The 71,790-nt window shown below is 45.6% G+C and overlaps 1 protein-coding gene across 1 annotated transcript; it reads left to right on the plus strand.

Moving 5' to 3' along the window:
* Positions 1-21,722: 21,722 nt before the first annotated feature.
* Positions 21,723-43,947, plus strand: LBH (LBH regulator of WNT signaling pathway). Its single transcript, XM_063078895.1, has 3 exons — positions 21,723-21,950; positions 24,546-24,648; positions 43,490-43,947. Exons 1-3 carry the CDS (start codon positions 21,925-21,927, stop codon positions 43,676-43,678), a joined length of 318 nt encoding a protein of 105 aa, XP_062934965.1. The 5' UTR covers positions 21,723-21,924; the 3' UTR covers positions 43,679-43,947.
* The last annotated feature ends 27,843 nt before the right edge of the window (positions 43,948-71,790 follow it).

Raw genomic sequence — 71,790 nt, forward strand, 5'->3', positions numbered from 1 at the left:
TCTGCATAAATTGCTGTTGGATTTTGAGAGAGATTGCACTGAATATGTAGATGACTTTAGGTAGTATAATATCTTAACAATATTGAGACTTCCAATATGAACACAGATGTCTTTCCATTTATCTGTTTATCTGTCTTCCATTTTCCATTTAATTTCTTTCAGCAATGTTTTGTAGTTTTCAGTGTACAAGTCTTTCACCTCCTTGGATAGGTTTATTCCTAAGTATTTTACTCTTTTTAATGCTATTGTAATGAAATTGTTTTCTTAATTTCCTTTTCAGATTGCTCATTATTAGTGTATAGCAACACAACTGATTTTTGTGTGTCAATTTTGTATCCTGCAACTTTGCTAAATTTGTTTATCTATTGCAACAGGTTTTTTTGTTTGTTTGTTTGTTTTGTCTTGTTTTTTAAGAATGTCAAGGGTTTAGCACTTTGTTTCTAAGATTTAATCATGTTGATATCATTACCTCTGACTACTACTTAATATGCAAACAGGTGAGTACATTCCCTTTTTAGTGATGTTTCCCTTAGCAATGCACTCCTAGGTTTCCTTGAACCCCTTGTTACCCAAACAATGGTGCAAGAAACATTCTTGTATGTGTCCCTTTATAGTTGTGTGCACAAGTTTCTTTGTGGTATATACCCAGGAGTGGGATTGCTGGGTCCTAGGGTATATGGATAAGTTATTTCATCAAGGATTGCCAGAATCTGTTTCAGAATGGCAATACCACTCTACACTCCCAGCAGTGGTACATATTTGGTTCCTGTTTTCCCATGAACTGGCCAACATTTTAGGTTATCTTTCTTTCTGTTTTGCCAATTGGATGGTTGTAAAGAGGTATCTAATTTTTCTGATCATTGATGAGGTTAAGCCTCTCTTCACATATTTATTAACCATTTAGACTTCCTCTCACTTATTCATTTAATTTATCTATAGGATCTCCATCTTTTTCCTGTTAATTTGCAAGAGATCCCTGTATAATCTAGATGTGCATCCTTTCTTGGCTGCAAATATATTCTCCCAAACTCAGCTATCTATAAATTTCATTAAACGGAAATATGTAATTTTGATACAATTTAATTAATTATATTTCTATGATATGGCTTATGCTCTTCTACCCTAAAGTCAAAAGATATTTCACATTTTCATTTGGAGTTTACCTTTGAATCTGATCTTTACTTTTCTCCATAGAGTGAGCTAGCTAGATCCCATCAACAACTCCCTAAATTAATCTTTTGTTCTTACTGCTTTGTGATGCCACATCTACCATAATCAGGTTTTCATGCATAAAATGGGTCTGCTTTTGAGCTCTTTATTTTTTTCTGCACTATTTGCCTGTTCCTGTCCAAATATCACACTCCTTTCACTAGCATGGCCTTGAGATAAGTGTAAATCTCTCTTCTTTATTCTCTCTCTCTCTCATCAAAATTGTCTTAGGTGTTTTTGGATCATTTTCATTCCTTTATACATGTTATAGAACAATTTTGTTGAGTTTCTAAAACAATTTAATAAAATTTTAATTGAAGTTTCATTTAATGTATAAATTAATTTGGGGAGTATTGCTATATTTACAATGTTAGTTCTTTTTTACAATGTTAAATTATTTCATCAGGAACACAATAACTCTCTTCATTTTTAAAAAATCTTCCTTCAATACAGTTAATTTTTTTTCCTTAAAGTTATGCTTCTTTGTAAGAATGATTCCCAAATACTGCATAGTTTGTTTTTGTTTGGTGTTTGCTATTCTGACATATATATGTATACATATTTTTCTATTTTTCTGTTTTAATATACTTTTCATTGTTGATGTAGAGGAACTATATTAATCTTTGTAATATGATCTATATCCAGCAAACATGCTGAACTCTTTTATTAGCTCTAATAATTTGTTGATTATGTTGAATTTTCAATATGGATTTTGAACTTTCATTCTTATAGCTCTTGTTTTTCTGGTTTTATGGCTTTGGCTAAACCTCCAGTACAATGCTGAACTATAGCAGTAATAGCAGGCACCCTTGATAGCAGGGATGAATCTAAAGTTTCTCCATGTACTACATTTGCTATAGACATTTAGTAAACAGCCTTCATTGAGTTGAGAACATATACATTTATTCTAGTTACGTGAGAGATTTTTTAAAATTCAAAGTTGTTTAGATCTATCAAATGCTTTTTAAAAAATTTCTTGAGATAATCATAATTTCCTCATTCAGTCCATTAATGGTGAAAATTACATTAATAGTTTTTTCTCACATTTAACTTTCCTATACTTTAGAATAAGCTTTATTTGATTATAACTTTTTAAACACACTGTTGGATATAGTAAGATAATATTTATTTAGAAATTTCAAACATGCACTAGTCTTATAGTTTTCTTTATTTCTACCATCCTTATCTGTCTTTTTAATAAAGGTTAAACAAGTCTTACAACAACAAAAAAACTCATTTCTATCTTCTGGAACAATTTATTTACATCAGAGGATTATCTCATCCTTAAAAGTTTATGGAACTTATCTGTAAAACCACCCGAGCCTTGGGCTTTTCAAAAAGGGGGAAAGTATTGGGTTATATGGCAATTCTTAACTGAATACTTAACAATTTAATTTGCTATTTATTCTTGTTCTAATTTTGGAATTTTAGATTTTTCTAGAATTTTAACAATTTTAGGAAGTCTCCAAATTACAATTCTTGATAATATTGATAGTCTGTAACTTTTTGTTGTGTCTGTGGTTTCCTTCAGTATGTAGAGCATGGTTTCATCTTCTCTTTCTTTCCTCCACCAATCTCATTAAACATTTTTACATTTTATTAACCTTTAAAAAAGAAAAACAGCTTATTTAATGTCTTCTTGTTGCTGTCCTGTATTTCTCTGACTTCTGGCCTTATGTATATATTTCCCCTCTCTTTTCTTTCAGTTTATTCTGGAGTTATTTTTCCTAGATTCCTATTTAGAAAAATTAGCTCTCAGAATGTTTCAAAATAGGTCTGGGGATAAGCTGTCTGAAGTCTTATATATCTGATACTGTTTTTATTTTACTTTTATTTAAACAATAGTTTGGCTGGATATAAAATTCCAGGTTTGAAGTTCTTTTCCATCAACACTTTAAACTATTATTTCATTGTCTTCTATTCAGTTTTGTTATTGAGGTTTTGTGTCATTCTGGTTGTTTCTTTCTTTTTAGTTGATCTAGTTTTTCTTTATAAATGAAAATTTTCTCTTTGTCTTTAACGTCCTTAAATTTTACCACTGTGTATTTAGGTGTGAGTTTCTTTTTGTATCTGTCTTGTTGAACACTAGGAATCCTCTCAGTCTGAAGTTTTATATTTTTTTGTTTCTGAGAAATTCTTAGTCATTATTTCTTCAGATATATCCTCTCTCCATCTTTTGTTTTTCCCTTCTGGCTCTAAAGCCTATGCACCTAACCACTACACCGTCTTCCCTTTATGAAAAGACAGTTAACATCTCCTTGCACTAGTCTGTTTAAGTACTGCTCACTCCACCACACTGTGAAAGGAAGGTATAGGGTCCTCTTTTGTCTCTGTGTTCCTGGTGCATCAGTGCCCACTGTATGATGAATGAATGAATGAATGAATGAATGATCTGAGAGAATGGAGGAGTGATGTGGCCGCAGGGATGGAGCAGGAGGTGCTGTGGGGCCAGGGCAGAAACCAAGCTCATGACTGTAAAGTGTGCCCACACCCAGGCACATGACCCCTATCAAGGGCGAGGGGTGGGCAGCCCCTTTAGCAGATCCCCCCCTGCCCCGTGGGAGTGAAACCTGTTTCGGGCAGCCAGCCCAGCTTAGTCCTGAGATAATGACCTGGGGTAAGTGCTTGCCGTATCCTCAGCCAGCTCTCCATCCAGCCTGATGTTCCATTCTGACAGCTGTGAGGATGCTGATATAAAGCCAGTCTGACTCCTTGTCCTTTTACTTGAGCCTCAGGGGTTTTTTTCTCCATAACTTAGGGAAAATAACACTGCCATGTCTGGTGCCCTGGGGTGTCAGGAGAAGCAAAAGAGATGTCTCAGTGCTCTGTAAATGGGCAGACCACACATGGTGAGGTGCCGCTATCATCAGGGATGTCCTGCAGTGCACATGGGAACCTCCACCCCTGGAGTATGAGGTTCCGAGGGACAATCCTTCATTTAATCCTGCTTCCTTACATGGGGCAAGATTCCCCACAGGTCAGTGGCCATGCAGATCTTTGGAAAGTAACTCTTGGGGGCCAGAGCCAGTCTTCAGCCGAAGGGAGAAGCACCCCCATGTGGGTGGCTCCACCCACTCTTTGGCCCCCCTCCCACACCTTCCTCCACGCCCTCATCCTGTGTTTCCCCACTCCTCCCCCACTTTCCCTCCACTGATCCCATTGAGTCTCCATTCTGGTGTCCCCTGCTTTTAACAGGGCCCCACGGCTGGAGCATTCCCTTCCCCTCTGCCCAGCAGAACTTCCTTTGCTCTGTCTGTACCTTGTAACCCTGTTCTCAGCTGGGCCTAAACCAAGAAATTCAGTCTATGGGTCTCCTGGATGGCATGGGCTTGCTCCTCCTGAGATATATACATGTCCTCTTAGTGGGGGCATCCAAGGTCTTACCCACAGGGGACACCGTGGTGGAAATGTCAGGTCCCCTGGCAGCCTGGTGGTAGGGAGCAGGGATGGATGTGTTCCATTGGAGAATCTTGAGAAATACTCTGGTTTCCAAGACACAGACTTTTTCCTGGATAAGCCTCTCTCTCCTGAGCTAGAGGCTATCAGCTCTACAGAAACACCCTCTGACTTACAGCTTCTCTAAGTGGCCACTCCCAGCAACCTTTGAAACTGTATTGATTCATATTATTTTCTACCATCTTTTCAGTATTAGTTTTTAAGTAACTCTGATGTTCTTTCAATATTCCTGCTTTTCTGATCTTACCTCATAAAAATCTTGCTTTTCTATAAAACCTTTACCTTAAGAGGTTCCAAGGATGAGATGGGAAATTGGATTGGATTACTCTGGGCACCATCCAACCCTGAACTCTTTGATTCTGTGAAATTTACAACATGGTTAACACTAAACTAGCACCATTAGGAATCACTAATGATTAAACCAACTATATTGACGGTACCTTTCTGCTTAACAAGAAGATAGATCAATGCTAACCAGCAGGTTCTTTGTCTGGTATTTCTCTGACTTTATCTAGTTTGAGCACTCAAATTAACCATATTTCCAGTGTGTCTTGGATATCCTATCTCAGTAGTGACAATAATAGATAACACATATAAGGCACCTGCAATGTGTCAGACACTGTCCCAATTATTTGGCATACATTAACTCATTTATTTCTCACAATTATACTATGAGATAATATTTTCATTCCTACATTACAAAAGGGTAAACTGAGGCACAGACAGGTTAAGTAATTTGTCCAAGATCAGAATTGGTAAATAATGAAGTTGGGATTCAAACCCAGCAGGTTGGGTTGTTAACCACGGCACATACTATGTCCTGAAGCTCAGAAAAGATTATCATGTACCCTCATAGGTAACGATGCCATCGTATCTCCTCACGGGAGACTGCCAGAACTCTCTCCCTTCCCATTTTATCATTATGATGTGTGCCTGGGTTTTACCTTTTGTGCTCCAAGAAGAGCTGGAAAAATTAGGAGACTTTTGAAAGAGATGAATGGTACTATAAGGAAAGACATTGAAGCTACAACAAGAGATGAGAAGTAAGTAACGTTCAGTCAAAGTGAGAAGGGTGGGAGAAGGAGAAGAGGAGGAAATTGGGGTTCTTATAGAGGGCTTTGAAATCCTCAGCACATACCACATAAAAAAGAATGGACAAAAAGGAAGATTCAAAAATCATGAAAATGTCTATTCTTCCCAAATTAATCTATAAAATTTCAATTGAAGTCCAGCATGGGTTTTTGTTTTGTTTGGAACGAGACAATCTGACCCCAAAATTCCCTTACAAGAGTAAAGGGCCAAGAATAACTGAGAAACAATTTTTTAAAAAGTACAAGGTGGGGCTGGCAGGTTAGCTCAGTTGGTTGTAGTGTTGGTAACACCAAGGTCAAGGGTTTGGATCCCTGTACTGGCCAGCTACCAAAAAAAAGAAAAAAAAAAAAAGTACAAGGTGGAAGAACTTGCCCTACCAGATATCAAGATTTCTTATCAAAATATTTAGTAAAGAAGACAATGTAGTATGGGCACAAGAAGAGGCTAATAGAGCAGAGTAGGGAGCCCAGCCACTGGCCCACCCATGTTTGGGAACAATACAGAGCAGAGATGATGTTACAGATCAGTGTGGAAACAGTGGTCTACTTGATTAATGAGTGCTAGGAAAAACATTTATCCACACGGAAAATACAAAAGTAGATGTCTGCGTGATCAATCTCAGTGGATTAAAGAACTAAAAAAAAAAAAAAAAAAGTAAAACCTTAAAAACACATATTGAAGATATAGAAAAGTTTCACAGCCTTAAGATGAAGAATTTCATTTTTAAAAACACAGAAAGTAGGAACCACAAAAAATTGGTAATTTTGACTACATTAAAATTAACTTTTGCATGACAAAGGCCACCGTAACAAAGTAAAACACAAGCAATAGCCTGGGAGAAGATATTTGCAATGAATATAACATGTAAATAAATCTCTCAAATTAATAAGAAAAAGACAACATATGGGGGGAAATAGGCAAAGAATATAAACTATCAATTTGTAGAACCCCAGAAGATCAATAAAAATATAAAAGATGCTCACTTCTCACTATTAATCAAAGAAATACACACGAAAACAACAATGAAATATCATTCACACCCACCAGATCATCAAAAATGTATGCCAGCCAATGCCAGGTGTTGGGAAAGAGCTGTTAAGTTATGGAGGAGTCTTATTCACTGCTACTGGGATTGTAAGTTGACACAAGCATGCCAGAGAGCAATCTGACAATAACTACTAAAGTTGAAGGTGATCATGTACAGAAATTGCACTCTTAGGCATACAGAATCAAAAAGACACATATTAAGGTGTTTACTGCAGCACTGGAAACAACCTAAATGTCCATCAACAAGAGAATGAATAACTAAATTGTACTATAGTTATATAATGGAATACAACACAGCATGTGTCAGCATAGATAAAGATCTCACATTGTAATGCTAAAGGAGAAATGCACATTGCAGAAGATTATAACACTACATACAGTATATGATTACATACTCTATAATATATAGTATTATTAAAATTATAATACTGTATGTAAAGTTTAAAAGCCTGCATAATAATACTTTATAATGTTTGTGGATACATAAAAATGTAATAAAAATATAAAAACGTGCATGAGGGTGATTAACACTGAATTCAAAATGGTGCTTAGCTCTGGAAGCTGCAGGAAGGGAATGGGATGGGGTGGAGTGCAGAGGGAAACCCGGTTGTGTCTCTAACATTTACTCTCTTTGAAGTGAAAAGACATGAAGCAAATGGGGCAATATGTTAATATTTGCTGAAGCTGATGTGGCCGTCATCAACGCTACTCACACAATATTGCCGGCTCTCTGCTTTCCAGGTGCACGGTAGCATCGCATTGCCCATCCACTCTGAAGCAGGGAGGCCTAGAGACTTGCTTGGGCCAATGACACTGAGTGGAAGCGAGTCGTGTTTCTGGACGCCTGAGCCAGCGCCCAAAAGCTCGGGCCAGCATGGCAGCACAGAGACAAAGCTTCCCCCTCCCCAGTCCCTAAGCAAGCATGACACCCAAGGCAACCCATAGAGGACAGGAGGATAGTGAGAAATCAACCTCTGTTGCTTTCAGCCACTGAGATTTGGGGTTGGCTTGTTACCACAGCACAACTACATCTACCTTAACTGATACAGCTGGGAAATGGGTCCACAGGTGTTCAACGTATCAGTCTCTGATTTTATCTACATATTCAAATATTACCAAAATATTTTTTCAACACTTTTTAAGCTTGACTGAGTTAATTCTATTTCTCTGTTCATAGCACATTCTCTTTATTAGCCTGTGCAAAGCGCCTCTCAGTAACTTTTGTTTTCTCAATAAGTTCCTCCGATTTGGGATGGAAGCTGTGGGGAACTACAGGAGCATCTCATAAGGGGAAGGAAGGACAGGCTCACTTTCCCAGCCTGAGTCCAGATTTCCTCCAGAGCTGTCTGCTAGCCTCCAGCAGCTCTCAGCAGCTGTGGGAGCCAGAAACCAACCAAGAAGTCTTAGCTCTTCCTCCAAGAAATCCAAACAAGAATTTTGATGAATGCAACTGTTGCCAACTCCTTGGATGGGCTTGAAAGGTCATTTCATCCTTCATTCCCAATTCTCTCAGGTGTCTTAAAGCGGTAGCCATGGCCTCCCAAGGAGTCCCTTCCCTGACCCTTTCAGGCCAGCACTACCCTCCACGCCACCACCCAGCCACTGCTGTCCCCGCTGCAGTTCACCTCCGGGAGAAATGCCAAGAAAACCTCCCCACACCTCTTGGCTTCCAGGTTCCATTTCAGGGCTGCCTGCAAGACCCCCAGGGAGTGGAAGTCTCAGCAAGAGATGAAGGACGGGCGGGGTGGTGGGAGAAGGAAGAGAAACCTGTGCTCTTTGCCCGCTCTGTTCATGTCCTGTGCAAAGAAACAAAAGCGGTGCCTGGAAGTCACGGTGAAATGCAATGCCTCTGAGAAGTTCCGTGGAAAGAATGACATCATGACCAACCACTCCCCCCCTCACCTTTTTTCCAGTGGGAGTGAGAAATAAATAGACTGACACATTTTCCAGTCAGGGAGCGATTCTGGAAGGCAAGTTTACCTTGGCACAGGCACTCAGGTGGGGCTGTGAGAAACCTTATCTGTGCTTGCCCAGTAAACAAGGAGCCCGCAATCTCCCTGGAGCCTGGGCCACCAGCAGAGCAGGTGATTGCGGGAGGCAGGTGAGCAGGGTGAGCCTTTGGCTGGCCAGAGCCACTCTGGAGCCAGCCTGGCCCAGGAGCATGCTGTGTAAGGTAAATATTGCCTTAATTTGATTGACGACTCATTTACTGACTGTCTGTGGGTTGCCAAGAGAAATGCCATCGAATCCACCAGATTCGAAGATAAAAGTCCTGTACCTTTAATCGATGATTCTCAGACTGTACTGTGCATATTATCACATGGGAACTTTCACTAAAATGCAGGTTCTCAAAAAAAGAGGAAAAAAAGAAAGAAAATACAGGTTCGGATTCAGCAGGTGGAATGGCCGAGAAATTTCCTTTCTAACAAGTTGCCGGTGATGCCGATGGTGCTGGTCTGTGGACCACATTTTGAATTAGCAAAGTCTTATTGTTCAGATGACTGTATGCATTTTACACAGTCAAAATAGTTACCATCTAAGGAGCACTGATACAGGTTATGGGTGCTATACCAGGTGTTTTTTGTCATCTATCTCTTTAACTCTTCACACCACCTCTGCATGGTGGGTGTTATTATTTCCACCCCCTCCTTGGCAGGCAAGGAAACTGATGCTAAGAGGTTAATTCATGCTTCACACATGTCATTTTCAAAAGATTTCATTGCTACCCTCCCTCCCTCCCCAGTGATCTGAAATAACCCCAAGACCAAGGATAATAAACACCGTGCAGTAGAGATGGGCGTAGTCTGCTTGTGGCGATTGGCCCTCTCGACACCTGGGAATGAGTAATTCCTTTTGTACAGTAGCATCAGTGCCGAGCACAGGAATTCAGGAATCCTGGTATCAGTGTTTGGCCTAGGAAGCCCTGCTTTCAAAAGAGAAGAGTCACCAGAAAGGTGGACAAGTCTGGTTTTCAAATCCCTCTGGTGCTGTGTTCACCCCAAGGACATGCAGTTGGAGAAAATTCTTAATACCAGGAGGAGCTGCTTTGATGTGTTATCTGGCAAAGAATGTCTCTTAAGAGCCATTCAGGACTGCAAGAGTACAACAACAACAAAGAAACAACAAAAACTGCCCCAGCTTGTGGAAATACCAAAGTGAAGGCAATTATAACCAGACTGACCCACCTGGAGATATTTACATACCTCCAAGAACTACGATGCGCCTGTGCAAAACCAGGCAGCTTCCAGGTATAAACTTGCATCATGTCTGGATCACAGGGAGGGATCCTGGTTGATCCAGCCATGCACTGCACTCAGGGAAAAATGGGAACAGTGGGACTCTCCCCTTAGACCTTTTGAAGACCTGAAATTTGGTGACCACTCAACAACTCAGGCTGCCCCAGGACTCCATTAACATTCTAACCTCATTCCTGCTGGTGCCAGTCACTGCCATGATTTTGATTGTAGGGTGGAGAGGCCAAGTTCAGGCCCTCCTGGAAGTCCACAACAACTCCATCCCTGGGAATTTATTCCACAGAAGAAAATGCTCAGAGTGGCAATTCCCAAGACAAATTGAAGGGCCCCCGAAAAAGCATATTTAATCTTGTTGTTTACATATTACATCATTCCAGAAAGTATTTGAATTTGCAAAAACCACACAAAGTAGAGTGATGTTTAAAAAGACAACATGAGACAATATGAAAGGGAGGGAAAATAAAAGGTGAAAGAGGACGAGGTCCAGTGTGGCTGCTGCCTTATTGTGTGCCGTGAGGTCCTGCACACTTGGATGAAAGTATTTTCAAATCAAGCTCTGACTTCCTAACCTGTAAAGCAAAAGTTCATGGAAAGTATGTACAGCATCAACTATGCCCGTGATGTGAAAAACAGAGCAGCTGCTTCAGAGAAGCACATCTATTCCCAATGCCAGGACCCCCATGGGGGCTCATAAGGAAGAATAAGACAACACAATGGAATGTCATGAATAGTGTCCTCCACAACAGCCCCACGGCAAACCCCAGAGGGAGTTTCATGGGATGTTTCCATAGTACTGCCAGTGCAGGCTGATGGCTGTGCCAACGCCCGGTCCAGCAAGAGCAATTATGGAAGACTCCTGAATGACTCCTGCTTGGCTGGCTTAATCCCAAAATAAAAACCAAAGGAAAGGAACTGCTTTGGGAATCTGATGGGCCCTCTAGGAATCTGAATTCAGTCTCCTTCCAGGTCTTGTGTTGGTCTCACTCAATGCTTTGGGGAGTAATCCCCAGGGCTTGCAGAAAACCTGCAGACATTGAAGAGAGGGGGCACAACACATAGCCTATCCACAGGTCAGAAGCCATAGTCTTCCTGTCATGACCCACCGAGCACAGAACAGTCTCCTCTCTTGGGTTAAGCAGAGGCCAAGGAGCCAGAAGAACCTAATGTTGGTCCTGGGTTCGCCACTCACTGACTATTGGAACTTGGGAAAAGCAACTCCTCCCTGTGTGCCTTGGTTATGTCACCTGCAAAATGAAGAAGTAGAAGTAGCATCTAATCTGTCCCTTCCCTGAGGATTCTCCCAGCTGCAGAGCTCTGCAATGCATGGCAGCTGAAGAGGCCATGAAGCAAGGCTGCAAGCTTTGGTGTCTGTGGAAGACATGAAATGCACTACCCCAGATCCCCACCTGCGGTTGTGGGGTCAGCAGGCTGCCTCCAGCTATCAGCTCCTTCAGGGTCTGCCTTCCCCAAGGTCATGCCCTTCCAGGACAGCCCACACTGTAGACTGAGCAAGGCCGGGGGATAAAGGCCCAGGCATTTTGTCCCAAGGCATGTTACTCTGACAGGTAGTATTTGCTCCAAAGCTCCCCACGGGGTTGGCCATGATTTGTGGAGCATGCATCTCAATGAGACTTCTTTCCCTGCCCAAGCCTGCTTCCTCCCCTTCCCTTCATAGGTGTTCATCCTGAGCCCTGTCTCAGCATCTACTCTGGAGAATCCAGTCTGCAGCAGAGCCCAGGCTCCATGGCATAGACTTGCCAGACACATGATCTTAAAGCCTTAGCCACCATGGACCCAAGAGGAACTAGCATGGATGCTGTGACAACACCAGGAGCCACAAGTGCCACTCCGTGCACGGTCAGTGCCTGGAAGCGCCATCTGTCTAAACTAGACATGACCTTCTTCTCCCCAAACCATACCTGTTTTGACTTTGCTTTTCCAGCTGATGATGCCAGTTTTCCCACCACCTAAGCTCAAGAACTCCAAGCCTTCCCAACTCCCTCTCCCTTCCACTCCCACCTATATATGCATTGCTTCTCACCATCTTCTGCACCCCCCACTAATACCACCTCCCTCTTGGGCCATTGCAGCAACCCCCTGCTGACCTCCCTTCCCTCCCCCCCTTCTCACTAGCAGATACTAATCCCTGGTGCACAGTCCTCTCATGTGATGTCCCCTGCAGCTCCTCTTCACACCAGTCACTATGGAAGGAAGAGAATGATATACTGGGGACACACCTGCCCCTCACACCTGTTTCCCCGAAGTCACTGGGAGGTGTTCTGTTTCTCACTGCTTGTGAGAAATATCCAAACACAAACAGACAGTGGTAAAACAATGTCGACTGGATGAGAAGCTTCTGTTTCTATTTGGACTGAGGGCAGTGTTATTTCCCCAGCTTAGACCCAGAAAACAGAGAACTTGTTCAACTGCTGAGATGCCCCTGGAACGTAAGTGTATGCACTTGTGTGGACATGTGGTGGTCCCAAGAACAAAAGAAGAGCTGGGTGACTTGGCACTCAATGCCAGGGTATTTCTCAATGTTCCTCTCGAACAAATAAATAGCTGTAAGATTGCCAGAGGAAGTGCCCATGTTCCGATGTATAGAAGGGCAGGCTGTGAAGGTGGGGACCATCTATCTGCCAACAGGGGTGAGTATAACCTCACTGAACTCCCATGTAGATGTGACAGCTCACAGACATGTGTCCTGGTAGCCAAGGTGACGGCAAGGGGGAGGCCCAATGCAAATAGTCCAAAAAAGGTGCTGAGAAGAGGGAGAGATGGGATATCAGCTATTATATTTGTCATCATTCTCTTCTAAGAGAACTGGGTTGGCCTCTCTTTCTCAGAAACCAAGAAAGGGTTTTGCTGCCTTTGGTAAGTTTTCCTGTTAACAAACAACAAAATAAAATAATTAATGTGGGTTTCACTTTCCCTTCTTTTGCTGCTCATCTTTGAGCAGGTCTAATAGAAAATAATTTAATACTACACCTTTCTGCCAAAGAAGCTGGGGGCTTGTCACTAGGGTACCTTTACTGTGCCATAAGCTGAGGACAGGAAATATCAGGCCCACTTTACAGATGAGTAAACTGAGGGCTGACAAGTGAAATGAACTGTTGGTTCTCTTATTAAGAGTGCCAGGCAATGCCATATCTGGTGTGTAACCCATTAGTCTATATTTTCTTCTTTTTAACTGGAGAACTAAGTAAGCATTGTGAAAGGTTAGGGTCCTGGAGATGAAGGCGATACAATGGGAATAAAACTGGGGTGTGTGTGTGAAGGTACCTTCTCTAGCATGGAACTGGAAGCAAAGAGTCAACACTTCTACTGGTATACTCTGCAACCACCCTCAGATGAAAAAGAGAAGTTGGCTAGGAGTGGGGAATGCCTTCCCATCCTCGGGAAGATTCAAACACACAGAATGCTCTAGATTATTTCAGCAATGACCTCAGGAGCATTAAAGAATGAGGTTAGAAAACAGGTTCGGGAGCACCACCATCCTTCTTTCTGGTTTTCCTCTCCTAAGAGGAGGCCTTGATGAGAATGAACTAGAAAGCCCAGTGCTTAACTCAGGGCAGCTGGCAAGTGCAAGACAAGGTTCCTGTGGTGGCCGCACCTGTGAAGTCAGCCACCCAGGGCAAATGCCCTCAGGAAGGTCAGGAGGTGTGGGTGGCCAGCTGTCCCACCATCCTTAGTAGTTGAGGGCAATAGTGTCACCACTCTGCCTGAGCTCAAAATGTGTCACACCTTCTGCTCACTGGGTTCTGAAACGCTTTTCAGTCGTTTCCTTCTGTATGGGGCCTGGTACTTGAGAATTACTGTATTCCTTTTGTGATGTCATGCTTTCTTGTTTATTCATATTTTTAATATCTCTACATTGATGTCTGGTCATCTGAGCAGTTGTTTGTTACTTCTATTACTCTAGAGTGGGATTTGAAGAGAAAGACTTCCTCCTCTGTCTATAGGCTCCACTGGTGACTCATCTTGTGTCAATGCAGTTGAGTGTATGGTGGTCTGCCTGCAGGGGTCCAGCTGCTACTGTGGTGGTGGGCTGTCCTGGCAGTGGCAGTAGCTGTCACAGTGGCTGTGGTGGACAACCTGCACAAAAGCAGTGTTTGTGGCACTCTCTTGCCTTCTGTTCAGGTGGTAGGAAGGCTGCCAAGGGCTTTGGCCTGGGTCGCTGGTCACAGAGGCTACCCAGACTCTGAAACCCTGCTGTAAGCCTCTGCCACCCCTGAGGCTTCCTCAAGCATATGAAAAGGCACTTGCCTTTCTCACTGTCATGACTTGTCACCAGCTTTTGCTCAGGCTCACACAGGACTTCTGCAATGAGGCCAGGACCATCTCTGCTGGTGCAAACCTGGGCGCTGGGCACCTGGGGGCCAATTTGGAGGAGTCTCCTTTGCTCTGAAGCACTGTTCCTTCTTAGTAAGAAGGAAGGAAGGAAGAAATGGTTTGCCCAGACCTATTTTTCCATCTTACATTAGTCTTTGGAGTTAATCCATTAAAATGCTGTCATCACATCAGAGCTGGGGCCAAGGATTCCAATCAGAGCCTCCCAGAAGGGCTGTGTCCAATGAGGAAAGTCATGTCATGCAGTGCCCACTGATTGCCCCCAACCCAGCCTTTCTGAGCAGTTCCCTTCTTTCTCTGTCTCATCATAGCCTGGCCTCAGGCTTCTGCCACCAACCCTCATCCTGTCTCCTGGATCAGAGAGATCTTCCGTCTTACCCATTTCTCTGCCTGAGGCCTTTGACGTGGTGCCTGCATGTCATTCTCACAATAGTGTGAATTTATTTGTCAGATCAAGTTCTCTTGCCTGGCAGCTGCCTGAGCTTACGGAGCTGCAGGATGGAAAAGAAAAGGATGATTTTGGAGCTTGGGAGGCCATTATGAAGGGACCATCAGGCTTTCTGAGGTCAGTGGGTGCCCAGGGTGGGTGGAAGAGAAGTGTGAAATAAGAGGGGAAGGGAAGGGGAAGTCTCAGAAGACACATTTCACATAAACTAAATTTGACCTACTTAACACTTTTGCTGAGCTCCCACCTAGCTGGAAGAGAAATGCTGATATTAGCTCAAACAGTGTAGAGGTGAGGGACACTGGACTGAATTGGCTCATAGAAGTGACAGACTTTTTCTGCTGGAAACTCTGTACGTGATCCCTTCTGCAGAGCACGAGGCCCTTTACTAACAATTAGTTATCCTGTGTAGCATGTAGTCTTGGAGTCCTAGGAGGCTCCACTGCCTCCTCCAAAGATCTAGATACTTCTGCCCACTCCTAATCCCCAGCATGCCCCTGGCACCTTCTACCCCTAAGCCTTGCTTGTGCTGGTCATGTTGACAGAATTTCCCTTCTCTTGCTTCTACCCAGCCTTGGAGGCCAGCTACATTGTCATCCTTTCCCTTCAGCTTTTCCTGCTCCGTTCATTCAACAGGTATTTACTGAGTGCCTATTGTGTGCCAGGCACTCTTCCAGGTGGTGTAGGTATAGCAAAACAGACATGATCCTTGCCCTTCCAGAACTTCTATTTTGGAGGTCAGCACCCTTCTCCCTGACCCTTTGCCCAAGCCAGGACTATCTCCAGCCATGCCCACATGCCTCAATTGAAGCGGTTATCAGATGGTAGTAGAAGGAGCTGGCCTTTCAGTCCCCTGTCTCCCCAGTGCCTGACACCATGCCAAGCACCAGAGGTAGCCCCTCATTTCTTTATAAAAGGAGCTCAGGGGTAGCAAATCCCATCGGAAGGGCAGAGGCTCGGGGACTTACCTGCAAACTGAACTTGCATAGTACGTGTGCCATTTCTACTTAGTTTTATGATTCTTTGGAGGATCACCAATGCAATTTAGGGAATTCGTCTCAAAGCTGTGTTGACCTGGCAGGTAGGTAGCACATGCAGAGTGTGTGTTTATTTGGGATAGTTTTAGGGGTGACGAAGATTGGAGAGAACTAAAATTCTCTTGAAACAATTCCTTGGAAACACCACCAACTGTCTGGCACATAGTAGGTGCTAATGTCTGTTAGAATTGTTGTTGAGAGTGTAATATGTTGAGGTGTAATATGGACCCAGTCATCTGATCCCAAGGCCGAGTGCCATTTGGGTGTGAAGTACACCAGGGACTCCAAGGAGCTCGTGTTAGCTCAGGTTACGGTCAGGGAGTCGGCCATGGTGCTCAGTGCTCGGAAGGAGCTGCTCTTGGTGCATAACTCAGGGCTTGCTCCTTCACAGAGGAGCAACGGGTGTGAAGTCAGCAGGGACGCAGTTGCCCCCAGAGGAAGCAAGCTGACATCCTGCATGCTTGAAAAGAAAACTGAAAGTGCTTTTCTTCACAAGAAACTACTGTAAATGTTTTCCTCTTTTTTCATAACCCCACAGGTACTACGGAGTTTCTCCGGTCCAGAGTTGTAGGAGACATTGGGAGAGATGTAGACAGAGTGGTATAAAGGGAGTTTGGATTGTTCCGTGGTCCGTGCTCTTTGTCTAATTCAGGGAAGGTACCAGCCCACCCCAAGGAGCCCTCTGCTCTACGATCTGCATCCTGGTGATAGTGACTGCTCTTTTCTGGCTGTTGAAGTGCATTCCGTCGTGGATGTGGAAAGAGAGAAAGCAGGATAGAGCCAGAGCTAGGACAGGAATGTGAGTATTTCCTTAATTGGACATGAGAGCCTTGAACTGGTTCCAGTTGAAGTGTTTTCTTTTAGGGCCTGGACCCTAAAAATTCCATAGAGTTTTCCTCCTTAGAAAAATCCTTTTAGTTCAAAGGTCCCTTGATAGAAATAAAGAAAAGCCAGGACTGACGGTCTTTGATATTTGGGAAGGCAAGAGTCCATGGGCTGCCATATCCCTGGCTTCTTTTGGGGGTGAGAGGATTCTGGATGGAAAGAAGGAGGCCCCACCTGAGACAGCACATGGTGAGAGTAACCCCAGACTTTATGTTGGGCTGCAGAGCCCTGATGCAAAGTGCTTTTCTCTTGAGCATTTATAGAAGCAATTTCTCTCAGCCTTAGTAGGACCCTGAGACCTAAAAAGGAGACTTCTATTGCCAGCTTTGATTGCTTTAGAAGTTTAAGACACAGAGAGGTTAAGCAACTTGCCTGAGGACAAACAGCAAAGTAAGTCAAAGCCTGAAGAATTTTGTCTGGTGAGGCTGGGTTGCCTTGCGTTGCTGACTGTCAGTTCCCTAATGGCCAAGATGGGAAGGCTTGCCCATACTCTCAGGTCTCACTCATTCATTGTGTGCCCAGAACCCACAGGGCACTTCCTGGGAGGCACTGAAGACAGAAGGAGCTCATGAACATGTGAGAGGAGATACTGGGACACTGGGACCTCAGTGGTTGCCAGGAGGCAGCGCATCACTACTTGCCTCTGATGTCTGCCCCCTAAAAGCTAGAAATGTCAATCAAGGGACTCCAGGAAGCAAGTGGGGTGGTCTGTGATGGAAATGAGCGAAAAACTGAAGTAGATGCAGTCAACACTGCTGAATCCTCTGTTTCCCCCAAACACCTTAAAAACAAGTCCTGTGTCTGCTCAGTGCTTTCCAATTTACCAAGTGTTTTCATAACATTATCTCATTTCATCCTCACATCAACCCACACACCTTCTTGCCTTTCAGATTTCTTATGTACCCAAATGAGTTTCACCGAAAAATTGGCTAGAAACTCCCCTGTCCTACTCACTTTTTTGTTTTTTAATCCAAAGCCTTTGACGGATATCTTTAAGAAGCTCCCAGATTCCCAGGGTGGGAAATTAGTGTATTCTGCCAGCCCTGCCCTACTGGATGGATACTAGTAGTCCTGGTCTTTGCTATTGGAACCAACACTTTTGTATTAAGTCCACATATTAGTTGTTCAAACAAACAAAACCACAGAGGCCATGATAAGTGTGTTACTGTGGGGAAAACATAGGCTTTGGAACCAGCAAGCCCCAGAGTCAGATTTCGGTTCTACCATTTGGATGCCTTGTGGCCATGGTTGAGTTACTTAACCTCTCAGAGCCTCTATTTCTTCATCTGTAAAATGGGGTAATAGTACCTATGTCTAAGGTAGTTGTGAGGTGTAAATGTGGTAACAGAGCATCTCAGCAAATGTTGCTCCTTCCCTTCCCCTATTTTCCTCCGCAAAATCAACTACTTCATGAAGTGCCTTAGAACTAACCAAATACCACTTCCACCACTATGAGGCATATTATGTGCAACACAGTCTTTTTGCAAGCCAGAGGGAGATAAAATGTGCGGATATGTTGCTAAATGAATTTAGATAGAGACCTTTTTTTTAACTAGATGAATAATTAGCTACATGTCCTGCATGCAAGGCACAGTTGCAACCGTGGTAACTTAAGTGAGATCTTAAGTTCATTACCTTTATTTTTAAAATTTTTTAAATTTTAGGTGGGGGAGAGAAGGAGCTGGGATACTGGACTTACATAATGTTGGAAAGCAAGGCAATTCTGATTACACCTGGATTTTTACTGAAGCAGAATTGCCATTCAACCCCATAGTCCCTGAGGACCAAGGTGGGAGAAGAGGGGGAGAGCAGAGGGCTCTGGCTGTTTAGTTCACTGATCTGCACATAGTAGATGCTCAATGAATGCTGGTGATGGACTGAGGCAGTTTAGAGTCCAGATCTCGTGTGTGACCTCTGCTGCTGACTTCTTGGCAAATGAAGTGGAAGACGTAGTGTTATAGTGGAAAGAACATTTGACCAGAGGTCTGAAGGCCTGCCTTCAAGTTCCATCTATACCACTTAATAGCCTGGCAACCTTTGACATGCCATTTAATCTCTTAAGTGTCTTCTCACCTGTAAAACGAGGAGACTGGATTAGGTGATTTGGGAGGTCTCTTTCAGCTCTAAGATTCCGGGGCTCGAAGCAACTTCATTCGCTTGTGTTTCTGTTTCTTCATTTATTCAAAAGCAGTAGGGATAGAAACCTATCTCACAGGGTGTTGGAAAGAAATGGTCAGTGTGCATGTTAAAATATCCTGTATCTTCAAAACAAACCAGGAAAAAAACAAAAAACAAAAAACACCACCAACAAAAACCAAAAACAAAAAAATAAGGATTAAAATTCTCTGTACTTTTAGAGCTATGAAGAAAATGCAGTGGCCCAGAGCAATGTGACCTAGTGGGAAGCTGCGAGAACGTACAGCCTCTGAGTTCCAGGTCACACCCAGCCACTGTCTAGCCATGTGATGATCAGCAGCTCTCCTGACTTATTTCAGCCTCAGTTTGCATATCTGTAAGCTGTGGACTGTAAGTTGTTCTATGCTCATCTTATCACATTCTTTTGAAAGCCCAGATAATGAAAATCCTTTGAAAAACCGTAAGGCTCTCTATAAAGTAGTATTATTGAGAAATGGCATATTTGTTATGGTTGTATCAAAGCTCAGCACGATGCCTTCCATATTTTCAAGTGAATGAATGTGTCGCCATGGTTCCAGAGGAGAGACAGAAAGTATAGATTTAGGGTTACAACCCAAGGCTTATTTTTCACTCTAACTTACTAACAGGTGAAACTTAGCTAAATAGGCATTAATACAAATTTTCCCGTAGAGTAGGCATCAGGTAATTAGCTCAATGTTTTTCAATGTAGGGAATTTTTCCAGAGGCCAGATAATTGCTGGTGGAGGTCTTACTTTCCACCCTCTTCTCCAAAATGAGGTCATTTAACACTTAAGGTATGTGGTAGGAGGAGGGGGAGGTAGCTTTTGGAGTTTTGAAAGTTTCCCAAGGCAATAATCACAAATATGTCAAGTATCACGACAGTCTTTCCTCCCAGGGCTTGCCCCGGACTGCTCCTGGGGAGAAATGGCAGAAGCCTTCGCTCTGCTTGCCCCAGGGCCCAGCTCAGGCACTCTCCTCTGAGTGCCCCAGAAAGTCCCAGTCTGGAAATCAGCTCTCCTAGCATTGGCTTCTGCTTCGGCTACCTAGATGACATGCCAGTCCTAGCCAGCACCCTTCAGGAGCTTCCCCACCATATGCAAAACAAACAGCCCCTCTGTTAGCAGTAACCACACCCCTGGGGCATCTCCTATTAGCACCTGTCCATGAAAGCACAGCCCTCCACCAGGATACCACCCCAAAGGAGCAGAATGGAGGCAATACTTTGCAGCACCAGTCAATTTGTGATTTAGTTTGTGGGGTGGGAAGAAGTGCCTGAATTTCTCTTGTTGGAAGGGACAGCTAGGGGCTTGTTAGGAGGCTTCGTTTTCATAGAAAGCACACTGTTTTACTCAGTTTGTATATATGAATGATTGAAAATAGCGAAGTTATTTTGAATTCAATTAGTCTTATCAATTTTTATCGATTATTTTTATTTGGGCTGGCTTTGAAAGGGACAAGACTGACGAAAATTATGAGGCCCCCTCCTTCAGCCTCATCATAGTCCTGCCACCGTTAAACCCTCACTAGTAATCCCATCATCCTTTTACCTGAGATAAGTTTATGTATTTACGCTTTTAAGCACAGATATGTGGATTCAATACATTCACTGCCTTTCTTTCAAAACGCTAACTTACAAGCAGATTTAATTTTGCTTAGTTTTTGACAGCCTCCCCCTTTCCCCAACCCCTTTACACACATGGGTCAGGGTTATAAAGCTGTTTTGCAGGAGTAATTGAGGCAGAAGCCACAGAGGGGCAGCGCTGGGTCCCATGATCCTGGCTCTGGTGGCTGTGCAGCCTGACCGCCTGGACAGACCCCGGGAGCTGCAATTCCTGGGCAGGGTAGGAGGCATTCAACTGAAGCTCTTTGTTTCTGTTGTCATAGAGCGAGCTACTCTTTGGAGCAGATCTGGGAGTCAAGGCTGGTGGGGTGTGCTTGCGCACCGCCCACCCGCACCCTTGCCCCCGCCACCGATCGTGCGTGTATGTGTCCGGTGGAAAAACCCTAGGACGACACCGCACTTTTCTCCCACACATAAAACCTTCCATGAGTCTGAGGACTGCAGACCAGTCCCTCGCAAGCCAACGTGCCCCCAGCGGGTGCTCGGTCCCCCCAGCTCCACGTCTCTCCCGCCTTCCCAGCGCTGCTTTTTCAGCCGGCTCCTTCTTGCGCAGCTAGCCCGGGATAGCAGGGACGGTGCGGGGGGCCACGATCGCAGTGCCGCTGGGTGGGGGACGGGGGGGCAGATTTCAGCAAGAGGCCTAGTTTGGGAGATGAACGCCGAGGAGGGGGTCCCGAGGTGAACGCGGGGACCAGCGAGTGGGTCAAAGGAGGGAGCTGGCGCCAGGCGGCCAGGGTGCAGGAATGGCGCCCTCCCCCAGCACAGCGTGGCCACCCAGCGGTCACGTCCGGAGTGGGCCCCGGCGCGTTCATCACGCTCACCCCCTTCGCCCCGGAGTCCCCGGGGGCGTGCGCAGAAAGGGGTTGCGGGCACCGGCGGGCCTGGGAGCGGGAAGCGGCGTTGACATTGAACTCCAGCCCGGGCGCGTGCGTGTGCGCGAGACGTGGGGAGGGGGCCGGGCTAGGAGCTGCAGCAAACCAGGGGCCTCCGGGAGCAGAGCCGAGCGCGTCCCCGAGCCGCCGCCCGCCGGAGCTGCGAGCGCTAAAGCCATTCATGATTTTGGTGACGTTATTCCAGGAGGGGGCGAAGGTGGGGCGGGGCCTCTCGGGGCCAAGCCCCGCCCCCGCCCCTATAAATACGGCTTCCCGGGCTCTTTGTGGGGCCGGGAGCTCGGTGGAGGGCGGGAGCTCGGTCTTCTCTGCCGACGCGACGCCGCTGGCAGTGGGGCTGCCTCGGGAAGGCGGACCTGCGAACGCCCCGTGCCCGCACTCGGCCGCCTGCCGCGCCCGTCTGCGCCCGTGTCATCCTCACTTGGGACGCAGTGACCGTTGTTAAATCACAAGGGCGTGGGTCAACCTCCCTTAGGACTTCATGTCTGTATATTTCCCCCTTCACTGGTGAGTATCCTGCGCCCGCGGCGAGCGGCCGTGGCTGCGGGGCTGGTGCGCCTGCTCGTGCCGGTGGCGCGGACGCCCGGCCCGAGCCCGTGCAGGAGTCAACGTCAAGGTTGCAAAGGTGGGGGTGGGGGGAGGTGGTGCTGAGAGCATCCAGACAAAGGAAGTGAACTCGGAACCCTCCCTTAAAGTGATGGCCGGAGGGTGTGAATGTGGTGGTGGCGGTGGGGCAGAGCCAGGGGTCACGCCTGATCCTCCCTAAAGAAGCCCCTTATGCAGAGGGCTGCAGGAGGCGCGCGCCCTGCCTGACGCAGGGGGCTTCTGCTCTCTCCGGGCCCCTCCCCCTTTTCTTTTTGTTTGCATGCAAGTCTCGGCGTCGAGGCCGGCTGCCGCGGGGCTGAGCTGGTGCAGCCCCCGCTTTTGCCGAGCTCACGTAACCCAACTGAAGCCACAAGCAACAGGGAACACGCTGCACCCTCTCTTCCCTGTCCATAGCCTCTAAAAGCCCCTAAAAACCTCCTTTGTGGGGGCCGGGGCTGGGGGGGGGGGCGCCCTCGCGTGCACAGCTGGAAGGGACCCAGGCCGGGCGCGGGACAGCATACGTTTGCCCCGGGCCGGGATCGGGGCTGACAGGGATGCGGAGAGAGCCCCCTGTCTGCTGGGACTTGCGTGCCGCGCCGCCTGCTTCTTCCTTCCTGCGCTGGGGTAGAGGGGACCGGGGGTCGGGGGAAGGGGGGAGAAGGGTGCGAGCGCTGGCGGCCCTGGAGCGCGCTCTTTGGTGCGGGCGTGGGGATCCCGGCCCCGAATCGGGGACAGGCACCCAGCGAGGGGAAAGCGGTTTCAAGCCTCGTCGCAGTCCTACCTAGCCCACGAACCGGAAAGTTCATGCTTCTCGCTTCAACTTTCGGGTCCGCGCCACAGCCCCCGAACGAGGGCAGAGAGCCCCTATACCCGGCGAAGAGCCTGGGAGAGCCCTGCGAGCGCTCTTCTGGCCCATTTCTCTGGGGGTCGGCGGCAGCCTTTCAATGACCAGGGAGGAGATCGCCTATGGAGGTCCTGGCTCCGGAACCTAAACTTGCTCAGAAGCCCAGCATATTCTCTTAGTCTCTCTTCCCCCATCCTAGCCTGGCTCTGTTTAGAGAGGGGACTGAGCTCTCAGAACAAAGTAAAAATTCCCTCACCCCTGAAGCCTGTGTACACCTCTCTTGTGGGCACCCTCGCACTCGTGGTTGTCTGAGCAGTTGGGAGCCTTATGGGTGAGTCTCTGAAGGCTGTTGGAGGCTTTGTGCTTCTGCACACTCAGAATTTGACAAAATGAGTGTTAGGGCCCGTCAAGGATATTATCTCCTGAGAAATTGAGGTTTGGGATTATTTTATTCATTAGTACATCATAGGTTGCAATACATTTTCCCAGACATTAGCCCTTAATGTAACCATGAAATATGCATTATTAACATCAGAGTAACAGACAGGGCACCTGTAGCTCAGAGAGGTTTAGAACTTGTTCAAGATCACACAGCTCTTGAGATCATATAGCTCTTGAGTGGCAGAGCCTAAAACAGGACCTTTTGCTTCTGTTTCCAAATCCAATGCCATTTCTACTCTGTGCAGTAACCATAAAATGAAGAGGAGTCTGGTACCCTTATTTCCTTAGATACAGTCCCTAGAAAGCCTGCCTCTCCTTTTTTCTAAAACCCTGTACACGGGCACAATGGTGAAAATATTGGGTGTTCCATAGTGGGTAACTGGATTTGGCATGTGTATTTGGCATTATGTGTGCAGGGTGCCGTTTGTGCCCAGGGCTTGTGCAAGGATAATGGAACATTTGTATCCTACTTAGAGAGTACAAAGCACTTGCATATCAGCCACTGGTGGGCCAGCTTGGCCCCTCTGGAAATTTCCTTTGCAATCAGAGTCCGGGTATCCTTAAGGCTTTTAATCCAGGGGATGTTTTTCAAGCTGTGAGCTTGCAGCTGCTGTGGCTGGGGCTAGAGAAGGGGGTTGGATGGCAGATGTGAAACTCACAGAAAAGCTGACCCCTTGGGGCCTTAAGTGGGACATTTTGCCAAAAGGAGCATGAGAGAGACAGAGAAATTTAGAAAGGCAGCATGATTAGACCTTGTTTCTCTGAGGTTGACCTGTTATTGTTATTATGTAATAATAATATGCAGTTCTCCTTTGGAAAATTCATGTGAGAATTATTTTTATTCTTATTCGGAGAGGTGAAGGGAGACCTGGCTGAATTGGTTTTTATACAGACCGATGGACTCAGCTACCTACTGTTTTGTTTTTTTCTGGTTCTGTCATATAAAAGAAAACCTAGGGTCTCTGCACCAGAGGAACTAGCATATAGGAGAGGAGGGAAGGGGAAGGTTTCCCAGAGGGTTTTGTGGACAATGGGCTTTGTGGCCAGGGCCCTGGTGCTGTGGGCTTGCAGGGCACTTCCTCGGGGTGTGAGCTTGTTTTTCTGCAAGTTCTGTTTTGAACAGCTCTCGTCCTGTCTCCAGACAGTGCCCTGATGTCACAGCGCAGACACACTGAGAACAGAAACGTGAAAGTGTATGTGTTTGCTGACTTTTGCTCTGGGTTTCTTGGCAGCCCTGACTACCTGAGATCGGCCGAGATGACTGAGGTGATGATGAACACCCCATCCATGGAGGAGATTGGCCTCAATCCCCGAAAGGATGGCCTTTCCTATCAGGTGAGTTAAGTCCGACGTTACCGCTGGCTCTAGAGCCTGGTGGCTTTCTCTAGGGCTGGAGGCAGACTTGGTTTTGTGCCCCAGGGCCACTTGTAGGAGCTGTGTGACTTCGGGAAAGTCCTTTAATGCCAGTGAGCCTCAGTTTCTTCATCTGTAAAGTGGAGCAACGGTAATTCTAACCTCATAGAATTGTGGTGAAGATTCAACATGACGAGAAGATGTGTATCAGGCATTCAACGTGCCAAGAACACGAGGGTCCAGCAAACATTAGCCATTGTTATGAATTAGCCACCATGGCTCTGTGGACTCTCTCATTCACAGCAGCAAAGGAGGAAGTAATTTTTCCAGACAGTTCAGACAGACTTTCCCTTCCAGCTGTGCATGGCAGTAGCAGCATCGCCGTGAGGGGCAGCTTATGGAGAGGGATGGAGGGGTATGTGGGTGCTGGATAGCTGTGTCCAACGCTGCTTTCTTCCTCGGCAGCTGCTTCACAGTTAATACTCAAACAGCTTTGAGTGAAGAGATGTTTCCCCAAAAGGGAAGCTACCTCAGGGATGCTATTGTGGGAATCTAGCTTAGAGATGATCTTGTCTGGTAGATCCAAAAGGCATAGGACCACAAAAAGGGACCCAAGCGACAGCTTTGGACTCTTAGCCAGTGCTATTTTTGGCTTGCCACACTGCTGCTTCCCATTACCCCCAGCAGTGACAGAGCACCTTCAGTTCCTAGGCTGTTGAATTGGGGGAAGGGAGGAGTCTGTTTTTAAGGGAACCTGTGGGGCTAGGGAAATTGTGCAGGGCAGCTGGCCCGGGGAAGATGAAGGGGGCATGAACTGCATGCCCGCTGCGGGCCAGGCACGGTGCACACGGCACCTGCTCACTCACTACTGTAGCTCCGTGGTGAGAAACCTCTCCCTGTTTCACAAATAAGGAAACAGCTTCATCCTGCATCAGTGACATGTGTCTCTCTGACCCTGGAGCCTTGCTCTTCTGATATATTGGATGTCTGCACCTTGGGGTGGTTCTGGCTAGGGTCTAGCCATACCCTGGCTGGTCATTCCTTAGAACTGTGCCAGGGGCATTTATTTGGTAAAGAAAGAAAGAAATAGAAAACCAGGGTGGGTGCAGTGGGGGAGGGTGATCAAAAAGAACCAGGATGGAAGCTAAGATTGGGCAATGTAGCTTCAGACACACTTGGGAGGTTCAAGGAGGCCCCTTTGTTTTGTATCAATATAGTCAGGCCCCCTTCTGCTGCTGGAAATAAATATTCAATTAGCTTGAAGGGGCCCTGGGGTCAAGGGGTACCCTTTCCTAGGTTAGTTTCATACCTTCCTCCCCTAGAGTGGGTTTGAGGAAGACCACTGAGGGCCCCACAGCCTGGTGGGAGGTGCAGAAGTTTCCTAGCCCACCAGCTGGGGTGTTTTTGGATACCAGTTTCCAAGCCACTGAGTCAGATTGAATCTCTTTGTGGTTATAGGTGAGGTTTTCTTTCAGTTCTGGGTTTTAGATTTCCATCACAGAACTTTTCCAAACTCAGTCATCAGTGTGTCTTGGGTGTGCTTTTTCTATTCTCCTTTTAGATATGTCAGAAGAGAAAGGGCAGACCCCATGGGGCAGTTTTCTTAACCCTTTGAGTCCTTCGGGCCATCCTGCTTGATCTGAGGGTGAGGACAGGGGATAGTGGAGGAAGGGGCGGCCCAAGACAGTGGTCCTCAGATCTTCCCCTGTGGTGCGGGACTGGGGCCCAGTTCTTGTAGTCCCTCAGGAGATCTGTCCCTGCTACCTGGGTGGGGACCACTGCCCAGCTGCAAAATGTCTTACCTAGATCTTCAAAGCACTCTTGTCATGAGGAGAAAGCGGAGACGTACTATTTAACCAAGCAATATTTATTGGGCACTTTCTGTGTGCATCCTGCTATGCTGGGCACTGCACAAAATGTCCAGGGCTCGTGTGGGAACCAGTATATACGTAAACATCTGGAACACAGGCAGTCCGGTCAGTCGGGTATGGGCAATCAGAAGCCACAGTCAGTCCAGGTATGGGCCGCAACAATGCAATCTTACTGACGGAATCTGGGAAGGCTTGGAAGAGGGATCAGACTGGGGCTGGGCTTCGGAAGAAAATGAGGATTTTGAGAGGGCAACTCCATCTCTAATGTAATTTTTTTGCCCCTTCAGATACCCCTGACTCACCCCTGTTTATGCCAGGTGTGGGGCTCTACAATGAGCAGCTCTGACAATTTCTTATGACGGATGTTCTCTGGGCCCACTCAAAGCTAGTGCCATCCAATTAAACAGATTCCCACTAGAGCCCTGGGTTGGCTGAGACTGGCACTGGGCCAGAGCCCATCCGCTGTGCATGCTCAGGCTTGGCTCAGTGCTGGGGGCAGGGGATCTCGTAGCTCTGTTCTTGGCGTTACTCCTGGGGATAATAATAGTACGTGGCTTTTATCAAGATTTGCTTTTCCAAGGAACTGAGAATGGGAAGGAGACATCAATCCAGACTTGGCAGATGAAATAGAATCTCAGGCTTGTGATTTGACCTTGACACAAAGACATCAAATAAATGGTACATTGGACTTTGTCAGTCATTCCCCCACCTTCCAGACCTACTGAGAATGAAGCTTTCCTGATTTCTCTGTACCAGATGTGATCTTTCAGTGCTTGTGGCATTTTGTGCTTTCCAATGATGACCTGCTAGTCTTCGAGGATACGGGCTCTGCCTTACCTTCTCCTTGCCCAGGTCCTTGCCCAGGGGATGACTTGTCAGCATCTTTGTACCTTTCAGCCATCACCCCTCCCCCACCCAAGGTGCCTGCATGCTCAGTGCCTCCATGGAGCAGGTACTGAGTGGCCTGTGGTTGTTTCAATGAAGTTGAACATCTTGATTCTACAGCTGGCCCCCTCTGCTTCTGCCTTAGTCTCTTTAAAAGCTCATGCCTATCAAGACTTCTGATAGGTGCCCCTTCTATCCCCTGAAAGATTCAGGTAAGTCCTGTCTATTGTTCCTGGCAGTTCGTGTCATTTTATGAACATGAAGATCGACAGAGCCAGTGCCCTGTTTTGTCTTATGATTCACTCGGAGAGTTAGTTCAATATGTGAAATCTGTGTACACACATTCACTTGGCATGAATTATGACACCCCGAGGACTGGGTGAGTAAATGGATTACTAGAAAGTCTGAGTACATTTTGGGCAGGTTGTGGGCGGCAGCCAGCTCACTGAGCTGAGTGGGAGGGTCTCCATGAGGACATTTGTGTCCCTGATGGCTACAGCTCTCTTCCCACCCTGCATCTGTGGGACTGGGATGTCTGCCATCCAGCACCTCCTTCCTTTTCCTAAATTAAGGAACAAGCCGGTGGCTGCCTGGTGGAGCCTGCTCCTTGCTTGGCTCTGGGGACTCTAAGAGTGGGGTGTCTGGGAACGCTTCTCTGCCAGGGTCTCCTTCCACACTGCACCCAAAGTGGCCTGGATTCTGTATGGGGAGGGGTCCTGGGTGTTCACTGAGGACACCCATGCTGCTGCAACCCCAGGGGCACTGGGATGCCCACCTTGCTGCACAGCTTCCCCCAGCATAGCACACTGAGGCCTCGGCAGTTTTTTCACCCTTGCTGAAGTCTAGATGTGGATACAGCTCCTTGGTTTTCATTTAAAACTGTCCCTTCTAAAGCATCTGGACCCAGACCTGATAACTTTCTCCTTCCCTGGGCTCTTTCAGTTCCTCTCTGATCAGCACAGTCCCTTACTGGCTGCCTTTGTGTTCCACCTGCTGTCATTCTTGGTGGCATACCCCTGCCGGTTGACCTCTACCCATCCATCAGGCGGGCATCCATCAGGCGGGCATCCATCAGGCGGGCATTGGGGAAGCAAGGGGCTCACTGTAAACCAGAAGGAGCAATTTCATAGCACATCGCAGTGCCCCCTGCCCTGTGCGTTCCCTTTGATCTACAGAGCTGGGAGCTTCCTGCATGGGGTCCCCTTCATTACACGGTAGGGAAGTGTGACAGAGGCAGGCTGGCCTCTCTTGCTCAGCCCAGGATTTGCTCCTGGTGGTGCAAGCCTCAGCCGCACCCCTGCATTGGGGGTCTGATGGCTGGTGGGGCTGAGAGCCAGCCTCTCCCAGGACAGGACCTCTCAGCCCCATCTGTCTCTCAGGCCCAACAGCAGCCGCCTCCTCTCTCTCCCTCCTCTGTCCGGAGCGGCAGCTCCTCAAAGAGCCGGCTCAGTTTCATCACTAAGCTCAGGCAGCGGTTCAGAGAGCCTTTCTCTGCACCCATGTGTCTGCTGAGCTTGTCTCTCCGATGTTCCCGCCTGTGCAGGATGCACATGGTGACATACATCAGCCGTAGGCCAGGCTTCCTTCATTCCTGGGGGAAGCCCTCAGGAAGGTTCCTCCCTGCTCAGTGTCCCACCCGTGTCCCCCCCGCACCCCTGCCTGGCTTATCCACCACCTTGTAGCTCCTCCTCATTCTCCTCTCATTGGTCACCCCCAGTGGTAGTACCCCACTTGTCCTCAAGAGTTTCAGAGGCCCTGCCGAGTGGCCACATGCAAGCCCCGTGGTCACCAGGAAGTCATCCTTCACAACATCAGACTCAAAAAGCCTCAGTTGTCCCTGGAGAGACATAAAACTAAAATTCCAAAACACTTGGCAAGAGCCGTCCGGCCATGGACATGACCCGTTACTGGAATTGCAACAAGTTTTCTTTCTCCTCTCCCTACTCCCTCCACCCCACTCTCCTTGGTAAAAATGATACTGATGTGACATAAAGCAGGCAGTGTGGGCCACCTGGTTCAGAAGCACACGGGGTCCATTCCCTGGGTGGTGTTAGGCCTATGTCTGCATGGACTGCGTCTCTGAGTCTCACCCACTTGTGCAGACCGAGTCTACTTTGTAGGAGGATACAGCACCTTCTCTCCCACACTCAAAGCTGTGACACAAATGTCACGTTCATTGTTTTGGAAGGCCCCTGCGTTAGGGCCTGTAGAGGGCTGGGATTATTCCCATGGGGACTTTCCCCCTTGCCCCCACGCCCTGGGTCACAGTAGCCAGTCTGAAGCCTGGCCAGGGAAAGAACAAGCCTCCTTAGCTTTCCTCGCCAACGTGTTGACACCAGGACCACCTGCCTTCCCTCAAGGGACCTGTGTTGGGCCCACCACCTCCTGTCCAGTGGCCCTGTGTTCATCACTCTGCATAGCCAGAGGCTGTGTCTTGGACTGCTCTTTGTTTCTATGATGCTGGGCACAATAGTCGCTTAATGAGTACTAAGTGAGTGATTGGGCCCTTCCACTCTTCCTTTCCTGCTCTGAGAACTATCTCTTTGCCCCAGCAATCCCATGATGTAGATTTTTATAGGATCGGCATTTTTTCTAAGTTGGCCCAGTCTCCCATGTTGGACAGAAAGGAGGATTGTACTGTGAGAGAAAGGGGTGAGTTTGGGTGGTGAATCTTGTGACTGTAGCCAAGAGCTATTCCTGGGTGTCTAGTGAATGTCCTGAAATGATCTTTCAAGCCCAAGTCCTGAAATAATCCTTGGAGGATATGAAGACAGGCCTTCATTCATACAACATCTAGACTTGCTGGGGTCTAGTAGCCCCTGCGGTGACTCTGCCCACTTCTCCCCTCGTCACCTGCTCTTGTCCCCAAGCCTGCCCCGGGAAGGATGCATTCTCAGTAAAAACAAGTCCCATGCCTGCTGCTTCTCTCCTCAGCTGGGGAAGGGCCCCGTTATGGCACAGACCCATCTTGAAAAAAGTTTAAATTTGCCCGAAGTTTCTTCAAACTGTTGTCAAGCTAGCATTTTGATCTCAAAGGAAGTGTGGGAGCTCCCTCAGCCCCCCTCCTCACTGAACTTAATTGCCTTGCACCACCAGTAAATCATTTTAGGTAAACTGTACAGAAGAGGCACCCAAGCATTTAGCTGAAACTGCATCCGCTATTTGCTTCTTGGCCAGGAATTTTATTGGAGCCAATGGGAAGAAAGGTTCTGGATCTCTCACATAGCGTGGAATGGGCCTGCGCCAGGAGGGCACTCACAAACTTCAGTCCAGAGGTGGCTGTCTCTAGGCCTGACTTTCTCCTAACTTGTTTTGGTGTTCTTCCCAGACAGAATTTAAAATATATCTTGAACACATCCTCTGCCTTTACTTTGGAGAGCTTAAAGCTCTTGTCCAACCTGGACTTGAGAGGCATCCTTGGCTTTCCCAAATTCCTGAACATTTTCTCCAGATACTGCCCGGTATATAATTTTGTGGGTGGCCATTAGTCCAATACACGTTAGAAGCACTGAGATTAGCCACGGATCCCTGTGGACAGAACCAGTGGTGCACGCTGATGCACACGTGCACACACAACTGCTGACACCCACACACATTCAACACTGAAAAGGCAGACAGCGGAATGTTCATAGTGGTTGTTTTAGATTAGAGTGTTGTAATTATAGGAAATTTTTTCTGTCTGTCTTTATTAGTAATTTAATATTTTCCCTGATAAAGTATGTATTTTGTTATTTCTGTGCTTACTTTTCAAAATTTAAAAGTAACATATGCCCATTGTGGAATTTTTTAATTTTTTTACAACTTTTTGTCTAACAATCACCATAACATCACCATGTATAAATCATAACTATTAACATTTTAGCATCTTTTGCCCTCTTTTCCAATGAGCTTATATTTTTATGCAGCCAAGATGACACATCATTGTGTTATGCAGTTTTACTTAACAACATCTAGGTCATCAGCATCATGTCTTCACAACTAACATCTTAAAAATGCTCCAGAGCTATCATTTTTAACAACTGCACGATATTCTGTCATAAAGTTAAAGTTAAAGTATAATTTAACATTCTCCAGTTGTTGAAATTTTTAGGTCATATATATTTTTTCTCATATAAATAATATGATAATTTATGTATAATTTTATAAATATATGTCTTTGTGCATACTTTATTTACTATTTCACTAGAATAGAGTCTTAGGAGTAGAATTTCTAAGTCAAAAGTTGAAAGTGTGAGTAAGTGTTTGTGCATGTTATTATTATAAAGGTTATGTTTATTCTTTATAGAAATTTAGGAAAATACAGTGAAGTAGGAAGAGAAAAAAAAACACCCATATTCTTATCACTGAAATATTTTGGTATATTCAAGTATTTTTCTGTGCATTTATATTTAAAAAATAAAATTGAGATAATACTGTGTACCCTGTAATGAATCCTTTTTTCACTTAATATAATATTGTGACTATGTTTTTGTCATTTGGCTCTCTCATTTTGTTATGTACCACTTATTGCTGAATATTTAGGTTGTGGCAAATTTTGTTCTTACAGAGAACACTGTTCTGAACAACATTTTATGTAAATCTCAGTACAGGTCTGATTCATTTTCTTGGAATAAATTTCTGAAAGTAGAATTACTGATTCAAAGAGATTCAACATCATTAAGCCTCTTGATTATATATTACCTTAAAAACAGAAAACATAAATAAAATAGTTTATCAAAATATAAACTCTCAGCATTAAAAGCTCTAGCAAATAAAAATCTCAGGAGTATAAAATCTATAAAGAGGGGCAATAGAGGAGCTTCGTGGATAGTCAGAAAGATGTATGGTTAAAATGTTTAGGAGATGTCATATATCTTTCTATATTTTAATTACTTATTTCAAGTATGATGATAGCAATTGTTGATGTTTAAGCAGCATTTAGCCAGTGCTGCAAAATAGGTAGTGATCATATTCTTGTCCCACAGTAGGTACATTGACACAGTCTCTGGATTACAAATGTATATGGGTCAGCGATAATGACATTGGAGCACAGTGTGAACTTGAAGAAGACTAGTGAAACCACATTAGCCTGGAGACCCACGAAGGTTAGCCAGATGCATGCTTAGTCCCCTGGACCATCCTGGTTTCCATGGGGTTCCAGGTCTGGCTCATGTCCCACTCACAGTTGAGATATATTGCTTCCCTGGAGTTAAGGATGGGTTAGGCACTTAGATGTAGATCTAAACAAAAGGAAGTCTAGGGCCAAGTGCCCGAAGGCGTTCAACAACTCTGCAAACCTCCAGGTGCTTTGCAACATGTAAACAGCCCAGGCCAGTGTTCAAGTAGGGTCCACGTACTGCCAGTAGCTTACAAAGTTGATTCAGGCATTCATTACACAGACCACGTTTAAAATGTTAGTGCATTTTTATGGATACTACCTATGGCATGTAATACTAATTTTCTATTTATGTAGTGATGGAGTTTCATTTTAAAACAAATATGTTTTAAACACATGAGTAAAGAAAGAACATAACATGAGTGTGGATATAAGAGAAATGAAGAAGGGGTTCTATGAGGCTGACAAACACTGGCTCACATGAGTGTGAAATTCCACAGCGGGGTTCTTTTAAAGAACATCACTGTTGTTACCATGAAGGAAATTTTTCTTCAAAAGTTAAATGTATGCTCTTAGATGGAAGCATTCTTAAAGGTCAGCTAATACTAAATTATGATTTTTATATTTCCTTAGTCATTTGTCCCCTTTGACATGGTAGTTGAAGCATCAGGATTCTTCCTGGATGTTTTCCTTGGCAGTTTAGTATTGGAGATTTGCATGCTAAATTACTTCTTAACGATGCTTCTGAGTATATACTACTTACCATTTTAACAATGTGTTAAAACAGGAGGCCAGCTGCGCCTGAGGTTCACAGAAATTTTCCGAGGGTCATGACAGCGGGGAGAGCCTTTGGGAAATCCACTTCCACATCTCGGGCTTCCTTCTCTTGCTTTGCCCCAATTGCATTTCCTGACGACAAGCTTCACCAGTGTCCTTCTCCCACCTTCTGTCAAGTTCGTCCTTCTCCCTTTTTACAAGAGGTGGACTTGTTGCTCACGCTCCGGAATCTTCTAAAGTTCCCTCCTCAGGGTATAGAAACTTCAGGGCATCAAACAAATAAGCCATTCACAACAGTACTGCCTAGGAAGCATAAATCCCACCCAGCCATGACAGTCAGACGCAAATGCACTAAAAATTTACCTTTGTGTTTAATAATTATTTATGATCTGCTCATTGATCAGTTATGTACTAGCAGATGCAATAAGCCAATACAGATTTTATTACCATTATTAACAAAGCCTTAGGGTCCTGGGACATTTTTTAAATGTCAGCTTATATATATAAATGCATCTTTTTATTGCAGAGAAGTATGAAAATGACTACAAACTTTCAAACATAAAAATATATTACATTAAGAAAAAACTATGGATAAATAGAACGGAAATAAAGTTTCACATAGAGAAAGGACTAATGTAAGATGTGGCTTAAGAGCGGTTCCATGAGTTTTTAATAGGCGATGGTTCATGTCAAATTGCTGTGTTATTTATCATCCATTGAGCACATTTCAAAGACTGGTTATGCTTTTGAAGAATTCCGTGGGGTAACGTGCTTCTTCTTGTCTGTGCGTATTTATATTTAAATACTCTGTGGGTATTTATATTTCCACTCTCTATACTTTAATATATCAATTACCCCACATCTATCTGATTTCCATATTCCAGAATTTTGTTATTAATTCCCCTCATCTGCTCCATCTCTTCTTGCATTCTTCATCCTGGTGGGTTTATGCCTTTTTAGCCCTTTCCTGTCATTTTAGTGAACTTTAAAGAGGAAGTAGAAATAAAGGTATACATTCGATCCTAAGTAAATAAATAAATAAGAGTGGCATAAAAGTTTTATTTTAAAGTTTTAATATTTATAATAGGAGACACAGGTGTCCAGAATTACTTTAGGGAGTACACAAAACATTTGGAAACCATGGATTTACACACTCCACTTGGAATCAAAGCTATGGCACTATAGCATCTCAGCTTTGAGGATGGTCCAGTCACCTTGATATGGGACATTGTCTACAGTAATATATGACACCAGGTCACCCCGGTATTCTCTGAATACCGCCAGTGACACTGAGCTCAGAAGCCCTCAACAGAAGGATTATGGACTAAGAATCTGGATAACTGGTTCCTAACCTGGGCTTTGTTACTGTGTCTGTCATCTCAAGCAACTCTCATCACCTCTTTGGGCCTTGATTTCTTCACCTATAAGTGAGAGAGTTAATCTCTATCATTTGCATTACAGCATTGACTAGTAAGGTGAAATTCTCCATCCTGATCCTAGATCTGCCCACTAGAGTTAAAAAGTCTGCTCTTCCTTCCTTATATCAGCCTTTCAGATATTTGAAGGTACCTTTTATGTTCCCCTCAAATCTTTTCCAGTTCTGAAATATGTGTTGTCTTTCAACCTTGACTTACATAGTCATCTTTCTGAGGGTACTTTTTCTCTAGGCCAATGATTCTCAAACTTTTTGGTCCCTTTTACACTCTTAAAAATTATTTAGGACCACCCAAAGAGCTTTTGTGTATGTGGATTATGTCTTTTGATATTTACTAGTTTAGAAATGAAAACAGAATTTTTAAAATTTTTACTTATTAATTCCTTTAGAATAACAGTGAAACTATTACATGTTAATGTAAATAACAGTTTTTAATAAAAAATAAATATATGTTCTAAAACAGAAAAGTTAAGTGAGAAGAAAGGCATTGTTTTACATTGATGCAATTCTGTTTAATATCTAGTTTAATAGAAAAAGGCTAGATTCTTAGATGTGCTTCTCCAGTCAATCTGTTGCAATATGTGTTGGTTGAAGCAAATGGAGAAAATCTGGTCTATGCAGATATGTAGCTAGAAAAGGAAGAAATATTTTCACAGCCTTTTCAGATATTTCTCACCAAAGCTCAAGTGGTAATTTCTTAAACTTCAAAGGCAGGGTGGTATGTGAAACCTTATCTATGAACTTCTTGTATTCTTACATTAAAATTCATTAGTCTATCTTGAACTTTGAGTAAACCTTTTATCCATGCTTGGTTTTATAGTGTAATACGCTCATCATTTGAAAAATATAGGTTCATTGAGTTATACAGATCTTCCAAATGCTGACACATTTCCTTATATGATATCAAAAAAATCACATTTGTTAATGTATCCACTAGTCTCATCAGAATGTCTTCAAATATTAGGAAGCTGTCGAGCTCATGATGGCTGATACAAGTTTTCCAAAATTTAATTTTTTCTGGAAACCTCTATTTTTATATTTGGTGACAAAATACTATCATTTTCCTTGAAGTGACAAACTCACTTTGTTCATTTTTGAGAAAATGTCTGACACATACCCCAGTTGGAATAATCATAGTTTGTTAGCTAGTCCTTCTTTCATGTAAAAATGGAACTCCATGGAAAAAGTGGCTAGTTGAGCTGGCAGCTCAATCAGATGAGTGCTTCTCCTCAAGACAACCATTGTACCTCAGCATGCAGCAGAAATGCTTGTGCTGGCTTTCCATTTCACCACATAGACTATTAAAACAACATTTATTTAAGAGTTAATCTTTAATAAAAAGTAATGTTTACTGCTTCCTCAAGGATGTTCTTTTTCTTTTCTCTTTAATTGTGAGTGTAAAGTGGTGAACAATGCAAGGATGACAAATACAAGTCAGTTTGCTGCCTCCATATTAATTCTTGCTAAGGGGCCATCAATTTCACCCACTCTTGCTTTTTATACCATTACTGCAAGTGTCAACACAGCACAAAAGGCAAATAACATCTTCATATTATTATAAGAATATTTGAACTCCCTCCCTCAAAGTATCTTGGGATTCGAGCTTTGAGAACCACTGCCCCAGACTGAACAGAATATGTCTGATAAGAGGTTAGTAGGACCATCAGCTTCTCTGTTAGTGTAGATGGCTTCAATGAAATGAGTGTACCTCTAGGAATATAGCCCTGTGTGCTTCGGTTGTTAGCATCAGTGCTGCAGTTGTGACCAAGTGAAATCTCCAGGCCTCTTTTACAGGAGCTGCTATCAAGCAAGGCTTCTTGTCTGGGGGAAAAAACACTTGTTTTTTAACTTAAAGAAAGACAGGTAATTAGCTGATGACCTCAATTTGGGGACAAGGCAAGTTGGCCTGGCAGTGTGCTGCAGAAGTGATAGTGACTGAAAGCCAAGCAAAGGCCATGGGCAAAGCTGCAAGGACGTCCTAGAGACTTGAAAGAGTTGGTACAGGGATGGGTTTGGAAGCCACGTGGTAGGAGTTAGGAAGGCAACTCCAGACAAGGATGGGAAGGCTGTGGGACCAGGCTAAATAATCAAGATTTTTGTCTCCAAAACAAAGAGTCTCTGGATGTGACTAGTAGGCCTGTCTTCTTTTAAGAGGACAATGATGATATGCTCAATGGACATGGGTATTTGAAATCATCTGTGCCAGATAACTGCAGTCTTTTCTTACCACCCCAGAAAACTTTCAGAAAATTCTCTAACATGCCAAAAGCCTCATTAGTTTGCTGGGCCCAGAGTTATCAGTAGCAATTAGTGCTAATTAATTGGAATTTGGAACTCCTGACTTACAGGATGGGTGTGTGTTTGAGAGATGTTTTTGAAAGATGGTGTTTATCCAAAGGATTTCCTTTTCTTTCAAGTGTCAAGGCTGGAGGCTTAAGCATCTTTGATCCAAAGGAAGGAGGTCCAGCAGTTGTTATAAAGCCCCAAATCTCAGCTCATGTCCCCTATAGGATTAGAGGCACAAGGGAAGGGCAGGATAGGGTGAGGTGGATATTCCATAGCCCAATCCAGGGGAGATTTGAGCGAGGTGAGAGTGTCAAAGTTGGACATTAAAGCTGAGTGGCCTCCAAGTAGAGACTGGAGAATGTTCTTTCCTCCCTGATCCAGTCGGTAGCCCCCTGCCCCTTTGCTATAATTCTCTCTGTTCTTACTAGCCACATTTCACTTTGAAAACTCAGTAAAATGCAAATGATAAAAACAAGAAGAAGATAAAATAGCACAGCCAAATATTTCAAGGACCATATTTCTTGCCTTCATGTATTGTCAGGAGCAAAGTGCAGGGTGTATTTTTCATTTGCATGAGCTGCTGCTCATTCATTCAGCCCTTGGCAGAGCAGGATGCTGGTAGAAATCTGCCCATTGTTATAAACCAGCCCCTCCTAGGAAGGCATAAACAGGCAAAGCCAATCCATTGTTGTTCTCCAGGAAAAATAAGAAATCCAGACTTTGGGAAGCCAGGGGGCAGGGGGTGGCCGGCCCCTGGAGTGGGCCAAGGGAGGAAGGAGGTGCCTGATGGAAAGACCTCTGGCTGCAGGGCCTGACCCTGAAAGACCAGGATCAGGACAAGACAGTGGTTTCTCTTCCAGCTGCCAACCCATGCCCTAGGGAAACAGAGGCACTGAGAGAGAAGTGATGATGTTGCAGCCATTTCACCACTGGCCCAAGAGTTGTGATTACAAGCCTAGGAGTGCTTTTCCCCCTCTCCAGTCCTGAGCTACAGCTGCTGGCTTTCCAGTGCCTTACTCTTAGTGCTCCTTGGGGATCCAAGCCTTACCTGATAAGAACCAGTATTAGGAATTTAGAGTTTACAGAGCATGTGCACACATACCTGTATTCATTTCTCTCCAAAGCCCTGTAAGAACAGAATTAACATTAATCCAAATTTATAGACAAGGAGAAGAGCGGTCTGGCACTGTGCTGCTTTTCACACGCAGCAGCAGCATCGTGTGACTTCCAACAAGCCTGTAATGTGCAGATGACTTCCTCATTTTACTCAGGAGGCAGCTGAGGCTCACAGAAGCTAAAATGACCAAGGTCACAGAGATAATAAGAGACAGGGGAAAGGTAAAAGCCCAGTCTTTCAGACTCCTGCCTGTGGCAGTCAGACTCCTGCCTGGGGCAGTGGCGATTTTCCATAGCAGGTTGGGGTTGCCTCTTTTCCTCTCTGCAACTAGGGAGGGTAGAAGCTTACTGTATGGTTCTGTACACAGTGCCTTGGGGACCTGGCCTGGTTATTTATCTCAGTCCTCTGCCCTCCCTCCTCTTTCCTCTGTTCCACCCCAGCAAAGAGGAGTGGGATGTGCAAGCTCCTGAGGTCTCAGCTTACAGATTTGGTAATTAGCTCTTTGTGTCCAGTTAACCACCTTTCATCTCGCCTGCCTGCGGGTATCCACTTTCCCTATTAGCATCTCTCAGCTCTTTGCCAAACCCTCCGCCCTCCATGTGGCCAGCTCAGGTTGTCTCTCAGAGGTGATGGCTGAGAGACACGCACACACAAGGGAGGGAGGCTCCGACCAGAATGGCTCACATTTTCCATCCCAGGTGCCAGGCATCTCTCTCCTGTCCCCACCCCAAGGCACCTAGGTTTAGGTCACCTGGCTTAGAGGCAGACAGTTGATAGCTAGGCCTCCAAATTTGAGGCCTTTAGAGCCATGGTGTTGCCTTTCATGTCCCCTTGATGGGTGAAATGGAAGCTGGCTCATTGCCAACTTTTACACCTAAGAAAAAGCCTGCTGACTAATCCCTCATCTCCAGAGGCACACCCTCAACCCCAGAATTCTCTGCACTGAGGCTGCCTGTATTGGTCAGTCAACAAACAACCGAGTTTTCCTGGACAGTCCTGCTTTCCTGTACTCATGCTTAATCATCTGTCCCCTGCGGCAGCCACTAGCCTCATATAACTATTTAAACTTATGTTTATTTTATATTTACTTATATCCTACATAAGTTTATATTAATACAAATTAAATAAAATTTAAAATTTTAGCCACATTTTAAGTGCTCAATAGCCACATGTGGCTAGTGGCTACTGTATTGGATAGCACAGATAGAGAACATTTTCATTATTGCAAACACTCTATTGGACAGCACTGATCTGTACAGCCGGCAATTCCAATATATCAGCATCCAAACTACATCTCATAGACTGTGTTTTCTTCCTAGAAGGTCCTAAAGCTCCCTCTACCTTTCAAGAGAATCCATTTGAGTTCTCGAAATGTTCAGAGGCTGTTGGGATTGGAGGCCACCTGGCAAAGGGTGCCTCTGAAGAAGTGTTCCTGGTAAAACTCACCATCAGCAGGTCATGCAGGACCCGGGATGTTCTTGGTGTGTGTGACCATCAAGATGTTGTTCCGTCTGCAAAGGAGAGGGCTTGGTCTACACTAGTTTCAACCAAGCCATCAGCCTTGGCAGCCCAGGTGATAGCTGGATGTGGAGTCCAGTGTCAGCAGGAGGAAGGTATAGGGCCCAGACGGAGAATCCCAGATGGGGATGGATGCTTCTAGACCTGCCCTGCCCTGCGGTGGGTGGGGGGAATACCTCTTGGAGTCTCCCCATCTTTCTTTCTGACCTTCAGAGATGAGCCTTGGCTGCAGAGGGAAGAGAAAAGGGTTTTTTGGTTTTTGTTTTTGTTTTTTGTTTTTTTTGCCATTCTGTAGTCCAGAAAGAAGGAGCACTTTGGGCTAAGAGGTCTAACTAGAAGCAGTTTCTTTTTGGAACAGGCCTGCCAGTTGCTGCAGGCAAACGGCACACCAGGCTGGCCGGCCGCCTCAACCCTACCTGTCATGTGCTTGGCAGGTCTGACTTGAGTCCTTTTTTTCCGCTCCCTTCCCCACCCCACCAAATTGCAGTTGCAACCTCTCATTTTTCTGCTACCTAGATGATTAAAAAGCATGACTTAGTGGAAAAATGTTGACCTCCTTGGGGTCAGCCTCTTGAACAGCTGTCAGAGATAAGACAGTGCTGGCAAAATACTCAGCAACACTTTGCAAGGCTTTCTGTCTCTTGGTGAGGAAACCAGAAGCTGTTTGGTTCTGGATGCTTTTTGTTTTTGGAGAGAGCTACAATCTTCAGAAGCACAAATTGGTATAATCTGTTAATAAAATAAAACCTCTGATGAAAAGTTTAGATTATTATAGTGATTTTTAAAAATATGATTAATAGGCTTTGTAAAAAAAAGAAAAAAAAATTTTTTTAATGGTGCCTGCTTTGAGCAATTCAGGGAGCAAAGTTCTCTGGCAACTAAGCAGTATCAGAAGTTCAATGCTCAGATTTCCCCCAAGGACTTAAAAGACTTAATTGTGCAGCTCTTGGTATGAATGACATTGCTCAGAGTTATTTTAATTACTGTGTTAGTATCACTGCCTCTTGCTTGGAGATTGGATACTTACTGGCCAGATGACATTGCTCCAAAGAGGACACTGCAATCTCAATTTAGCTCATGTCCTCGAAGTATTTTATCATCTTTGAATTTGCCAAGACCATGTACCCACCTGGTGAGACAAGAAGGTCATGTCACTTCTTAAAATGAGAAACTGAGGCACAGGAGGGTGTGAGGATTTGACTAGAGTCATAAAATTGATGTCAAGGACATAGTAAGAATCTGGTTCTGTGGCTTGACCTACTATGTTGTCAAATGAATGCTTCATGTGAAGTCCTACAGGTCTGGGTTTGGGTCCCAGTTCAGCCACTTGCTAGGTATGTGGCTTTGGGCAAGTCACATGCCCTCTCTGTGCTTCAGTTTCCTCATCTATAAAACAGGGATTACACCACTACATACTTCATAGGACTAGAGTGAAGATTGAGATTCTGCTTGGCAAAAATTTCATCTGTCCTTGTCATCATTATTTTAACCTTTTTCCCCTTGTTTTAGGGAAAGACTATTCCCAGCTTGAAATGAAATCCTATGCTTCCCACCCTTATTGCCCTGTCCTCCTTCTGCTGGCCTTGCCCTGCTTCTTGTCTCTTTCTCTCTTTCCTGGCTTGAGTGACCATAACCAGACTCAGGTTTTCACCTCTCCCAGCCACAGGCTGAGGGCCAAGTCCCAGGCAGGCACAGCCCCGGGCTTGTGAGGTCCAAGGGTGCAGACAGCAGCCAGGGTCTATACGGAGTCAGGTGTCCATCCCTTGATATCCCACAGCTCTGTCTCAGGTCCTGTAGGTTGAGAGCAAGGATCTGGACTAGAAAGCCCATCTTTCAGACCTGGCTGCCCAGAGGATCGTCCTGGTGCCTGAACTGATGCCTTCAGTCTGGGCAGTCGAGGCCCAGGCTCCTGCTCACCCTCCTGGGCAGTTTTCCATCTGTGCAGAGGGGATGTTGCCCTGTGGCATCCTGCTTCAGTTTTCAAAAGTCTCTGCTGCTGAAAACAGCAGATCTAGGGTCAAATCCTGGCTCTGCCATGGGACCCTCAGAGTCCCAGGTCTTACTCTCCTAAATGTCCTTACTCTCCCAGGTCCTTACTCTCCAGGGTTGGCCTCCCGTGCCATCTTTGACCCACACTGACCAAGCCCCTCCTCTGCCTTGTTTTTCTCCTGCCTGCCACTATGATGCTTTTTATGAGCCTTGTTAAGTCTTTAATGATGCTTGGTTGTGCAGCTGGCTTAAGGCTTAATCCCAAGCAATAGGCCTTTATTGGATAAATGGTTAATAATCACTCATCTGCAGGGATTGGGGAGGCTTCATTGAGGTCCTTGATTCCCGAAAGGCCCACGTGGCCTGTGACATGACCAGAGTGTGACATGGCTGGGGCAGCGCTGCTTGGGGTTGGGGTGCAGTGAAACCTTGGAGCACCATGGAAGTTAGGAAGGCCTGAGTTCACAGGAGAGCATTTCCTCTCCCTCCCGGGGATGGAGGACACCTGTCTGCTGCTGTGGGCCTGTCTCCATCTGAGCAAGGAGCAGGCAGCTCCTGGGATCTCTTCAAATATATGCCTCCACCAGCTACACATTTTGCTTTCCTTTTTTTTTTTTTTTTTTTTTTTTGCCATGAACAAACTGTGTAACCTTGAGTGAGTTCCCTGCCCACTCTGGGCCTGGGTTTCCTCATCTATCAAATGGACAGGTGGGAAGACATGGCCTTGAAGATGCCTGGTATCTGTGACTTTGTGAGCCCCAGTGTCCCAGACAGAGGCTCCTCTCTCTGGTTCTCAGGTGTGTCACCAAGTGCTGTGAATGGCAAGGGGCCAGCAGCCGAGCAGATTAAGTACTTAAGCTGCTGGGCAAAGAATTGGGTCAGCTGTAGTCACAGGGCAGTGTGTGCAAAGGGAATCCACAGAGCCAGCCTTGGCCCTTGATTTTATAGCCCAGTTTGGGGTTTCTGCCACCTCTGGGCAGGACACACGGTAGGAGTTAAAGAACGAAGCCTTGTTGATGAGACTCTAGAAAGAGAATTAGACTGTGGTATAGAGCTGGCAAGAAGCCAAGAGTTGCTCACAGGTGACAAAGGAAGGAGCCTTGGATTTCGTTCCCAGCTTGCCATGACTGAGGCCATGCATTCAATCCGGATTTGGCTTTGACTTTGCAGTTGCCAGGGGATCGGAACCCATCTACTTTAGGGGCAGGGTGATTGGGGGCCTGAGTGTGGGAGTCAGAGACAGACCTGGGTTTGAATCTCATTCCACACTCACTAATTCCCAGGCTGTGTGGTCTTGGACAACCTACCTCCCCAGGCCTGAGATTCTTTAAAACAACATTAGCAACACCTATTTTTCAGCGTGACTGTGTTGGTTTGAAATTATGTATGTAAAGCACGTGGTAGCCTGTTCATCCTAGGTGCCAATAAACATCCTGGGAAGAACTTAATGTTATGGCACCTGTTGTATCCTTTAAACTGCTGGTGTTAAATGCTTGCTGCAGAGAGAGACATGACTTACTGTGGGTGGCATGATTTTGAATTCTTTTATCTGAAAATAAAATAAAATAGAGTACAAACAGCATTCCACCAAACTTTTAGACTCAGTGGCACTGCCCCAAAACTTTCAGCTTTAGGATTAGAATCAAAGTCTGGCTGAAGGACAGAGCCCTGTGTGGCCCTAGAATTTATTCCCCAGGTCCCTGCCTTATGCCTCCTACAATCCCAAGGGCACAGCACAGTCCCTGGCATATGGCAGGTGCTGCGTATGCCATGTGGATATGAAAAGAAGGAACCAAGTTTCTCTTTTCAAATATGTACATGACCGGCTTCCTGCTCTGCTTTTATTTCAGATCTTCCCTGACCCATCCGACTTTGACCGCTGCTGCAAACTGAAGGACCGCCTGCCCTCCATAGTGGTGGAACCCACAGAGGGGGAGGTGGAGAGCGGGGAGCTCCGGTGGCCCCCCGAGGAATTCTTGGTCCAGGAGGATGAGCAAGACAACTGCGAAGAGACGGTGAAAGAAGACAAGGAGCAGTAGAGTCCTGTGGACTCCCACGGGGTCGTGCCTGCCAGCCTCTGCACCTGAACTGTGTTTTTCCCATCGCCATGGAAGAAGAGAGGGAGCCACAATAGTTCTGCAAATGTCAAGCAAGGCTTCTGTTTTGCACCTGCAAATCACCGAGTTGGTTTTCTTTTCTTTTCTTGTCTTTTTTTGAGATTTCTCAAGCAGTGGAGCCCTCTGCAACCATTTGCAAGGCCTTCTGAGAAAGGAAGCGGCTTAGAGCCAGAGAGGGGGGTGGGGGAAGCGGGCGCTGTTTTTGAGATCATTATCTGAACTCAAGCAGCAAGAGGCAGCGGTGGGATTCCAGTGGGCTCTGGGGGGTGGGGGGATGGGGGGTGTGCAAAGCAAGCAAGGAACATTTTGGGTAAGAAAACAAACACAAGGCAAAAGAGATAATGCATGTTTTTAAGAAAACATCGAGCAGAGAGCTGCAGCCAGGAAGTACTCTGCAAACATTGGCTCTGGCTGCTGGGGCATCAGAAAACCGAGTCTTCATCTCTCTCTGGTTTAACCCACCACCACCCCTTGCTTTTAGTTCAGGCCTGTTGGTCTGTGACAGCAGGAGGGTAAAGGAGAGCAGGAGAACCCAGCTGCTTGCATAGCCAGCTGGAGGTGATGTGCAGGAAAGGTCCCCGTCCTTCTCCAAGGACTCTGCTCCCAACTGTGGGAGGTTCACACAGCTGAGGGGATCTGGAGGTTTTTAAGAGGTAGCGCTTTTGAGCTTTTCTCTCCTGATTTATCCTTTTTGCCTCTCAGCACTGTGGGGAGTTAGCAAGAGCACTTCTTGCTCATAGTGGAGGCCCTGCAGGGACACTTGGGCACAAAGGTCCCTCCCTCCACTGCTGCTCTCACAGGACTGGCTCTCAGAGTCAGAGCAGAGGCACAAGTGGGCAGGCTCTTCCTTCTCATCACCACCACCCTCCCGGACCCTGGCCATAGCAGCGGGCACATGGGTCCCTGGCTCTGCTGCGGAGTCCAGGCAGCCTGACCCCCTACAGTACCTGCTTTCATGTGGATGTTTGGCCAGTTTTTCTTGTGGGAGCTGAGTGGAAAGCAGAGGCACTTTTTCTGCTTCTTTTGGGGGAAGATTTTATGCAGGTCCCAAGAGCTGTCACGGCCTGGGAATTACTGCACAGGGGTGCCAAGGTGCTCATGTAGCAATCTTGGGATCAAGTTTGAAACTAAAAGGTGTCATGAGATACCTGGCTTCTCCCCCTGTTGTTCCTGGATGAGGGTGGGAGGAAGGCAGGGTGAGGGAAGCACTGGTGTCCCTGCTGAATTGTGGTCTGCATCCCTCCCACCCCCACCTATTTCCTGCAAGGGCACCAGTTGCATGAGAAAGTTAGCCTTTGCACTTAGAGCTTTCTAGCATAGTTAGGAACCATCTGGAGCTGCACGTTGCAGGACAAATTCTTTGAACCATCTCTATCTCAGAGCAGGACTGTGTGGCCAGGAGGTGGACTTAGAGCCTTCCTTGGGCTGAACTCGGCCAACCAAGGCACTCACCATGTTCCCCCATGTCTCCGGTCAGGCTGGGTTGACCCCGGTTTTGGACTTGTGTGTATAGCTGAATTTAATACCTCAAGGTCAGTGTGTTTCTGGGGGACGTTGGGACAGGAGGACAAGGGTATGCTGTTGATAAGGCAGTCAGCAGGATTTAGTGTGGGGAAGCCAAAGCTCACCCTCACCCCCTGCTTCCTTTCTCTGTGGTCTGCCTGTGTTACACACACCGATGGCAATAACTTCTTCCAGCTCCTCGCAGGGGAGAGGCCTCCCACTTGCGATGTGAGGGGTTCTCTTTCCTGCTCCCCCATTTGCTCTGTTGGCTGCGGAGAGTCGCTCATTGTCATCCGCTCGCAGCGTTTCTCATCCCTTGCCTCCCTTTGTGGATGGATGGGGATCTTGCCTTTTAAATTCCTGTGTTTTGGTGTCTCCCTCTCATCTGCTACCCTGGAACATCTGTCCTGGTCTTGCCATGTGATGGGAATGTGCTTGTAAACTGCGTAACAAATCTACTTTGTGTATATGTGTTTGTGGGTTGGTTTATTATTTTTGCCGGTCACTAGACCACTTTGTACGACCGTGTGCAGTCTCAGCAGGCGAGGGGCTGACAGCTAAAGTCAGGACCCTCAGTGGTTGAGTCTCTGGAGGGAGACCCAGCTGCTCCTGGACAAGTGGCTGAGCTCCTGTCTGGCCTCTTTTTTTTTTTTTTTTAAGTAATTTGTGTGTATTTCTAACTGATCGTATTGAAAAAAATTCTAGTATTTCAGTAAAAATGCCTGTTGTGAGATGAACCTCCTGTACCTTCTATCTGTTCTGTTTTGAGGCTCAGGGAGAAACTAGCATTTTTTTTTTTTTTTTCCAAACTACTTTTTGTCACTGTGACAGTTGTAAATAAAGTTTGAAAATGCTTTCCACTCTGGTCTGGTTTCCTTCTTTCTTCCTGCTCCATTGGAATGGAGTGAGCTCAGGAGAGAGGTGAACTCTTGCAGGAGGCTGAGTTGGGAGAAGTCCCAACTTCTCACGTTTCTCACGTGCTTCCTTCCTGAGTGAGCCCATCCATGGCTTTTTATACCCACCTGGATGAAAGCAGGCTTTTTCTTCTTCTGCGTCAGTTGTTCTCAATTCCGTATGCCCATTAGAGTCACCTGGAGAGCTTTAAAAACAAGTACAGGGGCCTTACCCCAAGAAACTTGGATTTCAATGGTCTGGGGTGGAGTCCAAGCATTAGTAGTTTCTAGAATTACCTGGGGAGATTTGAACCCACAGTCAAAGTTTGAACTACCTTTCTATGGGAAAAGAAGCTTAAGATATATTGTAAGGTCATTCACAAAGGCTGGGCGGGGGTAGGGGTAATGTTGGCAAATAGGTAGGTACAGGGAGCTCAAGTAGCCATTCCAGCCATTTACTGAGTGCACACTGCTTGTCAGACATTGAAAACAGGTTGGGGAACAAAACAGCAGTGGTCCTGTCTCTCATGGCACCACTTTAGTGTAAAGTTAAACGACAAATACAGTGACTGCAAGGCAGGAAGGAACTGGGATGCTCTGAGACTGAACATCAGTTGAGAGTGTCAGGAAAAGCTTGGGAAGAAGTGAGAAGGAGGACTTAACCAGGGAATAAGTGGTGGGGAGAAGAGGGGCATGGGGAGAGCAGCTTGGAATGAACCTGACAGGTGGGGGTGGGAGGGGAAGTTGGATGATCTGAGCTGCTTAGGCCTGGGCAAGGAGTTTGGATTTTATTCTAAGTGCAAGGCCAAGCATGGTAAGATTTATATTTTTGCACAATCTGGCTCAAAGGAGATGGGATTGGAGGGGGCACAATGAGAATCTTGGAAACCAGGAAGGAGGCTTTGTGGAGGTCAGAGAGAGAGAAGGTAGTACTTTGGAGAAGGAATTTTTGGATGTTTTTCTAATCCAGAACTGGATATTTTTGGCTTCACCCAGCCCTCATCTGGGCTTCTGACCATGGTAAGTATATATTATCCAGTGATCTTTCCTGAGGGTGTCCTCCAATATTAATAGAATATCAATCCACTTTAACATTAGCCTTAGTGAAACCTCTAGACCTCTGGATCTGCTGCCGTGAGGATAACTTGTAGGACTTGATCATCCTCATGTTGGACTGTCCCTCTATTTCCCTCCAACAGCCTGAGGATGGAGCTCATTAGAATGCAGCCTCCTTGAACACAGGCATGCAGAAAACTCTATTTGCAGATGATATCATCTATGTAGAAAATCCTATGATAGCTACAAAAAAAAATGCTACTAGAACAAATATGTGAAGTTCAATATACAAAAATTAACTGTAATTCTATATACTAATAATCAACAATAGAAAATTGAAATTTAAAATACCATTGACATTATCATCAAAAAATACATACTACTTAGGGATAAATCTGACAAAAAATCATACAAAACCTGTTCAACCAAAACTACAAAACAACTGAGAGAAATTAAAGAAGACCTACATAAATGAGAGATATACCATGTTCATGGATCTGAAGACTTCATGTTACTAAGATGTCAGTTCCCTCTAAATTGATCTGTAGACTCAACACAATCAAAGTTGCAGTAATCTTTTTTGGATAAATTGATGATCTCATTCTGAAATTCAGATGGAAATGCAAAGGACCTAGAATAGCCAAAGCAAATCTGAAAAAGGAAAAGTTGGAGGACTTGCAATTCTTGATTTCAAAACTTATTACAAAGCTACAGTAATCAAAACAGTGTCATATTGACATCATGATAGTCAAATAGATCAATGGAACAGAGAGTCCAGAAATAGACCCAAAAATGTATAGTCAACTGATTATTTTATAAAGGTTCTAAGACAACTCATGAAGAAAGGATAGTCTTTCCAACAAATGGCATTGACACAACTGAAATGACACTGGAACTCCTGGGGATGGAAACATGAGTCTTTGCTTCTGTCCCCTGCTGTCTTCATGTGACTTTCTAAACAGAACAACTATTTGTTTGGAAAAAAGTTCCTTCATCCTTTTTTGAAGTTGGCCAATCACTTCCATACTGTCCCACTTCACTCCAAGTCACCTCATCTCTCTCTCTGAAGGAGACTGGTGAACTTTGCTGTGTTATTTAGGCTAACTTGCATTCAAGTCCTGCTCAGCCCCTCCATATGTGCTTCGGGCCACTGATTTAATGTCTAGGATCCACAGTGTTCTTGTTTGTGAAATGGGGATAAGAGTAGCATCTCCTGCACAGGGGTGTGAAGATTGAGCATGCAGTGGGGGCTTCACACCTCAGAATTTTTATCTCTTCTTGAAGATCTAGAGGCTAAGGAACTAACCCCTGCTTCCTCTCCCCTGCTTTTTGCTCTGGGTCATTTGTATACAACACCATTCAAAGGTAGCTTCAAGGTAAAGACACTCCTATACCCCCAAATGCAACTCCCTTCATCTACCCTCTTTTGTTCATCACCCCAAGAGGGGAAATGCAAGGAGAAGGAAGGAAATGCTCACCAATATTGGAGGGGGAAGAGGGAGATGTCTCATCAAGGTGGGTATACAGCTCTTCCTGGCTTCTTTTTAAAGAGGCAGTCCTTGGACTGAGACCTGTTTGAAGTGATCATTGAGCTTTGTGTGGCTTTGTACAGGTGGAGGAGACAGCAAATGCAAAGGCCCTGAGGTAGAAATTGGCTCAGCCTTTTTGAAGGAATGTCTGTGAAACTAGCCAGAGTAGGGAAAAAGAGAAGCAGCTAAAACCAGATACCACAGGGCTGTGCCCTGGGGGGTCCTAGTGAGGATGAGTGGGAAGCCCTTGCCAATTGTGAGAAGCCCTTGGGGAAGAAAGCAGGCACATCAGGCATCCCAGCCCCTGGAAATCCAGTCAGCCCATCCAAAGTTGTCTGACTCGTGGCATATGGCAGTCAGTATTGATAGACCTGAGGCACTGTCATATCCTGAAGGGGCTTCTGAATCATTAAAGGAGACTTAAATTAGGTAGAATTTAGTTTATACATCAGTCTTCAAATTACTGAAAGGTGATTGTGGCTAAGGGCCTGGGTTCTGAGATCAGACTCTAGGGTCTGTAGCTAGCCCTGGCTCTTACCAGCTGTGTGACCTTGGACAAGTTACTTTTCTTCTCCACGCATTTCCTCATCTGTAAAATGGATACCTACCTCATAGGGTTGTGGTAAAGTTTAAATGTGTTATTACAAGTAACATGCTTAAAACTGTACCAAGCACATAGTAAGTGCTCAAGAAATGTTAGCCATTGTGGCAGCCAGAATAATGTCTCCCAACCCCAAAGATGTCCACGTCCTAATCTCAGGAACCCATGGGTATGTTATGTTACACAGCAAGGGAGAGTCAAGGTTGCAGATGGAATTAAGTTTGCCAGTCAGCTGACCTTGGCTTGGGAACATCTTGAATTATCTGATTGAGCCCAATCTAATCACAAGGATCCTTGTAATGAAAGATGGAGGCAGAAGAGTGAGTGTGAGAGCCAAGGAGAGATTTGAAGATGAAATGCTGTTGGCTTTCAAGATGAAGGAAGAGGGTACTAGCCAAGGAATGCAGGCACCTCTATAGGCTGGAAAAGACAAAGAAAAGATTCTTCCTAGAGCCTCCAGAAGGAAGGCAGCCTTGTCAACACCTTGATTGTATCCTATTGACACCCATTGTGGACTTGTGACCTCCAGAATTGTAAGATAATAAATTTGCTTTGTTTTAAGGCACTAAGTTTGTGGTAAGCCACAAAAGGGAATGAACACAGCGATTATTACCATAACTATGGCAATGATGATAATATAGACTTTTCCTGCATGTCATCAGGAGCAGAATGGCAATGAATGGGAGGGAGCTGCAGGCAGGCTGAGGCCACTCTCCACAGCTTCCTAAGGCTCCAAGTCTTCTCTGGGTGTCCACCAGGCAGAGGTATCTGTCAAACAGAGAGGGCACCACTGCCCTGGGACTGGACAAATTTGATACTATAAAGACCTTAGTCTAGAGTTTTGATTCATCTGTGTTATGTTCATCAGCATAGTCTTTGAATCAGAATATTCATCACACTGCTCCCTTCTCTCTGTTCACCTGTGTAAAAGGTCCTACTTGGAAATGCAACTCATTGGAGGTGGTTTCTTTGCCATTCTCAGCCAGAAAAATGTGAATTCCCTCTTTATTACTGGCTGTCATTTCCAGAGCATGGGTTTACCCCCATTTCTTCTAATTCTTACCACACTTCTGCAAAGTGTGGGTTTTCATATATGTAATGTTTTTGTTTTTGCACAAACAGCATTTAGCAGTGATGGAAATTATAAAAGATGGTGGAATTTGGGGACTTCATCTTTCAAATCTCATCACAATAGCAAATCAGTTGTTTGCATTTTGGTTTCCTTCCAGTCATTGTTTCTCATACTAACCAGAATGTACTCAATGAATATAATCTTTTCCCATGAAGTGGGCATTTTTAATGTTACTTTATAGATGAGGAAGCTGAGGTCAGAGGGTTTCAACATATACTAACTTTGGAAATAGAACAGAATCAGAATCAGTAGAGTGCTGGTAAATGTATAACAGCTGTTTCTCTGAGAAGAAAAAAAAAAAAAAAAAAAGCCCTGATTTGTAGCATTCACCAGTTTCTGTGGGGTAAATGCTCACACCATGGCTGATTTCACGAAACTGAAATAAAATGGGAGCCAGCACGAGCCTGCCCCAGCACACCTTTAGAGTCCTTGATCCTCCACGTCTAAGCTATAGGAACGTGGACTCTGTCTGAGCCTCAGCTTCCTTTTCTGTAAAATGAGTGTAACTCAAAAACCAGGACAGTGCCTAGTTCAGAGAGCCTTTATAAACTCTAGTGCCCTTTCTTCATCTGGAAAAGAGAAATAGCTCCAGAAAGCTATCTGGCACAGTATTTTTCAAACTGAATCATGACTCATTATTGAGTTGTAAAATCAATTTTTTTGTGGGTTGCAACCAAAATTTAAAAAAAAAAAAAAAAAAAAGACCAGAATAAAAAAAAGAAAAGACTAGAACAAAATAGAAAAAATCAGAGTGCAGCAGATATAGGAAGAGTAAATGTTATTCCTTGAAAACTCTGTTTAATCCCTACATACAGATGAGTGTATGTACTGTGTCATGAAAAAAAATATTTTTTTGCTGTGGGTCACAGTTGAAACAATTTGAGAGCCACTGACCTGGTGAATCTGGCTTTCTAGAAAGCAGTACTTTTACTTAGTAGAGTTGTAGCATGGGAGAGAGGCAACTATATAAAGTGACTTGATAAACTTGTCTGCAGAGGAAATGATGCTGGGGCAGCCAAGGGTGGCCAGTGAGTAGGGGACGAGCCTGAGAAGGCCACTATGCCCTTGATCTCCTCCAAGCCCAGGGCTAGGCTCCAGGCAGCTCCTGGGTTACCACCTGAGCCCTGGAGGAGGGAGGGCACTGAGTGAGGAAGGAGAGAAAGCTGCACAAAAGACCCTCACGGCCTGCTTGCTACAGCTACCAGATAATGATAGTCCATCACACAAAAATAACCCACGGGGTCTCAGCCCTGCCGTGAAGGGACAAGGGCATGTTGTCTAGAGGGCTGCATTGTCACTGGGCTAGGGCTGAGGTCACGCTGCTTGGCTCCCTACTGTGCCTTGATTTCCTGATTGCTAATTGGAGGGCAGCTTTCCTGCTCAAGGTCATTTGGGCGGGTGCCAGGAGCAGGGCCACTTGCCCAGAGGATATCTGCTCCCTTCCTCTCTTGCTCATCAAAAATCACTCATGGTTAGACCATAAGTTCTGAATGGACCCCTGTACCCAGGTGGAATCTCATCTCAAAAGAGAGCCCCAGCAGTTCTTACCCAAACGATTGTCTCAGGCACACAGGGGTGTTCAGCAACCATGAGGGCCTGAGACCTTCCCAGCAGTCCTTGAAGGCTCTCCTTTGGCTGTGGCAGGCTCTGACCTCTGACCCAATGCTGACCCAAAGGCACCTCCTGCTGTTCCCCAAAGGCCTCTCTCCACACTGAAGAGATAGGTTCCCTGTTCCCCCAGTGCCTGAGCTCTGCCAGCTGGCCTGTCCTCCCACACACTCGTGAGAGGTGTGGGAAGCCAGGGCCACACCAAATGTTGTTTTACTACAACAGAGCCTACTGAGGATCGACAGCCAGCTCTGAAAGCAGGACTAGGGTCCTGTGTTTGCTTCTGGTCTCACAGTTTGCTGCCTAATAATCCAGTTTGAGCCTGGTTATCAAGCCCCCTTCCCTGTCCTGGGAGCACCCACATCCTTCAAGGTCTAACAGTATTCATAAGGTCACCACACTCTACATTCTACAAAGCACATGCTTATCTTTAACTCACTCATATAGCATTCCTTAACCTGGAATTCACAGAATGTAGGGGTGTGTGTGAAATTGGATGGGACAATAATTACATCTATATGTCCATTAACTACTAAGTAAAATTTAGCATTAAACTGTGTTATCCTATTATTAGGATTGTCAGCAGTAGACCACAGCAGTGTCAGCAGCACCCACAATTTGTCAGCAATAGAAATCACAGATATTTTCATTTTCACAGCACATTTATTGCAGGTATCACGAAATATCATTTGTAGTCATGGCTACCTCAAAATTACACCTGCTGCTGGATCTCATTAAGCAAAGCTTTAATAAAGATGGACATTTATGACTTTTTCACAAATGTGTTTTTCAACAATCTTTTGATGCGATATCTTAGCATAATTGATTTTCTCTGCAACCCTCTGAATTTTATGTTATGCATTTAAAGTGTTATTCTGAGAAAGGGATTAAAACTTCTTCAACCTGCCAAAAAGAGGCATAGCACAAAAAGATTAAGAATCCTCTGAGGAGCTACTGCTGTGGCCCCAAGAGCTGCAGCACTGTGCAAACGCGAGGAAGACTCACCTGTACCCCTAAGGGCCTCAAAGCCGGCTGGAAATACCCATAAGCAGATAAACAACCTCACACTAACCTGATGGGTGCTGTGAGGATGGAGATGTATGGACAGCAGCAAGCCTGGGTGGGCCAGAGTGGGATCTGGAAGGCTGAGAAGCAGGTGGCCACTTCTCATTTCAGACTCTCTGTGGATTCACAGCCCACCTCTGGCCAGAGGGGAGAGAGCCGCTCTACCTAAATCAACACGGGCTCCTCTGTACAGCTCGGTGGCCCCGGGTGGGAGTGACTTCTCCCTGGGTGTGCTCCTTTTCCTCCCAGCAGTACAAGTGCCCCATAGCACTGGGCTGGAAGCAGGGTGATGAACTGTCCCCATTGACCTTGGCCTGAGACGTTCCCTAGCAGAAATTTCAGTGCTAAAACTAGGACAGTCCCAGGGCAAACCTGCTCAATTGGTCACCCTACTTGGAAGCCAAACATCACCCTTTTCACCTAGGATTAATTCAACTACCTAAAATTTGGGTCAAGTTACTCCCATAAGCACCTTCCCTCTCTGTGTGTCCATCTCTGTTTGTACCTGTCTAAATGGGTCTCTCAGGCTCCCCCTCTCCCTCCACCCAATTTCTCCTTTAGCTCCCAAGCGTGCCAACATGCCCGGCTCCCTTCTGCCAAGTGCTCTGAGGACTTGTCTTTCCCCTAGGGCCCTGTAGAGTACTGCTTACTCTTTGTTTACAATTGAAATTCAATTTACATAAAGTGCTCAATTCCCAGGGGACTAGCTCAGCCAACATTTATACACCCGTAAAACCACCACCCAGGTCAAGATGCAGAATGCTATCACACTCCAAAAGGCTCCCCAGTGCCCTGTGCTGTCAGCTACTCCTCCAAAGGGTAACCACTATTCTGGGCCCTGTCACCACAGCTGAGTCTGAGCATGTATGTGGGAACATGACTTTTGTACCCCTCAGGAGTGCACCCACTGGAAGCTGCAAATGATCCCACTGCTACAGGGGTGTTAATCAGGAAGGGACAGAGAAGGTGGGGGAAGCACAAGTTACTTTGGCTGAAGAAATAAAAAGTCTCGTTTTTCAAGTGAGGACACTGAGGACTCAGGGAGGGACAATTGACTTGCTCATTCTTTCATTTGACCAGCATTAACTGGGCTCAGGGACACCATCAGTTGGGGGAGGCAGAGTTGAGATCTCAGGACAACCTCCTTCCTTTTAGCCCTGAGGTGCCCTGTGGGCAAAAGCCAGGGCTGACCTGCTGGCTAGAAGGTTTTTGCCCCGGGAAGGCTGGGAGGGCATCCTCTGTTTCCTCTGCTTCTCCGCCTGCCAGGCGTCCCTCACGCTTGAGATGGGCTGCAGAGGAGTAGTGTTCCATCCTTGCTGCATGTTAGAATCATGCGGGAGCTTTAAAAAAATATCAATGCCCAGGCCTCATCCCAGACCAATGAAATCACTATCTCTGGGAGTGAGACCCAGGTTCTAGTACTATTCAAAGTCGTCAGGTGATTCCAATATTCTCAGCTAAGTACATAAACCAAAAGCTATCCCCAAACTTTACGGTGCATATAAGTCTCCTGGGGCTCTCATTAAGATACAGATTCTGTGTCGGCAGATCTGCGGGGGGGGGGGGGGGGGGCTGAGATTCTGCATTTCTAGCAAGCTGCTGGGTGATGCTGACGCTCCAGCCCACGAATCACACTTTGACTTTAGCACAAACTCCACTAGAAAAAGGCCCCTCCATTTTTCTAATCTCTGTCTCAGATCTCTTGTTCACTTCTGATTTCCCTAAATTCTTACCCTGCCCAGTTCAATCTTCACCAAAACTTCCTTTCCAAATGCCCCCAGTAGTCCTGAGTGCTGCTATTCCCAAAAGCCACTGTAAGGAAAATAGAGTAGTTTAGCCAGGCCCCCTCACCTTAGGTCCAGTTGGGGGTGGTACAGCACATTCTTTGTAAACAAGTTGTGTGGGGGTGGAGTTAGTGCACACGCACATCCATGTATCTTTTTAGTTCGTTGCTATTCTTGTGTGTTCTTCAGTGTGTGAGCAGGGGCTCTGAACTGCTGGCAGGCAGAGCTCACATCTAAAAATTGAGCATGTCTACTTTGCTGGTAGCTGCTCAGTTTTTTCTTTGGACTGCCTAGCTCTTAGACGTGTGTGTGTGTGTGTGTGTGTGTGTGTGTGTATGTGTGTGTGTGTGTGTGTGTGTGCTGAATAAAGACTATTCTTTCTTTGACCACGGCTCCAAGGACATTTTCCTGTTACCTAGCTCATAGACCTGCATGTGAAGGGTTTGTGAATGGGATTAAGGGGTCTGTGAGCTCCAGACCCAGCCCTAGCTCATAGCCACAAAAGAGTATTTCCACACAGAGGTGAAGACTACACCCTGGCATTGCTGTGACAGTTAACTTTATGTGTTCCCTTGACTGGGCTAAGGGATGCCCAGATAGCTGCTAAGAACATTATTTCTGGGTGTGTCTGCAAGGGTGTTTCTGGAAGAGATCAGCATTTAAGTTGGTGACCTGAGTAAAGCAGATGGCCTTCCCCAATGTGGGTGGCATCATCCTATCTACTAAGGGCCTGAATAGAACAAAAAGGTGAAGGAAGGGTGAATTCTCTCTCTGCCTGAGCTGGGACATCCATCTTCTCCTGCCCTTGGACATTGGTGCTCCTGGTTCTCAGGCTTTTGGACTTGGGCCTGGACTTACATCTTCAGTCCCCTGGCTCTTAGGTCTTTCGGCTCAGGTTGAATTACAACACTGAATTACAGCTGGTTCTCCAGCTTGCAGACTGCAGATTATGGGACATCTTGGCCTCCGTAACCATGTAAGTTAATTCCTATAATAATCTCCTCATATGAGTGTGTGTGTGTGTGTGTGTGTGTGTGTGTGTGTGTGTGTGTGTGTGTGTGTGTGTGTGTGTATGTGTGTATCCTGTTGGCTCTGTTTCTCTGGGGAACTCTAAGATAATGCATTGCCAGTGTAAATAGCTGCTCTCCTGTCCCCTTGCCTAGGGTGGACAGAAGACAGCAGATAGCAGTGACACATAGCCTGGCTCCCAAGCCAGTTTCATCCACTGTCATTCCCCAGCAGGTGTGTTAACCAGAGGCCAGTCAGTGGGTAAGGCAGATCTTCCTTGACAACTTGTCTCTGCCGTCAGTGAGAAGGAACTACCTGGTGGCTCTACCACCTTGCCACAGTTGGCCATACAGGATTGCTTTCCTCACAGGACCACTGGAGGCCACGAGGCCAGCTCTCTGACCAGAGGCATCTGGGTGGTGATGAGACACCTGGGTTCAAATCCTGATGCCCCACTGATCACTTAACTGGCCGTGTGACTTACTTCTCTGTGTTTCAGTTTCCTCATCTGTCAATTGGGGGAAGCAATAACTCGCTAGAGGAATCATTGTAAAGGTGAGGTGTGAGCATGGATTCAGGTGTAACTTCTGTCCCACTATTGTGAGGATTACGCGAAGTGAAGCCTGTGGAAAGGGTCAGTTGGCACAACACCTGGCCCACAGAAGGTGCTCACCAACTATCGTCTTCTGTCCCTTTCTTGATGACTGTCCTTCTGATGCCAAACAAATCATTTCTCTGCTCTACCTGCATCCCAGGTAACAAAGGAGGGTGGGGTAGGGTTGGGGGTTGGGCTGGAGCTCACAAGCTTCATTCCCCATAGGACCACCCTTCCCAGATGACCTCCTCTGGCTATTTGCAGCCTGCGCCTTTGCTAAAATTCCTGAGAAATATGTTGGCATGTGGACTGGCTCTGAATGGCCCCAGCTCAAAAGCTGCCACGGGTAATCACTGTTTATCAACTCGTTGGAAAAAATGACTACAATTACATTTCACACACCAACAAAAAGGAAAAATGAAAGCCCCACTGGAATGTCTGAGTCACTCTTCAGAGCCTTTAAGTTACCCATTTGTTATGACCCTTCCCCCACCACATCCTCCCTGCACAGGGAAGCACGGGCCCTGCAAGCCGCCCAAAGACCCTGCGATCACCTCAGACTCTGTCTGGGGGCTTAAAATAGACCCCATCAGGTTTTAAAGGGATCAAGGGGGACTGGAGAGTCATTCTTTGCTCCGTGCTCTGGGCCAGACTAATGACTTGGGCATGTCATGTACACACATACCAAAGCCAGGCAGAATGCAGAAGAATCAAGGTCAATAAGGGGACAATGCTGTCCCTTGGTACCAGCGTTTTTGCACAGATCTGAAATAATGGCTGCACTGTCACAGTTTGCTTGTTTAAAAATGAATCACTTCACTTAGGAGAAGCATGGCACCTTTTCTGACACCAGATGTGTGCAGTCCAACACCACGTTTGAAAGCAATCCATACACCCCTGAAAACTGGGTATACATTAAATGCTGATCTCTAAGATTACATTTTAAATTCACAGGAACAGTTGTTTTAAAGCATTTTGGGGGTCATGCACCCCTTTGAGAATCTGATGGAAGGTATAGACTTTCTCCCCACAGATACCATCATATTGCTTACAAATTCCAGGGAATTCCCAGGCTCCCCTGAAAGGTGGGGTGTCCCTAGAACTCAAGTCGCACTCAACAGACTTGTCATCCAAACACACCTTGGGGTGAATATGTCCTTTGGTCCTGGGAATCCCTCATACCACGTCACCCCTTTTGTGTGTTTTTTAAGACTTCATCTTTGAAAGTAGGATTTGCTTGGCAGAACAAGAAGCTGCTCAGACACTGAGGTCAGTGGGTCCCTGTCCCAGGTCATAATGTCCCCAGAGCTCCCCTTTCAGCTCATTTAGAGATTAAGACATTCTTTTCTTTCCCAACCAGGAAATTGGATCAAGCCAACCTCAGCACTGAGTGCTCACTGTCAGGGCCTGGTGGGTGACTTGGCCTCTTGCAGGTCATCCCTTGTGCTACCAACACCAGGACTATCTTAGATCTCTCAGCCAAGACCATAAATACTTCCTGGCCCCTCTGAAGGGAATGCTGCTAGAGAGCTAGACATGACAGGTTTCCAGGATGAAATGTGCATGCTTTGTGATGCCCAGGGCTTCAAGAGTCTTGACTATCATCCATTCACCCCTGACGTGGTCATCAAACCTGCAGGCTATGGTGGGCATGGAGCAACAGGTCTGGGCTAGAGAAGACTGTGTTTACACAGCAGTTTTATGCCTGCCAGTTTGTCTGTGAACTTTGGAACACTCATTTACCATAGTAATTATCAATAACGAAAATAATGATTTCTTACATTTGTATGCCTTCTTACCCTATAGAAAGTACTTATGCAGATATTCTCTTTATTGTGTAACGTATATATAAAATTTATCATATTAACTATTTTTAAATTTACAATTTAGTGTCATTAAGTACATTCACAATATTGTGCGACGACGACCACTATCCATTTCCAGGAATCTTTCATCATCCCAAATAAAAATTCAACTACTTTCTGTCTTTATGAATTTGCCTATTCTAGGTACCTCATGTAAGTGAAATCATATAATATTTGACTTTTTGTGCATGGTTTATTTCACTCAGCATAATGTGTTTGGGTTCATCTATACTCTAGTGTGTATCACAATTTCATTCCTTTCTATGACTGAATAATATCCCATTGTATGGATATGCCACATTTTGTTTATCCATTGATCTGTTGATGGACACTCGGAGTGCTTTCACCTTTCACCTTTCAGCTATCATTAATAATGCTGCTATGAACATTGGGATACACGTATCTGTTTGAGTCCCTGCTTTTTTTCTTTGGGGTATATACCTAGGAGTGGAATTGCTGAATCGTGGTAGTTCTATTCTATTCTCCTATTTATATTGTGATAAACAATTCTTACTTTATTGCACCATTTTAAACATGAGGACACTGAAGCTCAGAGAAGTGAAGGAAATGAATTCACTCAGTGAAGGTTGCTAACTGACAGGTTGTAAATATGTATGTCTGTGCCCAGGACTGGGACGACGCAAGTGTGGCATCTAGGGTCCAGAATGCAGGAGGACTCACCCTTGGGTTTGTGCAACCCCTTACCAGGGCTGACTTACCCACTAAGTGCAGTAGCAGTGCCGGGGCCCAAGACACTTTGGGGATCTGTGAAAATGTTTTAATTTATTTTAAAATTAAGGGGGAAAATGAATATAATTCAGCTTGGTTTATTTTTTTCTCACGTCAATGAAGTTCTAAAATACAATTTTATATACACGAGATACATGATTTAAGGAGGCTCTCATTTTCATGTTCCTATAAATACAGAACCTGTGCTGTTAGGAACCCCAGAGTGAGCGCCTCCTTAAACTCTATGTCCTAGGCATCTGGCTTGCCTTACCCTAGGTCCAGCCCTGCCTGAGTCCTGACCAGGCTAGATTGTTCCTCCTGGCACACAAGGCAAAAACGTCTTGGGCCATGAGTTCCTCACTTGGTAGTATGCCCCGTGTCACTAAGGGAAAGATCAGGCTGAGGTAAGCCAGCTTTAGTTATAAAAAGGCTAGTGTTTGCCCACAGGTTGTCCCTGGAGAGATCATGGTGAACCCCACCTCACGGCAGCCACACTAATAACATTTACATCACACATTCCATTTCATAGTTTGCCACATCCACAATCTTTCTTATTTTACCTGGAAAGTCTCTATTTGCATTTATTCCCAAACCATTATCTAATTCTTCCAACCCATAAGGACCAGAGGAGAAAAGATTTCCTTTCTAAAAGAATACATCTGGATTCAGAATCTTTCTTATTTTTTTCATTTATTCGGGGCACCCCACTCGCCCCCTCCCCATGCTCCCTGCTCCCTCCCAATTCACAGGTACAGTCCTTTTACATTCACCTCTGCAGGGAGAGGGTGTTTTGGGAGACAAGGTCTATTTTACCCTTTATTCAGTTCATTCAGCAAGTCTTCACTGAGCACCTGCTATATGCCTAGGCATTAGGGAAGTGAACAAAAACAGTCAAAAATCCCAAAACTCCCCACCTTCACAGGGCTTATATTCTAGTAGGGAGACATAGGCAATAACAGATAAATAAATAATAAAATGTATGGTGGACCTCATAGTGATATGTAATGGAGAAAAATAAAGCAGGGGGTGACACATGCCAGATATGGCTGGGAAGTTCGATTTTAGATTGGGTGGTCAGAGGTCTCATGGAGGTTACATTTCAGCAAAGACCAGGAATAAGCTATAATATCTGGGAGTTGCATTCCAGAGAGAAGAAACCGCACACGTGAAGTCCCCTGAGGCTGCAGCGTGCCCGGCGGGGGTAAGTCACTGTTGTGTTTCTGCTAGTTGATTCCTCTTTAGAGCATTAAACAGTCTTTCACACTCACTGCTGAGAACTACAGTTCTCAAACGCCCTTTGCTAAGAGCCCCAGAGGTGGCAGTTGTGCTGTCTGTCCCTTGGCCCATCAGAGCCTGTCTTCCAGGAAATTCCGGTGATAGCTGCATCTGTTTCCTAATAGAGCTGTGCACAGAAGCTGAGGAAAGAGTTGGCAAAAAGATGGTGAAGCAGATGTGCAGAGAGAAGGAGAGAGGTGAGCTTGAGGCAGAGACAGAGGCCAGCACAGGCACAGAGAGAGACAAGAGAGACTGACACAGAGACAGAGAGGTGGGGTGGGGGAGATCGGGAGAGAGACCACCTTTGAGTGTCCTGGTTCCGTTCCTCCCTCAAGAGGCCCCACTGGACTCCTACCCTTGGATTCCATGCGATGTACCTGTGTCTCTGTAATCAACCCCACCTCCTTCTGGCTTCTCCTAAGTGGCTTGCAGAACCAGACTCCTGGGATTCTCCTCCTGGCTGCTCCTCCTTCAGACCCAAAAGGAGCCCCCCCCTTTGGCCAGCTGCATGCCTGGAGGAGTGGGCCCTCCCGTGCCTGTGCCCTGCTGACTGGGCAGAGTGGCAGGCCAGAGCACGCACTCGGTCTGGAGTCGGGTGTCCTGGGTTCATCCTCTAGCGCTGTCACGTACCAGCTATGTGATCAGGAATTCCTTTTCTCTCTTTTTTCACCTGTAACGTGGATATTGTAATCCAACCCTGCCTGTCTCTCCATGCTGCTGTGAAGTTATGACAGTAGCTCCTCTGTGAGAGTGTTTTGCCCATTGTCAAATGCCACATACGTGCAAGTGGCTGCCCTTGTCACCCAGCTCTGCAGCTGAGCCTGCACCTCCGCCTGCCCAGCCTGGGCTCCACCCAGCAGCTCTCTCCTTCCTGTTTCCTCCTTCTTGCACCCTTCAAGTTTTTCTCTTGAATTCGTTACTCTGAATCAGCCCACCCATCACTGGCCTCTCAAAAGTCTGCCCTTTTTTCCTAAAGCTTCCTTTTGCTCTATTAAATTCCCCACCTTCCCTGAACCACTCAGCTCATCTCTAAGCATACCCACTGTCCTCTTGGAAGTCCCTTATCCCTCTGCACACCCATGTCACAAAGCTGAGAACAGCCACCACCTCCCATGGTGGAGCCTCCACACTGGCCTTCCTTCCAATGTCTAAAGTACCCAAGACCCCAGCCCCATTCATCAGCAGGGGCCCCCTGGCCACAACCAGGAGGGCTGGATAGGAACCCTATAACATTGCTCCACTGTCTTCCAAATCCATTTTTTCCTCCACACAAATACTCTCAGTCTCCAATTTAGGTCACCGTCCTCTCTCAAAACTACTGCCACAGTCTCCTTACTCTTCTACCATAACCGCTCTCTCCTCTAACAAAGCCATCATCCTCTCTGTCCCCAGAATGAACTTTTACAAGCAGATCTACCATCATCCCACCTTAAAATCATCAATGACTCCAAATAGTCTATGGAGTGAAACGCAAACCTCATAGTTTCATAGACTTGTCCCCTATAATGCACACTCCGTGTGGCATGGTAGGCAGCCTGAGACAGTCCCCAATGATCCCACTTCCTGGTGTTCACATCCTTGTATAATCCTCTCCTCTTGAGAGTCACTGGGCCTGGTGATTTGTTCCTACCATGTGCATAAGGCACAAACAACGGGAGGTCCATTCTGAGATGAGGTTATGTATTCGTCAGGGTTCTCCAGAGAGACAGAACCAATAGGATATGTATATAAATGTATGAGAGGGGATTTATTAGGGGAATTGGTTCATGTGATTGTGAAGGCTGAGTCAAAATCCAAAAGCCTCAGAAGCAAGGAAGCCAATGGTGTGATTCTCAGTCCGAGGCCACAGGCCTGAGAGCCAGGGGTGCTGCTGGTGTAAGTCCTGGAACACAAAGGGTAGAGTCTCGAGTTTGGATGTCCACAGACAGGAGAGTGTATTCCAGCTCCAGCAGATAGAGATTCACCCTTTCCTCCATTTTTATTCTCTCCAGGCCCCCAGTCGGTTGGATGGTGCTTGCTCATATTGAGGGACGATCCTTCCCACCTAGTCCGGAAGAGATTAGCCCACATGCTAATTTCTTTGGGTGTGTCTATGAGTAGCCCTCATAGACGCACCCAAAAAAATTACTTTACCATGTTTTTAGGTATTCCTTAATCTATCCAAGTTGGCACCTACAATTAACCCTCATAGGTCCGAGGGACTGTGGCTTCCTTCTTGCATGCCCTCCTCCGTCTCCCTTGCTCTGAAGGAAGCCAGCTACCATGTTGTGAGCTGCACAGAGAGGCCCGTGTGGCAAAGAGCTCAAAGAGACCTCGGGTCAAAAGCCAGCAAGGAGCTGAGCCTTCAGCCTAATAGCCTGGGAGGAACTGAATTCCACGACGACAATGACATGAGCAAGCTTACAAGTCTGCTCCTGCTGGGCCTGCAGGTAACACCCCAGCCCTGGCGGCTTGACTACAGCCTCCTGAGAGACTTTGAAGCTAAGCTGTGCCCAAACTCCTGACCCAAAACTGAGAGGGTGAACATTGTTGTTTTAACAAGTTTAGAGATAACTTGCTATACAGTGATAAATAATTAATACAATACTGTCTCACTAAGCCTCAGGAAATCCCTCCAGAGTTTAACATGACTGAATTCTCGGTCAGCATTTTCTACAGGCCTGTCATCAGCCTCACATCCTATCCTGCTTCTCCAGCCACCTTGCTCTCCATCTCTCCCCAACAAATGCAGCAAATTCTTCACATTTCCAACCATCTGATCACCCACCCTAAACACCCCTCCCCAGTACGCACACTCTCCTCAGTTCCAGTGGGTGACCTCACCAAGAATATGAAAGCTATCAGATGGGAAGTCCCTTAACTTCTCAGTTCTAAAGGGACAAAGTTACACACTTTAGCACCTAACCTGTTGCAATGGAGGATGAGTCCTTAAAACTGGTCCTGCTCCCTCCTTCAAGGATTGGGGCCCATCCCATCCCCCTATATTTTCAATGAGCCCTTTTTTTTCTGTATCTTTAACCCCTCCCTCTTCTTTTCAATAACGTTTTTAGTCACTCAGTTCTCTCCCATCTTAACAAACATTTCCTGACCCCACAGTCCCCTCCAGCAACTGCCACCCTCTCTCTCCCCTCTGCAACCAAACTCATGATGTATCCTCTGCCTTTCCTCCCTTCCTCTTCCTGCTTTTCCTCCTCTTTTTCCTTCTACTTTTTAAAAGTAATATCCTTCTAACTCAAGTTTCTCGACCCTGGGTATATATTTAAGTCACCCGCAAAACTTTAAAAAATTACCAGTACCGGGCTGGTGAGTTAGTTCAGTTGGTTAGAGTGCAGTGTTACAACACCAAGGTCAAGGGTTCAGATCCCTGTACCTATCAGCAACCAAAAAAAAAAAAAACCCACAATACCCAACTTCATCCCAAACCAAGTAACACAGAATCTCTGGGAGTATGGGATCCAATCACGCTTATTAAAACTCCCCAGATCATTCTAACTTGCAGCTAGGAGTGAGAATCCCTGGTCTAACTGGTCTCCCCACATCCATTATTGCTCCACTGCCTTTCCACACAGCAGCCAGAGAGCTCTTTTGCATAGTGCAGATCTCGGATCTCGCTGTCAATCCCCTTGCTCTTAGGATGAAGGTCAGAGCCTCCGATCCTCCACCACTCACTCTGCCGCCTCCTGCAAACCAGGTCTCCATCCGTTCTGGATAGGGAGGATCCGTTCATGTGTTCTGGACTCCGGACTCTGCACTCTTCTCCGTCACAGGGCCGGTCCCTCCCCCTGGAGTGCCTTCCCTGACAGTCCACTCACCCTACAGGAGTCAGCTTGGCTGTCTCCTCCTCAGGCATCTTTTCCCGATCCCAGATCGAATGGGCCCCTCTCCCACCCCATTCTTGCTCCCATAGCTCCTTCTTTCCCTTCAAAAACTTGGCACAATTGTAAAGATACAGTTACCTGTGTGATGGTTGCTCGTTTAATTTCTGTTTTCCCCCAGAAAGAGAGATGGATCACGTCTGCCTCATTCTTCTCTGCATTCCTGGCACCTGATCCGATTACCTGGCACCTTGCAAGTATTCGTACAGTTTATGAAATGACAGTGAACAAACACATGTTCCTTATGCCCCATAGCATGGTGCACTTTTTCTTCTATTTGGGGTGCAACAACCGTGTCCACAGCCTCTCCACTTTTCTCCCTGGCAAACTCCTACTTAATCCTTTGTGACCCAGTTTAAAAATTCCTACAATTTAAAAATCTCTACAATTCCTTCCTGGTTTCCTCAAGCAGAGTTAGTTTCTCCTTCTCCACAAGCTGAGAGTATGTACCTTCACGATGTTTTAGTTCCTCACTTGTGGACCTTCTTCCTGCTGCAGGTGGACTTCATGATTGTTTCTCTTCTAGAGTTAACATATTTGCTGGATAAATGAGTGAATGGCGATCACATTACTTAATCGTAACCCTAAAGTAATGAACATTCCTGCGAGTGCCTCGCAACACACGTGCTAAAGTCTTGGGTAACACACGACGATCCTGTGCCACACCCTCTCTGGCCAAAGCTTTCTGGGCTTTCCTCTTGGGCCTCTCCAGACAGCTCTGGAGCAGTTCTTTGAGGCAGGCTATGGGGTGGGCTTCTAGTGCGGGGAGGGCCATGGGAGTCTTTGCTCCTGGGGACGGCACGCGGGGTGGGAAGGGTGGGAGTGTTGCCCCAGACTCTCCTCCCCTATCACAGTCGAACACTTTTCCTGGGGGAGCCTGACTCTGCTTTTAGGCCCCAAATTGGAACCACTGAATTGTTCAAAGCCAGCAGGCCTTAGTTCCAGGCTGAGTGGAGGGCAGAGACCAAGGCCAGGATGGAGCAGGGAGGGTTGCATCGGTGTGAGGTAATGAGGCAGAGATTCTTCACGGCAGGCTCTAGCTGTCCTAGAATGGCAGCATCTGGCATTTTCCACACCTGATTCGGGCTGGCCATTAACCCAGCCAGCAGCTGTCGCCTCCTTCCCGAACTGCCCCTCCTGAGGAAGCGCTTTCACCCTCCAAGCTGCCCCTGCACGTCAGCGGCCCCGGCCCGGCAGCTGGGTGGGAGGCCCGCTTTGCTGGTGGTTCCCGTCTGCTGACCAAGTGGGGAGAAGCAGAAGCTGGGCAGGCAGGGCTGGAGGAAGCCACCTGGGGAAACGCAGCTGAGGCCCCCAGGCCAACCACACCCTGCCTGCCCTCAGGCCCACTTTCTCTTCCCTTGACAAACTCCACTGCCTGAATGACTTGGGTGAAATGAGGTGGGGGATGGGGACTGGCCTTCGGAAAAAAGGGCCACCTGCCAGGTGCTAGGAACAGTGCCAGAGGGTGGGCAAGAAACAGCTTTTCCAGGTTAAGGACATTGGAAAAGGTTGATGTCGTGGATGACTGTAGTAATAATAGCACCTAATGCTTAGTGAACATTTCCTGAGCAGCAGGCCGTGAACTTCATATAAATTGTCCTATGGAAGATGCTAGGTCTATTGCTGAAAGGATTTAGTTTCCTTCCAACTGCTCCTACACCTCCTCAGATGCCATCGAGAGCTCACTGCATGTGGGGGACGCAGGGCTAAGGCACAGCTGAGACACCCCTTACGGGCCAACTAGGCCATCTCAGCCTCCCTGTTTCTGGGGCCTTGGCTACTGGTCATGCTCCAGCTGCTTCTGAGTGACCCGCTCAACAGCAGCTCCAACCAGCCCAGTGGGCACAACCTGACATGCCCCTCACCTGAGACCCACACAGCACACCTCTGCTTCCTGCCTTGGGGCTTTCCTGTGTCTCTGAAGTGTGAGTCACCACTGATGGGCCCCATGTGCACGACCCCAAAATGTGAGGTCGGCAGAACTTTGGCCATTGGAAACAGGAGAGGGTGGACACTTTCTGCCCACTGCCTCCCCCTGGACCGGCTGTCCTGAGACTCACAGGTTCACACAGCCTCTCGGAAGATGGCCCCACGATATCAAGCAGTGGTTTGTTCCATATCAGTGGTGGCCACTCAGTAGCAAGCCCTGTGTGGCTCTCCAGGCTTCCTGCCTCACTCTCCTCTCCCTTTGTTCTTGCTTTCCAAGAACTGCACACCCTAAGAAAGCAGTAGCATATCAGCATGTCCCTCGGAGTACCCAGGCTAAGGCAGGCTTGTGGGGAAACAGATAGGAAAGCAATCGTTGACATTAAAAGAGAACATAAAGATTGGTGGAAGATTTCAGGCTGAAGAATATAGATTTTGTTCTGTGGTAAGGGGAAGCTGTGCTTCATAGGAAGATAATGCTCGCAGCTCCTTAGTGGGTCTGGTTGGTAGCTGTGGCACTAGTCTGGGTGGAGCTGGGGCTGCTCAAGCAACTTTGAGGTACTTTTCTGGTGGCCTGTGAGGAAAATGCTCTTTTCTGGAAGAAACTGGGATTGAGAAAGAAATGAGGCCCTCAGCTATGAAGCCTCACCTGTCCTTGACCTATATATCCTTGCCATTTAGTTATACCTGGAAGAGTGTCCCTGCTCCTCTTGGGCCCCACCATCACTCATCTACACGGAGATTTCCATGCTTTGTCAGTTGCAGGGGTTTTTAGGGAAGCTTCTCTGATGTGGAACCCTGAAATCCAATTCCAGAGAAACGTTACCTAAAATGACGGAAACTTTTGGAAATGCTGCTCTGAGACCTGAGTCCTTTGCTCCCTGGGATGGACAGTCTTAGTCCTTATGTTCCTCAAAGGAAAGACTTTCCCGTGGGACCACCTTTTGGTCAGGGCCCAGTAGAGCTTCCCTGGTCCCATGGTTCCCCGTCCACCCCGACTTCATCCCTTAAGAGTTGACGGTCCTACTTCCCCATTAATCTGACTCTACTCATGTACTTACCAGCAAGCATCGTGGAAGTTCCCTCACAATCATGATGGGTCCTATGGGCACAAAGGCCATCAGCAGCAGCCACGGCAGCAAGTTCTGCCTGTGCGACTCAGGACAGATTCAGTTTGAATGAATCCACTGGGCCAGAGCTCACACTTGGGACCTGAGCAAAATCTATATCTTCTGGGTGGCCCAGTGCTTTCAATTTGCTAGCAATCTGCACACACAACAGTATGAGGGTACTTCAAAAAGTTCGTGGAGGGACTTGTATTATCTTTTAATGCTATTTTTCCACAAACTTTTTGAAGTATCCTGGTATTTTTAAAAGGTTTGATTAATAGGCAATAATACCAACACACTAATCACTGAAGGGGGTCCTGCCCTGTACTCAGCCACAGTGTCTCCCCTGGCTTGGGAGCCAAGAAGCCCTGGCACCTTTCCCAGACACTCTATTCATGTCTCTCCCTGTGGGCACTTTTCTAGCAGCCTGTCCTGCCCTGACATGAAGACAAAACCAGTCTTGCACCTTCATGACTTCTCTCCTCCACTTTCCCCATCATTTGCCCTCCCAGGGCTGGGACCCAGTACATGTGGAGAACTGCTTATGCCTATGTTACAGCAAGTCATAGAGGAAGGAGACTCAACCTCCACAGCAAGGAAAGATGTGGGAGGGACACTTCTGACTCTTTCTCTGTTCATCCCCCTCCCAACCACCTGCCCTCTTACTATTCCTTCTGGTAGGAGGAGAGGCTTTTCTGATTAATGTGACCATGACATACATTTTCCATCCTTTTTTACTTAACCTATTTGTCTTCATATTTCAATTCAGTTTCTGATGGACATACTACAGAGTTTTCGTTCTGTTTTAAATCCAGTCTGACAATCTCTGCCTTTTAAATGGGCTGTTTACACAATGCACATCTAATATAATTATTGATATGATTAGTACTCAATTTACCATCTTGCTCTTTGCCATTTGTCCCATCTGTTTTTGTTCCCTGTTTTTGTTTTTTTCTATTTTCATCTTCTTTAGGATTAGATACTTTTTTGTAATTTTATTTTATCTCTTTTATTGGCTTACTAGTTCTATCTGTTTATTTCGTTTTGTTTGGGATGTTTGCTCTAGGGTATATAGTATACATCTTAATTTATCAGTCTACCTTTAAGTAATAGTATGCCATGTCACATATAACGTAACAACCTTACAGTGTACTTTATTTACATCCTTTCTTTTTGGGTTTTGTGGTACTCTTGTCAAACATTTTACATACATATCTACACACACACACACACACACATATACACATACGTATTTATTTAATTACTTATAAGTATTTATTTTATTTCTTTAATAAATAATTTATCTTTTAAGCTGCTTTTAAGATTTTTCTCTTTATTTCTGTTTTTAAGCAATATGATTATGTACCTTGGGGTAGTTTTCTTCATGTTTCTTGTGCTTGGGGTCCATTGAGCTTCCTGGATCCTTTTATCAAATTAAAAAAAATTTCAGCCATTATTCCTTCGCTCTACCTCGCTACTCTCCTTCTGGGACTGCAATTGTCTCTACCCTAATTGCCTGAAGTGGTCCTGCAGCTCACTTGTGATCCACTAACTTTGTTTCTTCAGTCCGCAGTGTCTAATCCATTCTTATTCCCATCTCACGTGATTTTTTTCTTCTCAGATATTGTAGTTTTATTTTTGCCTCTAGAAGTTTGATTTAGGTCTTTCTTAAAAATAAGAAATCTTTTATGTTTTTAATATACTCATGCTTTCCTCTATCTTCTTGAACATATCAAGCATATTTATAGTAGCTTTTCAAATAAAAGCTCTTGTCTTTTATTTTTATTATCTGAATCATTTCTTCATTTGTTTCTAATTGATTTTTCTTCTCATTATGGGTTTTATTTTCCTGATTCTTCGATGCCTGATAATTTTTTTTATTGGATGCCAGATAATATGAATTTTACATTGTTAAGTGCTGGGTTTTGTTTGTTTATTTGTTTGGTTGGTTTTTGTTTGTTTGTTTGTTTGTTTTTCTTTAAATACTGTTGAGTTTTATTCTGAGACTCAATTAAGCTACTTAGAAACAGTTTGATCTTTCAAGGCTTGTTTTCAATTTTTTTAGGTGGGGCCAAAGTAACCTTTAATCTAGGGCCAATCTTTCTCATTACTGATGCGGGCGGTGAGATGATTTTTAAGCAAGAGAGGGACATGATAGGATTTGCATTTGAGAAAACCACTCTGGCAGTGTAAAGGAGATGGATGGGAGAGATGGGGGAAGGCAGAGCCCACTGTTTATCCAGCCAAAGGAGTGAAGAAAACTGGCATGCTGGCAGCAGCCAATGCAGGGGCAGAAATATCAGGGCTGGACTCGGTGGTGCTTTGTGTGGGCAGAGTAAGATGGAGAAGGACGAGTCTGGAACGATCTGAGGTTTCCCACTTGAGCTTCTGATGGGTCAGAGGAAATGAGATCCCACATGATGCCATCGGTGGGGTTGCCAGAGCCAGGAGTTTCCAATCACCCCTTCTTGAGTCTCTCTGTCAGTACCGGCGGCTGATGGTAGGACCAGGCAGAGCCAGGACCATACAACCTAGCACTCCCCCTCTGGGTAGCTGCTGGGCTTTTTCCTCTGCTGGCTCAAAAGAACGTCAGTGTCCAATTCAAGACCCTGAACATCCACGATTTCTCCTGCCTATGACATCACAGACTTTCTCCTACTCAAGGCAAACAGTTCTCTGTGCAAGTGTACCGTCTGGTACCTGATAGAGCTCTGCAAGTTAGAGCCTTTTAAAGCACTGTGTTTTTATAATGTGACTCAAAATGACATTAGTATCTCCAGTGCTGCACTATATTAGTCTAGGGTCAAATCTGTTTCTCTTTAATAAAAAAATGTTAATGAAGAACTTCACGCATAAAATGTTGAAAAGACCTTCTCAGTTCTCGTTGAGTTATCCAGAGAAGTTTCCTCAGTGGTCACAGGGTCTATGTTTAGTCCTGTCTACAATCCATCCTTCATCTTCATTCTCAGAAAATGTCCCTCCATAAGCTGCATACCACACATATGATTTCCCTCCCAGCCTCCACCCCCCCCCCTTTTTTTAATGCTGCAACATGTTTTCTGGCAGAAGATCCAAAAATATTAATCAAGTTTACAGTTGGGGCCATTAAATTCAGGATTAAAATGAACTTTGTGCACACCAGGGTAAAGAAAGAGTTCAATTTTAAGAAGAAAGAAAGAAAGAAAGTTCAGCAAGTGAGACTCATTTACTTCCTCTCTCCCCTACCTCGCCTGCCTGTGAATTTAACCAAGAGTAAGCTAAGTGTCTTTAATTAGCTCGTCCAAGTAAAAAAGTGCCTCCCACCCTGCCAGGGGCCCAAGAAAGCCATAAACTTGGGCTGCTTGCAGAGGCTATTGTTTCCACTGGGATAAGAAATGTTTGGGGCTTAAACCTAACAGCTGAAGAAAAAGGAAATTATAAACTTAAGTATCACAGTTCACATACTTTGCAAATTGTTAGGGTATTCTTTCATTTCCTCTATTTTCCATATGTGTTTCACAGATATATGCACACCAAAATAAGCCAGCCTAAATATATTGGCAAAGTCACACTCACAGTTTGTTTTAGTTCTTTATTAAAACCATTAAAAAAACAAAACAAAACCAAAAACATTAACTAACAAAGATATGGTAACAGAGATCCACCTCAATATTGAACACCCTCTATTTTAAAGTGAAAAATTTCTGAAGCAAAGGGTTAAATTATTTGCAGAATTAATGTCATACAATTATCTGAAAAGATGCAGGCCCTAAGTCTGCCTTCCAAAGCTGGGAAAATGCTAACTATGGTCTCTGTCTCCTGGCACCAAATAGGCAGCTCTTAAATGATCTCGAATACCAAAACATGCCCAGGCTGTATTTCTTAAGTACTGAAGCTAAAATTTCCAACATAACAAACCTCAAAACATTTTGGTTTCCAGCAGTGCCTGGATGTGTTCAAGCCTGATATTGCACAAGTCTGGGGTAAAAGAACAGAGGAATTTTGGAGGAGCAATAAATGGAGTGGGGTGGGGAGGGGGTAAGAGGGGTAATGGGAAAGGATAGAAGAAGGATAAAGTCAAACAAAATTCCATGATGGGCTAAAAATAGAAACAGTCTCCTAAAAGGTTAGGAAGAGACAATATACTATTAAAATATAATTTCCAGAAAAAGATAAAATCATGATTTGCATTCAGATATAAAATGTATACATTAAAGAATTTATTTACTCTTGATACAAGGGAACCAGACAGATGTTCAAAAGAAAAGTCAAAAACATACAAATTTACTTTGAGAAAAAGAATATTGAGATGAATTTCAAATGGACATAAACTGTTTTTTTTCCAAAGGGGGAGGAAGTCAATTAAATCACTATCAGGACAGAATTTAGACATCTGTGAGTTACTTACAATTTATAGAGCATTGCAAAACAGCTCAAAGACAATGAAAAGTAGCATCTGATAACCCAGGAGGCTGTGCTGTAGAGGATGCATAGTATTCCAC

The sequence above is a fragment of the Cynocephalus volans genome, chromosome 14 (genome assembly GCF_027409185.1).
Source record: "Cynocephalus volans isolate mCynVol1 chromosome 14, mCynVol1.pri, whole genome shotgun sequence".
In the NCBI taxonomy this organism is placed as follows: domain Eukaryota; kingdom Metazoa; phylum Chordata; class Mammalia; order Dermoptera; family Cynocephalidae; genus Cynocephalus; species Cynocephalus volans.

Excerpts from the sequence above, each read along its gene's own strand:
- LBH (XM_063078895.1), top strand. The coding sequence starts at position 21,925 with ATGTCTGTATATTTCCCCCTTCACTG. Across the intron at positions 21,951-24,545 it reads GTATATTTCCCCCTTCACTG|CCCTGACTACCTGAGATCGG; the intron begins GTGAGTATCCTG and ends GTTTCTTGGCAG. Across the intron at positions 24,649-43,489 it reads AGGATGGCCTTTCCTATCAG|ATCTTCCCTGACCCATCCGA; the intron begins GTGAGTTAAGTC and ends CTTTTATTTCAG.